This window comes from Prunus mume, linkage group LG2 (genome assembly GCF_029339155.1).
Source record: "Prunus mume cultivar Tortuosa linkage group LG2, ASM2933915v1, whole genome shotgun sequence".
NCBI classification, from domain to species: domain Eukaryota; kingdom Viridiplantae; phylum Streptophyta; class Magnoliopsida; order Rosales; family Rosaceae; genus Prunus; species Prunus mume.
This window is the reverse complement of record NC_142699.1, coordinates 24,538,391-24,610,479: the sequence shown is the minus strand read 5'-3', so window position 1 is coordinate 24,610,479 and position 72,089 is coordinate 24,538,391. Positions and strand designations below refer to the sequence as shown.

Below are 72,089 nucleotides of genomic sequence, written 5' to 3'. Positions count from 1 at the left end.
TCCCTATAAATAGAGAACAGTAACCAAGAAAAGGGGTAACTTCTCTCTCACTATTACTCAAGTTACTTTGCAATAGTCACTACCCTAGTGACTCAAGCATCGGAGAGCCTTCGGCCGGCACCACACCTGTCCAAGTTTAACGACTACTTCTCCCATCTTTGTCTTCTGCAGTTAGCCCATCAAGGTCCAGGCCCTTCTCTTGCTAAAGACCATCCCCTATCTCTAAGTTGACCCCATCCGAAAGAGAGCATCAACAGCTTGGCGCCGTCTGTAGGAACTTTGAATACTTAAAACCCATTTTTCTACCAGCCCAACTGGCTTCTTCACCTATCCGCCCCGTTGCCTCTTCTTCACTCCACACTCAGCCATGCCTATGAGGATAACCACGATGCCCAAATACCCCTGTGAGGGTACCTCCCTGAGGGGACCGCCAAGTGAGGTCAATCTCCGTGCCGAGGTGGAGCCTCATCCGCGCCAAAGGTCGCCAAGATGTCCGAGAGGTGTGACCATCTTCATTCCAAGAACGCTGAGCTGGAGCACAACTACCGTGATCCTCAAGCGTGAATCGAAAAGAACTGCCCAAGGCTCCCAACGCAGCCTTTACCCAGAACCCGAGCGCACACAACCAAACCATGAACATTCCTACCATAGTCCCCAATCCAGCCTAGGCCCAAGAAGGGTAAAGGCCCCTCCATCCGAGACTACCAAGTCACGGCCCAGATCTCCCCACGAGGAACCGCCCCATGAACCAACGAAGGTCTACAGGATTGCAGTGGACCGATCCTGGACCGCCGACGGACCCCTTCTTATCCCGTTAATCTGGCACCCCAAGACCCAAAGCAGACACACCTAGGCCCCCACCAAGGCCAACCCTCGTGCCTACGGAAAAGGTATGGGGACTTCGGATGACTGGGGCATGATTACTCGAGGAGCACGAGTCTTACCACACCAAGGATTTTGTGGACTTGACCCTTATCTAGCCCCCGCCATCCACACACCTGCACCTCCAAAGACTCCGAGACTCTCCTCATGCCGACCCAAAGAATGAGACTTCTTTGAGAAGGTCCTGCGCTTGAGAATGAGCAGCGCAGCGCAAACCACCAACCCTTTGGGCGAAGCCACGACTGGGCCTCATCAAAGCATCCTTAATTACCACCGTGAGAAGGAATCCAACCCTCCTCATCGCTTCTACACCGCACAGAGGATCCTCACCCACATACATTCTTTCCATCACTTTGGGATGCAAGGGCTTAACCGACAAAGGCATGTGCCTCCTCTTCCCATCCACTCTCGGTGCGGCCTCAATTGGTTCTACAGCCGAGCCCCGCACCATCAATATGTTTGATAAAAGCAGCCTTCTGACCATTTCATGATCCGGACGATCGCTTCTACCCGCAGACGACTGCATATGCTTAGGCGGTGGTGAGGATGAGCCTTCTGGAGTATGCAGCCAAGTTCAGCCACGAGTACCCCACGCCTTAAACCAATGATCGTGCTACCTTGGTGCTTCAAGAGTGTCCTCCTCGAGAGTCTAACTTTCGGTACCTAGTGCACAAAGAACCCTTGGAACACATATGTCAATAAATACAGAAGTAGCGCTCATGCCAAGGTCGAGTACTTCAACTCCAAGCATGGCCCGCCACCCCAAGACATTATCCTTCGCTGATCCCCACCGCTTCAAGACCCAACTCACCCGCCTCAACATTCTACTCCCGCCTAAGTACCTGTGGTACCCAAAGACCCTGCGGAAGGATAACTACCAAAGATACCTTCAACAATAGCAAGGGCATAACAACCACCACAAGTCCAATGGGGCAACCCACAGTGGGTGATCGCCCACTCCCTTCTCACCCAAGCCTAGGTTCGAGGTCTTCACCACCTCAACACTACCTACGAATGCCCGTGCACGAGGCACCTATCATACTCAAGCCCCCGAGACCAGCAGAAGCCCATGCCCAACATAGGTGTCTTCTGTCGCTTTCATCGCCTGTGGACACGACATCAATCTTGTGTTGCCTTGCGCAACATCATTGAAGGACTTATTCGTGAGGGGAAACCGATGAATACGTGCACAATCTCCCACCCCACCTAACCCTCACCAACAGCAGATCAACATGATCTCAACTATCAGTGGTGGTCCCACCGGGCTGGAACCTCCAACAACTCCATCAAGCATTATGTCCGCTCCACCTATGCGCACAGTCTTCGGCGCCGAGCGGACGCTGCCAAGACCCATAAATCAGGCGGCTCCCATTACCTTCTGTGAGGAAGAAGAGCGCGATGTTATTTTCCCCCACGATGACCCGATCATTATCCGCGCCGACATTTCTAACTTTGATGTGGGCGATCTTGGTGGACACCGCAGCTCGGTTAGGATGTTTGTTGAAGCCTTCAACGAGCTCCAGTGTCCCATCTCACTTACTCGATCAAGCATTACACCCTTGGTGAGCTTCTCTGGTGAGGTGGTCCAGCCCATTGGAAGCATTCATCTCCCAATATCTATTGGATCGGCACCTAGCTGGAGGACAATCACCACTCCCTTCCTCATTATCGACGCCCCACAGCCTACAATGTCATCCCTGTGTAGCCCCCACCATGGCCCAAATGAAGGTCTTCATCTCCACCTATATGTCGCTGCTCAAGTTTCCTACGCTCATGGCACAGTGCACGGCGCGAGACCAACTTGGCGCCGGCTGCTATGCTTTAGCAGAAATCCACCAACCGCCAACATCGGGCGAGGCTCGCGGTAACCCAGCTCCACGGCCCACTGGTACCGAGCGCCCAGAGGACCCTGAGAGGAATTGCCACCCCACAGCCGAACCTGTGGAAGACCTTGCTGGTTACTCGATGAAGACATCCCGGACCGGCAAGTCGATCGACACCTCCCTCTCCCGGGAGCTTCCGATCTTGTCGCCTTCCTTCTCCTTAATTCGAGGTCTTCGCCTGGTCGTACAATGACATGCCGCATATTACCGAGATCATATCCCATCGACTAAACATTAATCCTATCGTCCGACCCTTTCGGCAGAAGCGTCGTGCTTATGACCTAGAACGATATGAGGCCATGAGGCAGAAGTGGACAAGCTAACTAGCATTAAATTTATCAAGGATGTGGACTATCCCACTTGGGTGGCCAATGTGGTGATGGTTCGAAAGGGCACTAAGGGCTGACGCATATGTGTAGACTACACCAACCTCAATCGGGCCTGCCGAAGGATAGCTTCCCCTACCTCGCATCGACCAAATTAGTTGATGTCACACCGCCACGCCTCCTCACTTCATGGATGCTTACTCTGGGTACAACCAGATTTTCATGCATCATGAGGACCAAGCCCACACCTCCTTCATCACGGATCGTGGCCTTTCACTGCTACAAAGTCATGCCCTTCGCCTCAAGAACGGGCCACGACGTCGTGAAAAGATCTTCGCTCCCTAATTGGCAACACCATGGAGGTTTATGTTGATGACATGCTCGTCAAGAGTCGCACTACTGACCAGCAAATCCCCAACCTCTCAGCCATGTTCACTATTCTAAAGCAGTATAAGATGAGGCTCAACCCCACCAAGTGTGCATTTGGGGTGGCTTCAGGCAAATTTCTTGGCTTCATGATCAGCTAGAGGGGTATTGAGGCCAATCCAGAGAAGATCAAGGCAATATTGGACATGGCAATACCCAGGACGATAAAGGACATCCAGAGTCTTACCGGGCGTGTCACACCGACTGTATTCATCTCCAACAGCTGATCGCGCGCCTTCTTCAAGGCACTTAAGGGTAACAAGCGGAGTATTACTTGGACCACCGAGTGCGACAAGGCTTTCAACGAGTGAAGGAGTATATGAGCCGGGCCCTTATTGTCAACACACGAGCTCGAGACACCTCATGATCTATCTCTCCGTCTACAGCCGGGCCTGCGTGCTCATCCGCATAAAGCGCTACAGACGCCGAGGTTTTTGCCGCACTTGACATCGAGAAACCGCATTCGCCTCGGTGGTTTCGGCTCGCGCCTCGTGCCATACTTCGTGCTCATACCATTCATATCTTAACCAATCAACCACTCCGGAAGTGTTGCGGCCGAGACTTCGGGAAGCTAGTCAAGTGGGCCATTGAACTTGGCGAATTTGATATCCACTACAAACCCCGCCACCACAAAGGGCCAAGCCGTGGCGACTTTATATCCAATTCAACGAACCCATGCCGTGGCCAGTCCACAGTTACGATAGAGCCCACTCCTACCCCGAGCCAAGTCCATGTCCACAAAGAACGGCACCTGACTTGACTCACCTTATGGACCTTGTATGTGGATGGCTCTTCCAACGCACAGGAATGTGAAGCGGCCTTGTTCTCATCTCTCCGGACGAGGTTGTCCTTGAGTACGCCCTCCGCTTCAACTTCCACGCCTCCAACAATGAGGCGATACGAGGCACTCTTAGCTGGCCTTTGGTTAGCCAAGGAGATGAGCGCTGTGCAAATTCAAATTTTCAGCGACTCACAGCTCGTTGTCCACCAAGTCAACCAGGACTTCACAGCCAAGGACGTGTCCATGACAGCCTACCTCCAACATACCCGCCATTTGCTTACAACCTTCAATGCTTATGTCATAAGCCAGGTGCCGCGCTCGGAGAATAGCCATGTCGATGCCCTAGCTAGACTAGCCTCAGCCATAGAGCAGGGTATTGGCCGCAATATCCACATGGAAATCTTGGATCAGCCAAGCACACGGGCACCACTCATCTGCGCCATCGATCATAGCCCAACATGGATGGACCCCATCCTCCAATTTTTGCAGAACCAGACGCTACCCGCTGACCTTGCCGAAGCGCGGCATGTTCACTATCGCTTCCGCCCGATACCGATCTTTAATGACGCTCTTGTAAACGCTGATTCAGCTTACCCTACCTTCGGTGTTTGACCCCAAAGAGGAAGGTCACTATGTTCTCCGGGAAATCCACGAAGGCATCTGTGGTAATCATTCAGGCGCCGCTCACTAGCGCATAAGGCCATTAGGCAAGGGTACTTTTGCCCTCACTTCACACTAATGCCCAAGCATTCACCCTGCGACAAGTGTCAAGCGATTTGCCAATATCCTCAACTCCCAGCTGAACCTTTAACACCATGGTCACCTGGCCATTCGCCTGCTGGGGACTCGACTCATTGGACCTATGCCCGAGGGCAAGGGCAAGGTCAAGTACGCATCGTGGCCGTCAACTACTTCACTAAGTGGGTTGAAGCCGAGGCCCTAGCCACCATCACAGAGCTCGCATTGAGGCGTACGTTTGGCAAAGTATCGTGTGTGCCGCTTCGCATCCCCAAAACCATCGTCAAGGACAACGGCCGGCAATTTGAGAACGCAAAATTTAGGCAATTTTGTTCCAACCTCAAGATTAAACTTTGCTTCGCTTCCCAGCCCATCCCCAGTCTAATGGCCAGGTCGGCCGTGAACAAAATTATCAAGAAGACCCGAAGACCAAGCTTGACAAAGCCAAGGGTTCTGGCCGAGCTACTCCCGAAGTTCTTTGGGCCTACCGCACCACCTTCCGTACCTCAACGGGAGAAACACCATTATCTCTTTCCTTTGGTACCGAAGCCGTGGCACTAGTGGAGATTGGCCAGTCCACATACCGAACCTCCACTTATGAGGCCGAGGCCAATAACGAGCAGTTGGCCCTCAACCTCGACTTCATTGACAAGCTTCGTGACCAGTCCAACATGCGCAACGTCGCGTACAAATAGAGTATTGCCAAGTTTACTACAACTCCAGAGTTAAACCTCGAGCTTTACAACTCGGGACTGGGTCATGCGCAAGGTTTCCTTGGCCACTAAGAATCCTAATGAAGGTACCCTGGGCCCTACGTGGAAGGTCCATATGAGATCACCAAGGTTTGCCGGGACTTATCAATGCGCAGATTTCCTTGGCCACTAAGAATCCTAATGAAGGTACCTTGGGTCCTACGTGGGAAGGTCCATATGAGATCACCAAGGTTTGCCGCCCCGGGACTTATCAGCTTCGGGATCCCAAGGGCAAAACCTTGCCTCATCCTTGGAACGCTGACCATCTCAAATACTACTACAAGTAAACATACCTAGACCCTAGGACATCCTATTTTCTTATACTTCGGTCTTGAGCCTTGACTCGAACCTACCATTGTACTTTCTGCCCTTCGGCACTCATCTAATAGAAGCACCCAACTGGGCCCCATTTCTACTCATTCACACTTCAGAAGTTGGCAGAATGCATAAAGCAAAAGGATACCAGGCTATCATAAAAAATTGAGTCAATAACAGGGTCAAAAACCCAAATAAACCAGCACTACACTACTTTGGCACAAAAAGAGTAGCCAAAATAATTTGAACAGAAATACCACAATTTCGCCCACCGTGGGGCTCGAACCCACGACCACAAGGTTAAGAGCCTTGCGCTCTACCAACTGAGCTAGACGGGCCAGTTGACTTACAATTCGACCCCACTTTATATAAAATAAATAAAAGAGAAATTATTCATCACATATATACACTACACAGCAACATGGAACCAAAGAAAAAGAAAAAGCTACAAAGTAACATTATAACATAACCTAGTCTTGATTCATGCGCGATTACATGAGAGTTTCAGTCGAAGATAGAGAAATTAATGGACTCAAACTCAATACTTGGTGATCGTCCAGGATGTCCATAGAAAGGCTCCATTTGTTCCACTCCGATACCCAAAAACTCGTCGACCGGGTGGTCGTAAGTGTAATCGGTGCCGGAATCACTGGAACAGAGTGGCGGCCGAATGAAAAACCGATCAATATCCTCATCCAAAGATGGAAACGCTATTCCATCAACGTCAATGTTCTCATCAGCCTCTGTTCTTTGATGATCGAAAGTTGGAAAACTCATTGCATCCGCCATATTCATGTTCACATTAACGTTGTCCTCCTCCATCTCTGTTGTTTGAAGACGATCTACCACAGCTGGCACAACGGACATTTCGGCTGCTCTGATGACATCCAGCAAATTACTTGGGTTTGCATCCATAACACCGGAGACGACCTGCGAATGATCAAAAGGTGGTCTTGGCTTCAAGATAAGGGTGGTCCGTGTGATTGGATAAGTTATTTCTCGCATAGCGTCCCTTTTAGCTCGGAGAACCTGGAGAAAAGTTAAAACTAATTATCAAGAAATTAATTTATAATTAGTTACTAAGCTGTGGTGTATATGTAAACACTTACATATGATCCGCGCCAATCATCTTTAAACAGAAAAAGGGAATCCCCCACACCTAGGTTATGTATCTCAATTAAGCTCCCTGTGAAAAATGATAGTTAATTAATCAGAACATAATTCTGCAAAGGATCTACTAGTATAGTGGTTTGGAGCGATCATTCTCTCAGAAAAGCTTTAAGTTCGAGTTTTAGCATTCGTATAGTATGTGTGGGTTTAATACATTATCGCCCCTCTTAATAAGAAAAAGATCATAACATAATTCTTAAATTTAAAGACATGAAATGATGCAATTAAGTTGGAGATTGAGCTCACTCGTATTATCAAATAAGTACATTCGGCTGGTGTTGTTGGGCCAATACCTGTGAAAAAGATCACATAATATATATAGTTCGTTATTTAAATCAAAGCAAAAAAATAATAAAATAAGTAGGACTTGGCTTAATGGGAACCTGAACTTGAAAGTCCAAACATGCATAAAGTCCATGTCGTCCAAATGCATCCAGAGTCCATCTCTTCCTTCCAGGACAGGAAAATGGACTTCTGCTTCTCTCTGAAGCAATATGTTCATTATAAGTTGTTATTATATATACATTCAGCTTGGAAATTAGAAAGACTCGATACACATTGGGTCTGTTCATAAACTTATATATATATATATATATTGTGTCTCATATGTATATATATTACATTGTTCCTGATCACATGAAATCAGGAAGCCATCTAATTAGTTAACTTAGACTAGTGAAGTGCTCAAACCTTTGGTATAACAATGCGTCCAGTTGAGCTTACATCACTATTTTGTAATTTTTTCTCAAATAATAATCTCATTAGCTTCGGATTGAATACCTGAAATCAATACGCACATATCTATCAATAAATTAAGGGCAATGATTTTACTTATTTTATCTACACTCCTTTTAGTTATAAAAAAGGAGTGCAAGTGGATAAAATAGGATAAAAAGGAGTGGGGAAATCACCACTCTAAATTAATAATGATAGCAATAAGCAAAATGATATTTAAATGTGTGCATATTAGTATGGTGTGTACATATAGTGTGGCTATTTGATCATTATAAACATTAGATCATGTGGCATGCTTGTTTTTTATTTTTCAAATGTAACTCACTCACGATAGAGGAATGTAATATCTCCAAGGTTATTAATTGGTGAAAATTAGTTTAAATCAAAGGGTTATCTTAAATTATAAATGAGATAGAACAATTAATTTGATCAAAAGATATAGAGATATGTTCGAAAGAAAAACGACAACAATTAAAGTGACATAAGACACAAAACAATTGATGCGGACTCATATGTTATTCTAATTTAAGCAGTAAAATCATTATCATGTTATTGATACTCTGCACAAAATAATTTGTGATTATAGTATGAAAACAATACATATGTATGTGTATTTTACCTAACTTACCTTAGTTATCATATAATTGACACTAGACATAAAATAATTTGTGAAGATTTTGAAACAGTATACGCTCAAAAGTGATAATGGTATTACCTAACTTACAATACGTAGATGCTAACGTGCCTTTGTGAATATACATGCAGGGAAAGCATTACATGTACATATGTATTAAGAAATTTTGCTAAATTATCACAACAGGAGTTCGATGTAAGATTAGCATTAATTTGTTGTGATCTTAATGGTAATGAAACCAACAGAAGCATATATGACATCTACAATAGTGCAAACAACCATATATATGATCAAAGTACCCCTTTGATTCTTGGGCCCTACTTTACGAAAGGAGAAACAAAAGATGATTTAACCAAAGCTATGTCGAATAGCTCTTCAATTGAGTACTCTGTCATAGATCTTAGCTAGGTTATAATAATTTAACAATCAAAATGAAAAGAATCTGACATATAATTTCAAATCAGAAGGGAGAAGAAATTAATTCGGGAAGTCATATCAGAAAATTAAGTTCAAAAAATTCAAAGACTAAATTCATATCAGAGACATGACATACAATTAAACAGAAATTATATGAAGAGATTAGGGGGAAAACCATAGAGACATCATCTAAAAGTTTATCAGCCATGAGAGAAACCCTAAGTCCAGCTGTGTAAAACAAAAAAACAAAAATCAGTCTTTGAGAGAAAAACCCATACATCGAGGCTGAAACACATAGATCGCTACATATATGATTAAAAATAGCCACAAGATTTATCAAAAGAGAAGGATCTAAGCTTACACGGGGCGGTGGAGATGGAGGAGGATGAATAGGGAGACGTAGCGGGCGAGCAGGTGGTTGGTAAACCAGCAGGCAATCTCTCGGCCTTCTCTGACATGGATATCGTCTCCGCGGTGCACTTCTACCTCTCTGGCTCTCCAAAGACCTCGAAGAAGAAGAAGAACAAGAGCATTTGCTGCTTGCTTCAGGATGAATATCACTCTGGTTCCCCATCACAATCTGCTTGTCAGTTGCCTTGCCTCTCACTGCTGCTGCTGCAACCTCAGTCTCCTTGGAAACACCGGCCATTTTTGGGTCCTTTTAATTAATGAATTCTCAATAATATTTAGTAACGCTCTCTCCCACAAACACTCACACACACACAGAGTGCTCTCTCTCTCTCTCTCTCTCTGTGCATCTGTAGTATGAGATGTATGAGCTGGGTGGTGATATGCAGGAGAGGGTGAGGTCTGCTTTATGAAAGAGGGAAGAAGGTCTCCTAGCTGGAATTGTCAGTTTCTGGGAATGCGAAGATCAGTGTACGCCAAGGGGCCTTGCTCGGCAATCACCAGATATTTGAGTGACAACGTTTACTCACATAAAGCCGGGACAAGTACTCGTCACCACCACTATCCCATTTTTCCTTAATTACTCTCTCTTAATAATATTTTATATATGATATATGATATAATTATAACGTCCATTTCTATATCTACACATATTTTGTGTCGGTTCATTGAATCTAGCTAAATCCTAATTCCCATGCCACAGTTGAGCTTGCAACCTGCAGCCCGCATTCAATTTTCCCGTTGAAGTTTTTTGTTTTGTTAACATGGGTTCGGTTTGATCGGTTTGTACATATAGATAAATATATATAATTAAATGTAATTAGCTTCCTTGTATATACTTAAGTGTTTATGTTTTTGGAGGAGGAGGAAAATGCAGACAATATAAGGGTCTAGACGGTAGGGAGAAGGAGGGATAGGGTTTATAGGGTTTGAGGGGATTGGGAAGGAATTGGACAGATGGGTGGAAAGGAATTAGGAAGAAATTAAAAGTAGGGAACACGTGTTGCTCAACTTCTCAGAAGATAGACACGATATCAATGGTGCAAGCAAAGCAGGGGAAGGTAGCTTCCAAATTCCAGAGAATCCTTTGGAAACGTGATCTTTATGCCTATTTGCTTGCACCACCATCTTCATGCGCTCTACAACCACTGTTTTGTGCGTTTCTTCTTTCTAAAAAAAAGAAGAAAAAAAGAAGAAAATTAAGTGGAGCCCACAGCTTTCCTCTCTCTAGGAAGGCCTTTGCCTATAAAAGAAGGCTTCCTTCCGTTCGTAAAACACAGAAAGAAACTCTCAATGAAAATATCAGATTTCTATGTTTTCTCTATACCTCAATTCTCTCTACAATTCCTCTAGTTTCATAACACATTATCAGCACGAAGTTCAAAATATGACAATATTGAGAACCTGAAGTTCCAACAATTAAATGGACGACCCTTGAGGTATTATTAATTGTGGTACACCACATATTTCTTTGGCATAAGAAAATGATAAATTTAATAAAGTTCGATTATGTTATAATCAACACCTCAAGGAAGAAATATATTTTGTGAATTCCGGTTGTTAAGAATACACCGCGAAATGGATAAATAAATTGAGGCTCCCCACATATTTTGTTATATTATATGATCTGGGTCGGAAACCCATGGATCCAAATATATGAGAGATTCCGAATCTGAAGTTTTGGGTATAAAGTAGTTAATGCTCTTGACTACTATATTGCAATATTATCATGGCTTTTACTCAATTTATATTTCATGCCCATTTGAAAAGGGCAAATAAATTCTGAGGTGGTGTTTAGCCCGGGCAAGAAGTTCCAGACTCACATGCATTGAAATATGTAATTTGAGAGATTTGATGTGGTTATTCGAACCTATAAGGCACAAGGTTCCAAACTGTCATTTTGAAAAGAAGTAAAAACACAGGTGCAAGTTTAAGAATTTACCCAATTATTATAATAGGAAAGGAGCATACAACATATAGATTCTTTTCACCTACAAGGAAGGAGCAGGCTCTATAAAATCTATAAAATTCTATTATGTTTTGGAAGCCTATGAAGGAAGAGGACGATGCCTCTTAAGCTTAGCCATAAGCCTCTCGTGGTCTCCCAGAATCTTTTCATTGGAAATTTGTAGCATGTCAAGCCTTGTTTACGTATCAATGGAGTATAAACTCACCAGTTTCAACAAAGCCTTATTTTCCTCTTTAAGTTTTTCAACCTCTTATTGAGACTCATGAAGCATTCTCCGAAGAGACGAATTTTCAATGTTCAGCTCATGAATCTCGTTTGCTCAGGCACACACATGATCAGCCATGTTAGAAACAGAAGCAACACTTTGAATGCTAAAAGCCATTGAGTCATCAATAGCCTCTTTGTCAAATCTTCTTGTTAACAGTATTTCATCCATAGGAGTAAGGAAATTCTTAGCTACTATGACAACAGTTGTATCATTCATCATCACAGAATCATTAACCGTGAGATGACGATTTTGGGATACAAAGGATGGGCGCAAGACTTTGGCATCACGAGTTATTTTGGGAGCAACATTTAAATCGAGATGCTTTAGGGGAGAAGAAGAGGAGGCCATTTTAAAAGGGTTTCGAGGAAAGTATTAGAAAAGCCGAATTTTCTAAAAATGGAAGGAAGTTGAGTTGAAATGCAGTTACTCCAATCAGGCCTTGAAGAGGCAATATCTATAGATGAAAATGTGGCACCGTTTTCAGGATCCCAAAATTTTCTTGGATCCCCATATTCTCATTTTCTTTTCCAAATTCCAAGACTTCACACAGCCTCCATAAATGTCTGTCGGCACTTTAGGGTTTTCAAGGATTTTCGTCAGAGCCAATATTGCTTTAAGGATTTCACGGAGTTACTTTTTCAAAAGCATCTAGAGAACCTCACAAATTTATGTGGTTAATTTGAAATTCACCGGATCTACCTATTCTTCTAATTTGTGTATAAATATGTTACTAACAAAATCTTCTTTGCAAAATACATCCAGTTTTCTCCATAACTAATGATGCAATATCCATTTGTTTTTCCTATCAGTGAGCACTCAATGTGCTTGAGAAGCGAGACTATCTCTGATCATCCATTCATGAAGCAAGACTATCCTGATCACGTTTCGGTGATGTCGGGGAGCTGTAAGGACGACCACATGCTCTAATCTCATGAAATTCTTCTATGCTAGGAGAAATGAGACTTGTTGTCTATTACCTCATCAGTTTCCTTCCCTAATTGCTTACCTACCTGCACTCAATATTACAATTCTTTGTATCTTTTCTTTCTTTTATAACTCTCTGTTCATAAGGGATTTTATTTCTTTAGAACGAACATCCGAATAAAGAATCCATATAGTGATTTTAACATTAAGGGTTATTTTTTGACAGGGACAGAAGAATTGTGATTTTTACTCCTGCAGGATAAAACTAGATCATTAAGCATTACATTGTATTTGCTAAGCAAATACGAGCTTGAATGATATTTGAAAAGTTTTTCCCACCTAAGGATGTAAGCAATACTTTGTCATTTCATGCTTGTACTCTTATTTTGATACTTTGTACGGCATCTTTAAAGGTAAGAAAATGGGGAGATAAGGCCGTTCTAGAAGAACAACATGCAAAGGACCATTCCAAAAGAATGACTTGCATTATAGATCGTTCTAGAAGAACGACTTGTATTATGACCATTCCAGAAGAATGGCTTATATCATTCTGATATGTATTCATGAATTATTAATGCAAATTTCACAGATTGCAAGTTGAATACATTGATAATACACTGTATAGATTAAAGTCTCATAAGAACATAACATGGGTGTAGCAGTAATCAATATGATGCACGCTTGTTGCATAGCAAATTATATGGATTGAAGTCCCCGAAGGACAATCTATTAACATGTCAATATTAATACGGTGCACGCCTAATGTGTAGCAAATTATATGGTTTAAAGTCCTAGAAGGACAATTAATTGACATGTATGTACTAATCTGTAGCGTGCCTGCAGCATGACAGATATATGGTTTCTAAATGTTCCAACTCCCTAAATGGAGACTATCCATGCCCTACTGTAAAATAACTCTCCATTGGAGGTTATGATTCATATTCTCACATGATTCATCCTATAAGAGATGTCTACGAGAAAAGAGACAATAAAAGCCCCTTAAGTGGCTTGGGTACCCAAAAGCAAAGAAATGCTTATAATTAATGCATGCGCATGCACATGAGAATGGTGGATAACGAATTGATGCATGATAATTTTTTGTTTTGGAATAGCAACTCAAATCATCAATGGGCTGTGTTGATTGGAACCACGTTCTATTATTAAATGTCGGCAATATCATTGGCCAAAAATAGAAAGAGGCAATTCCATTACAGATGAGAATGAACGTGAATGAACAAACCCATAGGATGAACCCTAAAAGATGTTGACCCTGAAAGTTATACTTGGGTGTTCGGAATAAAAGAGAAATATACTCAATTTATATGACACAATGTTTCTGGTAGAAACAAGGAATGTTGAGGTTCTCCATATTTACAGGTGCAATCGTGCCTTCTTATTGCACATTTACGAAGCCCAACATGTTATCTTTAAGGGTCATTAAATGCACGGAGCATATCGCTAGAAGCGATTCCCTAAAGATGAACAAGTAGAACAAATAGCTGGATATAAATCTATATAATGTGTCATGAAGTGTAATCCCTTAAATAAAATCCTTGAAGTATTGTAATTGCATGAAACAAGTTCTGAATGACATGTGCCTGGAATACAAATTTTGTACTCAATATTAATATGTATAAATTGCCTCAGTGAGTACATTAATTATGATATGGTTGCAATACATTACTCCTCTTGAATAGTTGATAATTGATTAAAACTCGTAAAGAGTTCAAGAAATATTTGTCTTGGCTTGAAGATCGAGATTTATGCCAATGAGATTCTTGCTCATACTAAGAAAGTATTGAAGCATTTAAATGATTTTTTTCCGAAATATATTGGACCAGACATTGTATTTTCCAGATAGAACTCAGCTCCATCACCACCACTTTGGGATGATGTGAGACATATTTGATGTCATCTCCGCATAAAAAAAAAGGGCATATTCTTTTCAAGTGAACTTACAAATAGCCCAGGTTTTGTTTGATTTGCGGACTTTTGGAAATTTCTATGATTTACTTAGAGATAGCTCAATAGAAATATATTTGCTTACTCAACTACGTGAATTGTTGATGGCTATATCATTCACTTAGTCCGAAAAATCTTCCCCCTAGAAAGGTAGTCATGAAGATATCAGGGGGAGATATTCTTTAGGGGGAGCATCTAACAATATTACAAGACTGCCTCACAGGAGCAGTGTCAACTTTGACATTCAGAAAGATGATCAATAGTATGGCTTAAAAGATATTTTGCCAAGCATCAGGAGGAGCGTGTTGTCAATAAAGATCTTCACACACTGTACTCTTTTTCCTTTGCCCAGGTTTTTATCCCACCAAGTTTTTCTTGGCATGGTTTTAACGAGGCAGTGTCGCACGCTTGTCAATGTACACAGAATTTTATGTTACACATGGTTATGTACTCTTTTTCCCTTCAACTAGTTTTTGTCCCACTGGGTTTTACCGGCAAGATTTTTTAACAAGGCATAGCTCATACATTATGGTCTTCAAGGGGGAGTGTTGTAAAACTAATAAGTGGAGCCCACAGCTTTCCTCTCTCTAGGAAGGCCTTTGCCTATAAAAGAAGGCTTCCTTCCATTTGTAAAACAGAGAAAGAAACTTTCAATGAAAATATCAGATTTCTATGTTTTCTCTATACCTCAATTTTCTCTACAATTCCTTTAGTTTCATAACAAAAATTACAATGATTAAAGCCTAGTTCATAAGCAATGTGGGCTAGGTAAAGCCATGCACCACTTCATAACCCAATTGGTTTTGGGTTGGAGGCTCGAGGCATGACTGAAAGTTTGAGTGCAAAGAGGAGATCAAATCCGATCCAACTGTGCAAATATTTTTTACTTAGTTTCTTCAACTTGTAGTTTTTGTTGATGCAACACAACTTTTTCATCTCTCAATTTACGATCCCTTTGCTTCTTGCATTTATTGCTTGCTATGGATACTGAAAATAATATAAAAATGAATTTATTTTGGAGAATTATAAATGTATTCTAACTTGAAGGTTTTTTTTTTTTTGGTCATACAAACAATATTAAGGTGGAGAAATTGAACTTAAGATCTCAGGTCTCATGGTAAAATGCTCTTAACCACTTTAACTCCAAACCCATTTATTCTCGCTTAACTTATACAATGCTCAAGTGATAGGGTTGTTACCAAAAAAAAAAAAAAAAAAAAAACTTTGAGGTCGTTTATTTGTTGCAATGACAAAGCTTCATATAAATTTTTGTTTTTTTTTAAAAAAAAAAATCAATGAAAAATGAGGAATTTGACATTGTGACATATTTCAACATTATAGAAAGAAATATCACCAAACTAATCTAGTTGGTGCAAAGCTTTGTGATAAATATGTATCTCCATAATTTGATCTCCCCACATGGCTTGTATTGTAGTTTGAATAAATGAATTGAAAAGGTTCAACTGCTCATAGCTATTGTGACGAGACTGCCCCTATATGGGTTTTGATCGGTTTTGACAATGAGGGAGCTAGAACTCAATGTATCTTTTACTTTATGGGTAAAAGAGTCATTAGTGACAAAACCTGTCCTCGATTCCCTCTCGGAATCCATGACAAACCCTGCTTCCTGTCCGACACCTACCCGATGCTGGACATACTTTACTAAAACGCCCTAAAGCCCTAGCTTAAAGGGATAAACAAATCGACTTCTGTCGAAATTTTGCAAAATCTTCCCTAAAAAATGGACTTTTCCCAAATTTTTCACCTATCAAAGCAGTAGAGAAAAATCCCAATAGGTAGCACACGCAATGCTAAAGCACACACCATAATTAAGACTATTGAAATGGGCTTCATGCCTTCTACCCAAACTCAAATGAGAAAACAAAGCAACTAAAGATTAAAGGTTACAACTCGGGGAAAAGAAAGTAAAGAAAAGTAAAGGAAAAGTTCCTATAGAGCAGACAACCGTGATGCCTCGACGTGGTGGTCTCGACCTCGGATATCTAGGACCTAGGAGGGGCAAAACAGAAACTGTGAGTGGACGAAAACAAGCTTTAAACATAAATTTTTATTCAACATAAATAAACCCCTTCATTTTAGAAAATATGTCAAAACACTAAGCTACGAAATCCTTTTGTATACGTACATATATAACGTTCGATACTTGAAAATAGTTCAATTCAGTATACTTATATCAAAATGTACGATAGAGAAATCCATTTAATTAATACTCCTCAATTTCTTGGAAAACACCAGCTTATACATTTATTCCTTATTGTAAAACCATATAATCGAAACTTCCAAAATAATTCCGTTAATATAAAATATAATCACATAAACAAAATAACTCCTTTTTCCTACAACCATACCCTTTCTTAGGCGTATGCTTGCAAACATATAAAATTCAAAGTATTTCCAAATAACCCAACTCAAATCCAAACCTCATTCAAAAATCCATACCTGTGTAGAGCAGTCTCAATGCACATGCTCAGAAAACTCAACCTGGAAACAAGTCCACAAATGTACCTACACAAATACCCACATACATATTTATATACTATAATTGACTTTAAAACCAAGGTATCCCATAATCCCAATACAACATATAACACAAACTCAAACTTGACCTTTTTCCCTTCCCAGACCACTCTCTTCCATATAAATATTTATATGGATACTTGGATAAATAAAAGTGATATATATATCATTTTTTTATTTGTGCCTTCCTCACTTGTTGTGCTTATGAGCATGTGTCTTGGAAGAGAGTGGTTTAAACTTGTACTTGGGAAACAATCCAACACAAGGATTGTTTGGCTAGACCATATGGAAGAATCTTTAATAGCCATGTGTCTGGAGACAAGCCGTCCAACTGGGAGATTGGGCTCCCAGACACCCATAATAGAATCCTCAATACTCGTGCTGCTGAACTAAGTTGTAAGGGCGCAGACTGCCTGGCAAGGGCCTATGGTACACCCGATCAAAGGTGCCCGGGTTTCAACATATTCAAGTATCCATATACAAGTATCTAAGTGCCGAGGAGGTACATAGGGTGGTGCTAACAGCACTCCAATATAACATATTCCACATCCCAACTCATATACCATAACCAAATCCCAAATTCCAAATATTCCAATGTACCCAATTCCATATACATAGACATCGGAAAATAATAGAGTCCATAACTCAATACCTAAATATTTATACATAATATAGATATCAAACTCTCAAAAGCATATAATCCATAACCCAAAATAATTCAAATATTAATCAAAACTTGTTTACACATGCAATTTCCATAAAATACTATATTCCACAATTAAAACCATAATATACTTTCACAATCTCAATAGTCAAAATAATCAAATTTATATAAATGCAACACAATCCATCTTTGAAAGTAATGATCATTTAAAAACAAAGTCCACTCACAAAAAGTCCAAAGCTGCTTGGCCCTGGTCCTACATGTTGAGCATGTTGAGCCTAAGTACCTGTTCCAAGTGATGTTGTGGCCTGAGGTGGCCGGAAACATCGCCGGCGATGATGGAGGTTTCTATTGAAATTTCCAGTCGACGCCATCGCCAAATGCCTGGTTTTTGAGATGGGAAAAGCAGTGGGTTTGAGAGAGAGAGAGAGAGAGAGAGAGAGAGAGAGAGAGAGAGAGAGAGAGAGAGATAGGAGAATTTTGGAACTTGAATCATTGAATTTTGTCGTCGGATGGTGACGAATTCATTGACTAAAATGGCAGCATCTCAACGGAAGAGAGAGAGAGAGATAGAGAGAGAGAGAGAGAGAGATTTGATTGGGTATTTAGGGGTTTTGACAAAATTTTGGAATCCCCTTTATGTCCTTTCGGTTTTCTAACCTTTACGAGCTCATTACAACTCGGAATTGAACGTGCCGCCTGTCAACGAACTTGTATTGACGAGCTCTATGCAACGGTGCCACTCAATTCCCAAAAATCCTTCTGCATAAAAAATTGACTGATGTGACCATACCCCAAGGGCAAAATTGTAAATTCAGAAATGAAATTAAATTGAATAAAACGATTAAATTGGGTTGGGATGTTACATTTAGCATAGGCGCTGAGAACAAGGACAATTGGACAACCAATCAAAAGTACTATGGGATGCGCCAATTGGGGAGAGGTGGAATGACTACAGAGGGGGTTGGATATGATATTTTGTCCTATATATTTTCCTTTCCCTTAAATCTCATCCATTGAATTTTATTAAAAATATATTGGACGGCTGATAATTTTTCTTTTTTGTTTGAAAGAGAACACTATTTGAATTTGATAATAGGTGATAAAAATAGAACATGCCTTTTTGTACAAAAGAAAAAAGAAAGAAAAAGAATTTTTTTTATTGAAAAACAGTTGATGGGCCTTATTGGTCACTAGGCACTGTTCTCCGTGTGTGTATAAAATTTAGGGCTCATATTCAAATTTTAACCTAAGTTTGGGTTTTTATGCTAGTAAACAATTTATTTAAATTAATTAAACAAACGGGAGATTCAAACTTGTGACTTCGCATTAAAAAAAAATTACTTGTGACTCAAATTTAGGTTAACATTTGAATGAGATTCGGTTGAATTTAAAATTTACAATTTTGAGTGGGTTTGAGTTCACATGCATTGGACACAACTTGTAATTTCATATTGGCCCATTAAGGGAATCGAGAAATCGGTCTTGTGTTGTTGCCTATCAATGCACTTAGTGATATCATTTGGCCAACAAGCCAAAGTGAGTATACCAAGGCCCGATGGGCCAAAGCTATTTCGGGTTTTAAAGATGCAAATGTAAGGCAATAAGATGATGAAACATTACGTATTTTGGCTGTAAAAGTTAGAAATGCTGCTTATGCTCTGGAGGATGTCATAGAAATCTTTGTCTTAAGAATGGCTACAAAGAGGCAAAGAGGAGTTAAGAATGTTCTAAAAATGTTTGGTTGCATGTTTAAGGAAGGAGTTAATCTTCACAAGATTCAGAACATTTGTTAGTACTATGCCTTTTAAAGCCAACTAATTATACGATAATTAATGTTGAGGACATCTTATGTAATAACGTATTAAATTATTCATGGGCAAGACCAGTTGTTTTCAACCATGATATTTGGTATATTATCATAACAGTAAAACAACTATAGTCCTAGGAATATATAAGTGGAACTCATAGATTGCAAGTCTTTACATGAGTTCTAGAATGGTAGTCTTTACTCACATACCAAACTAGAACTCGTAGATTGCAGTGGTGCAAACTAATCCTTATACATGAGAGACATAGGTGGACAGAAATTGGGAAGAAATTAAAAGTAGGAAACAATTGTTACTCAACTTATCATAAGATAGACACGATAGCAATGGTGTAAACAAAGTAAGGGAAGGTAGCTTCCAAATTCCAGAGAATCCTTTGGAAATGTGATCTTTATGCCTCCTTGCACCACCGTCTTGCACTCCAAAAAAAAAAAAAAAAAAAATTATTAAAGCCCAGCTCATAAGTAATGTGGGCCAGCTAAAGCCACCATTTCATAACGCAATTGGTTTTGGGTCTACGGATCTAGGATTGCCTAAAAGTTCAAGTGCAAAAGGGAAACTAAATTCGATCCGACGATGCATATATTTTTTTTACTCCTACACAAAAGGAAATTAAGACTGTGGGGATGGTTTGCCTGCCCACTCTCCTGCCCTGCACTTTCATGGATTCCCCAATGCACAACTAAACTTCAGCCTATAAATAGGCATCCTTCCCTCCTTTGCAAATGCACTCCAACAGACCATCATGCAGAGAGTCGAAAGCCACCTAGTGAGAAAAGAAGGAATAATGACAGGAGAGAAATAGAGTAGAAAGAAATTCTTCAAGAGAGAACAAGTTGTAGCCCTATTGTTTTATATAGTAGAAAAGTTACTGATGTTGCTCTCTGAGGACATAGGCATGGCCGAACTTCATTAAATATTGTATCTCATTTACTTGATGTGCATCTCAATATTCTCGCATATACCATCCATTTCACAACACGTTATTAGCACGAGAAGCTCTCTATGCGAGATATGTTTTGATGACCTAGGAGGTATGAAGGAAGTTGGCAATGAGGAGAGTAGCTTGACTCCTTATAAGCCCTTACTAGATTTCTCAACTTTCCAATGTTGGACTTTTTGCCTTTACATTCTCTCACGCCTCGCACGTGTGACAAATTTTCAAGCATAACATGTGGGCAACACATATTGGGAGAGGTGGAGCATGTGTGGCCGTTGGGCTTTCACACGTGGGCTAACCCACTTTCATACTATGAAGGAAGTTGAGGTTTCACTCCAAACATATTAGCGATGGGAGGAGTAGCCCAATACCTTATAAGCCCTTGCATGGTTTTCTAACTTTCCAATGTGGGACATTTCCACTTTCATATTCTCACACGCCCCCACATGTGTGGTGAATTTTCAATCCTAACAAGTGGCCAACGCATATTGGATGATGTGGAGCACGTGTAGCCAGTTAGGCTTTCACATGTGGGCTAACCCACTATGATACCATGAAGGAAGTCGAGGTTTCACCCCAAAACCAATTGGCAATATGTTGGGTTCATTTTTGTACATGATTCATCATGTCATTCACCAAATATTTTGAGTTAGTTCTTGAAATTTTATAGCCTTCTCCTTCCTTTGTATGTATATATATATATATATATTTATAGATTTTACCTTGGTGGGAATAAATATGAGCTAAAAGCGCATTATTAAATTTGTTTTTGCTCATTTTTGTTGGTCAATTTCTTGACCATGGATCACCATGTTTCGATACTCATATGCAGTAAATTCTTCATTAAACTTATTCCAATGGGTGTCGACTACAACATATCCAAAATTTAGCTCAATTGAACTAGTATAACCTCTCCAACTGATCTAACATTCAACCTGGCTTTGGAAACTTTTTTTGGGCCAGTTTTACCTCCACTTGATGGTATCTTCTTTCTTCTTATTACCATACATTTTGGTAACAATAACTTACTTTGATGGAGTGGGATTTTCTAAGTCAAAAGGGAGCATCTTAATGAATATAAAACCAAATCTCATCATGACATGAATGAAAGAATGAGTATTATATTGATGCATGAGTTGGAAAGGAGGAGAGGGTAGTTAAGGGGGAAAGAATCAGAAGGCACATTTTATCATTCTCAACACTATACATTTTCTGAAACAAGAGAGAGAGAGAGAGAGAGAGAGAGAGAGAGAGAGAGAGAGAGGAGGCTACTAAGGGGGAGAAGAACTCTTCCACCATTGAAGATCTGGTGCCTTCATCTTCACAAAATATGTAACTTCTTTCTAATTTTATTTCAAGTTGTATTTACCATAAACATGAGGAAGTAAACTCCAAAACTAGGGCCTAGGTTGAAGCCATGCTTGAGTTAATGGATTTCTAGATATTTTTGATGAATTCCTTTTCGGTAAATTAATCATATGCTATGTGTTTGCTTGCTTTGATCGATCTCCTTAGGTTGTATGCATCTAGCTAAAGTTGAGAAGTTATATGTGATACCCAAGAACATAATTACTAATTAGCAACAAATGATTGAATCCTTTCTAAGTGAGCACTATGTGAATTGGTTTCTTGACAACAAATGATGAATTCATCTTTACTAAAATAATGTATCCTTGATATATATGTTTTTCTTTGGTTGATCACCCTTGAAAGCATGCTTCTTGAGATTGTTGGTATTATATGTACCTTCATGTTTTCCTAAGCAACTAATGGATGAAGTAAGAATCATCCATGTGAATTGGTTTCTTGAATGCCTAATGTAAAAACCATGCTATTAGGATTCTTGTGATGTTCATATTCTCTTCAAACTTAATAAGTTTTCATATGATTAAATCGAAGTACTAAGCATACCTAGATTGATTTTATGGAAAGCATGAGTATTGTAGCATTAAACGCTCACTTATTTTAGAGAGAATCATGCGTCTTGAGCCACTAAACCCGGTCTTGATTGCAAACATCTTCATCAATGTATCTAAAGTTCATAACTTAAGTATCCATGGACATGAGCAAGATTGTTTAGGGTGGATCCGAAAATATTAGTTTTCGTTATCATTTTAATTTGAACTTTGATAATTTTTTTTATTGGTCTTGTTAAAATTAGAGTCCAGTTACATTTTAAGCATTAAAATTAGTTCACTTGAATCAAACCTTAACCCCCCTCCCCTTTTTGTTTTGTTTTGTATGTGTGTTGTTTGAAATCTTGAGTGTTCTTTCCACCGAATTCTGCTAACTTTTGAATCTTGGCCTTAGGGGTTCTTCATTTTTTTGTGCTAAATCCAACCATATAAAGAACGTAGCATTTGGATTAACGGTTGGAAAATTACAGGTAAAAAATGGAAAGAAGTGAAGCTGGAAATCCGAGGAAATTAGCCTATGTGTTAAATGACGGTAGCTGTGATAAAAATGATGTGACATCCTGTTCCTAAATTAAAATTTAATTATTAAATTATTCAAGTAAAAGATAATTTTATCCCGAGAGTATTTTAATGGGTTAAAGTTGACTTTTTGTTCGGGAAAGAATTTTGGGATTTGTGTAACACCGTTGCGTAGAGTGCGTCGATACGAGTTTGTAGACATGTAGTGGGCTCAAATAAGAGTTTTAACAAAGAATTTACGATTAACAGAAGTGCAGTGGTGCAACCATATATGTCGAAGTCAGATTTTAATCTCCTTTCTCTCACTCACTCACTCTCTCTCTCTCTCTCTCTCTCTGTCTCTGTCTCTCTCTCTATCTCTCTCACTCACACACACACACACACACACACACACACAGCTGGCCACTCTTTGGCCGACAACTACTCAATCCGGCCACTGTTGGCCATGAGACCACTTAGGTTAGAATCGACTCAACTTCCTCTCTCCAACCCATCCCTTCTTCGACGAGCCCAGCCACTCCTTCACTGGCGGTAGCTCTATAAAGTTCCAATTTTTTCAAAACTTTCCATCGTCGCTTACGTCGTTTCTTACGATTCCAGCCACCAAATTTGTCGATCCAGGTATGCTTGCTTATCCTTTCAACACGACTTAGTTGATGGGTTGGGTTGGTTAGAATTGATTTTGAAGTTTTGAAACTCGATTTATGATATAAAGTTTTGACTGGTTTTTGGCTCGAATTCAGGCAAGCTCCGGCCACTTTTTGGCCGTGGCGCAAGAACAAAAGTTGCTCCACTAGTTGTCCTGATCACATAGGTATAGGTATTGTTAGGTGTTTTGAGAATTTTCCGATTGCAGGAATTTTCTCAAACCACCCACGCGCTGCCGCCAGGTTTGGGTGGCCTGTTTGGTCCTAAAATGATCCCCATGTCTTCCCAAACACGACGGTATGCTTGGATCCGAATTTGGTTATCATTTGACAGATGAACAGATTTTACATATTAGGCAATTCAGGTTTGATATATTCGAACTGTTGGAATCGACTCCATTTCCAAATATGTTGATCTAGTAACCTCTAGGATCATGTGAGAACTTATAGATCGAGAATCGGAGTCCCGGATGCTCCGAATAAATGATTCAAAGATTATATAAATGGTGACTATTCGATCGTGCGACCGTGAGTGATCCGACCGCTCGATCTGGACCAAACCTGCAGGACGTGTTCAGTAAACTTTGTTAAATCTATAGGAACTTTCATATTATTAATCGGAGCTTGTGAGCCCCACGGTATAAGAATTTAATCATATATTTAATCCTGTGTCTTTTCAGACTAGTGTAATTGTCGTAACTTAAGTATGTACAAGCACTTTAAGGCCGAAGGTCAGGGTTTTGATTAAATATTTGTGGTTGAGCTATTTTATTAATTAGATGTTTTAATTGCTTAAATAGGTACTCGGGCTCCACCAAACCCGTAGGAAGGACCCTCGAAGGGTCAAAGGCGAGCTCGGACGTGCAGTGAGTGAACGTGTGTTTTATAAATGAATTTTATGCAGTAAAAGTTGTAAAAATTGATCATTAATGATTTATTTATGATTTTTGCTTTCAAGCATACAGTTTGAGTTCAAATGCTTTTATAAAATTTTGTTTTAATTAAATGTGAAAGGCTTGGAAAGTAGAAAAGGAAATGGTAACAAGATTTAAGGATTTAACAAAAACAATATCATAATTTTCCAGGAAAGGTTTTAAAATCACCATAGGTACCCAAAATATTGCCTTCAAATAAATTGTTTCCTTCGGATATATTAATGTCCACGGACATTCTAGTTGCCTTTGGTTGAGTCAGCGCACATTTGACATTTGCCCCACGAGTCCTAGGGATACTCGGACCGTGAGGAGCAAGGGATGCGACTCAAGTTGACCAAATGTCTCATGAGTTCTGCGAGGAGTGCGGCTCGAGTTAACTTTGTGTTTCTAAGTTCTGCGAGGAGGTGTCGCTTATGTGACACTTGGAATTGACATATAATATGGGGAAAAAATAAAAAAAATAATGGAATTGAAGAATTTATGAAGGGTACACCTAGGTGGAAAGGAATTTTTATTTTTCAATGTTTTCAAATAGTTTTGTTGAATTGATTGAATATATGAATGGTTATAGGAATATAAATATGCATTGTTGATTTTCGTACGAATATAGAACTTGGATTAAATGAATTTTCAAATGGTTTTAACAGTGGGGTTAGTATGTTGATGTTCTATTTTGCAAAACTTTCTTTTGTCCACACACATTTTTAATGTTTTGTGCCCCCAGACAGTTATCGAGTACCGGAGCACCACCACCAGGCATTCATCACCCATCACTCATCCACTTTCATTATATTGGATATTCAACTGTAACCGTAGTATTTTTGTAAATTAAATTAATTAGCATGCTCTGATATTGCTCTAAAATTTTTGTAAGGCCTGAGGCCACACATATTTGAAGTTGGATTGTGTTTGTTCTATCATTGTGCATGTTGAACGATTGTGGATATATGAATTGCATTTCATACAGGTGTAAATTTTGGAAAACGACCAATTTACATGGGAGACTCTGCCGATTTTTCGGCAGAAGTCAAACCTTAAAAGAATTCATGTAATGATGAATTCATGTTTCTTGTAATAGAATCATGAGCCCTAAGCTTGGTGTAACTCGTAAGGGGACTCGTCAGTCGTCTCGACTTCGTGGAAGGATGCCCCTTCATGAGCCGAAGAACTATCCTATTCCGGGTCCGACACAGAACCTGTCAAGTAGTCAGTTATGGGAGATCCGACAAGGAAAGTACTTTTGATGCCCACCCAACCTATCGACCCTAACTTTCAGCATACCTTAGAGTTGTTAACCCATGCTTTGTCTCGAATCGTGCATACCAAAGATCTATCTTTGACATATGCAGATCAAGCTAGAAGAATTGGAGCAATGAAGTTTAATGGTGACGGTGACCCATATATAGCAAAAGAGTGGATTAAGATGGAAAAGATCATAGATGTAATGGCGGAACACAGAGTAGTTTTGGCTGCATTCTTTCTTTCTAAGAATGCAAGGTATTGGTGGGAATCAATAAGAATACGATATCATGATTTGTCGTCCATCATGTGACAAGTATTTCATATTGCTTTTGATGAACAGTTCTACCCTTTAGCATATCTAAATATGAAGATAGAGGAGTTCTTACAGATTGAGTAGGGTAGCATGACAATATTGGATTTTGAAAAGAGATTTATTGAGCTGTCCAAGTATTGCGCATTATTAGTGGCGGATGAGAGGAAGAAATGCCAGTTGTTCACTAGGCGTTTAAAGCCATTCATTCGTGACATCATGGTGGGTTAGCGTATGGTAGATGATGGTGATCTTGTGATGTTCGCTACTTTGATTGAGAGCAACCATATGATGGTACGGGGACGCGGTGATTCTCAATGGCGTTAGTTTGATTCGAGTGGTCCTAGTCAAGGATCATCCAAGAAAGGTAGGTTCATCTTAGGATCTTCTAGCTATTGGAGTTATGGAGGTTTTCGAGCTAGAGCTAGTTCTAGTGGGGGATCTACTCAGAGTGTTAGTTATGGACCTCGTTCTGGTGATGGTATAGTTAGAAACTTAGGAAATAGTTATAGACGATATCTGTGGAAGAAGTCGCCCACAGTGTGAATGCAACATATATCATGATGTACCTTGTCAGCAGGTGCATCGGGGTATTATGGGCAACAAGGGCATTTCGGGAGGGAATGCCCGATGTTACTGGTAGAAAGATCACTTTGGGCCAACTCAAGGAGTAATGCATGAGCCGAGTTCAAGGCACATCTCGGATTATGGGAACCTCATCTAATGAAGGGAAATTAAGCGAGGGACGTGGTGGACGCGTTCGAGCAGCAACTGTCGGGGTTTATAATATGACTCAGCAAGAGGCGCAGGTGTCGCCAGATGTCATCATAGGTACTTTTGAATTCCTGAACGTGTTTTGATCGACCCCGGGCCTACACATTTTGTTGTTGCACATAGTTTTGCCCATAATGCTGATGTGAGACTCACGGCCTTGCTTGAGAAGCTTGCTATCTCTGTACCCACGAGAGATGTTTTCATGGCTGGTACGAGGTACATGGATAGTTTGGTTTTAGTAGGAGATGTATTCTTGGAGGCGGACCTAATCCCTTTGGATACATGCTTTAGTTGACTGTTTCCAAAAGGAGTTCATATTCCGTAGTCTTGGAGGACCTGAGGTGACTTTCCATGAGGAGCGTAGAGTTCTTCCATCTTACCTCATTTCATCCATGACGACGAGACGCTACTTAGAAATGGATGCTCAGGATACTTGGCTCATTTGATTTATACATGGGATAATGTATTGCGGTTGGAAGATATTTCGGTGGTATAGGAGATTCTGGATGTATTCCCAGATCTTCCTGGATTACCTCCTGAATGGGAGATCGAATTTACTATTGAACTCGTCCCATGAACAAATCCTATTTCTCAGGCGCCGTATAGATTGACACCAGCTGAATTGATTTAGTTGAAAACTTAGTTGCAGGAGTTGATGGACACAGACCTAGTTTTTCTCCTTGTGGTGCATCAATTTTGTTCGTGAAGAAGAACGATGACACCATGAGGTTGTGCATTGATTACAGACAGTTGAACAAGGTCACAGTGCGGAACCAATATCCGTTGCCACGCATTGACGACTTGTTCGATCAATTGAAGGGTGCTAAGGTGTTTTCTAAGATTGATTTGAGATCAAGCTATCATCAGTTGCGAATCAGGGAAGATGATGTACCTAAGACTACTTTCCGGATGAGGTATGGCCATTACGAGTTTTTGGGATGCCTTTTGGGCTGACTAATGCACTAGCAGCGTTAATGGATTCATGAACAGAGTGTTCCGACGTTATGTGGACCGCTTTATGATTGTGTTCATAGACAATATCCTTATGTATTCCAAAAGTGAAAAGGCACACATGAAGCACTTGGAAATTGTGCTAAGAACTTAAAAAATGAGACAATTATGTGCAAATTTCAGCAAATGCCAATTTTGGTTGGACATAGTTAGTTTCTTGGGGAACATGATCTCTGCTGAAGGTATTTATATGGACCCCTAAAAGGTGGAAGCAGTGGTAAACTAGCCACGGCCAACCAATGTCACTGAGGTATGAAGTTTTCTTGGGTTGGCCGGGTATTACCGTCGCTTTGTGGAGGGTTTCTCTACCATAGCGACACCCCTCACTCGTTTGACAAGGAAATAAATTAAGTTTGAATGGACAGATGAGTGTGAGGAAAGCTTTACTGAGTGAAAAACCAGGTTGTGGACAACTACTCCAGATTGGCATTTCCGACGATAGTGGAAACTTCATTATCTACAGTGATGTATCACGACAGGGTTTAGGTTGTGTGTTGATGCATCATGGTAAGGTAATCTATTTTGCTTCTAGGCAACTTAAGAAGCATGAGTTGAATGCCCTACACATGATTTGGAGCTTGCTGCGGTAGTGTTCAAGTTAAAGATTTAGCGACATTATCTTTACGAGGAGACGTGCCAAATTTTTATAGATCATAAAAGTCTAAAGTATTTGTTCACCCAGAAGGAATTAAATTTGAGACAGAGGAGATGGTTAGAATTGATAAAGGAATGTGATTGTACCATTGAACATCATATTGGGAGAGCTAATGCTGTGGTTGATGCTCTTAGCAGGAAGTTGTTTGGATCCTTGGCTCATCTCCGAGGGAAGTATCTTCCATTGTTGGTTGAATTGAGAAAGTCGAGAGTTGGGTTAAGTATGGATGATCAGGGAGATTTGCTTGCTACTATCCACGTAAGACCGGTGTTAGTTGAACGAATCATCGAAGCCCAAATGCATGATCCATTAATTTGCACATTAAGGTTGGAGGTTGAAAATGGTACAAGAACAAATTATTCTATGAGAAGGGATGGAGCTTTGATGGTAGGAACAAGATTGTATATTCCCGGGGATGAAGCACTAAAAGGGAAATTCTTGAGGAGGCCTATTGTTTGGCCTTCGTCATGCATCCTGGTAGCACAAATATGTACTATACCCTAAGAGAGCATTATTGGTGGCCTGTAATCAAGCAAATTCCAAGCTATGCAAAGTTCTTGAAGGACCTTTGTGCCAATAAGAGGAAATTCAAATATCATGAAACGATTGCACTAACGGAAGAGGTTTATGCTGTTTTGCAAAGGAAGCTCCCTCCCAAGTTAAAAGATCCAGGAAGTTTTACAATTCTTTGTGTTATTGGTGATAAAATGTTTGAACCCTGCGAAGCCCAAACACTATGTGCTCTCTCTGCAGAGACAAAAACGTTCTCTTTACTCTTACAATCCTCAAGTGAGAGATCTTAGGCACTTTGCTCATAACCTCAATGATTGTGATGCCTCTTAAGGTTCTTTCTTGGCTACTCTTGAAGAAATCTCACAACCATCCACTAGAGAAAATGCGCTTTTGATACTCAATAGCTTGAAGCCTTGGTAGAAAACCCAAATGTTCTTCAATTGGGTGAAAACCCATAATTTTTTTAGAAAAAAGAAGATTAAAACAAAAACAAAAACTGCATCCCTATTCCTACCTCCCTACCCTTCCTTTCCCCCTCCATCTCCCCATCTGCCTGCATCCTCCTCTTCTCCCTCTCTCTCTCTCTCTTTGTGTCACCCCCAAGCCAAACCTCAGCCCCTCCCCGTCATCCACAACCCACTCTCTACCCCTCTATCTCTCCTTCATCTTCCTTTTTTTTTTTTTTAATACCCCTTATCTATCTATGTGTGTTATCTTTTCCATTTGCGAATGGTGCCTTTGGTTTTTTTTCCCCCCAACTACCCAAACCACCCCTACCCCAAGCCTTACATGTGACCCAACAGAGGGACTGTTTGCGAAGGGAAGAGAGAGAGAGAGAAAGAGAGGAGATAGGGAGAGAGAGAGAGAGAGAGAGAGAGAGAGAGAGAGAGAGAGAGAGCCATAGAGTGGGTCAAGGATGGGAGGCTGAGGTTTGGGTTGCGGGTAACACACACACATATACACACACACACACAGAGAGAGAGAGAGAGAGAGAGAGAGAGAGAGAGAGAGAGAGAGAGAGAGAGAGAGAGGGATGTAGTTTTTGTTTTTGTTTTAATCTTATTTTTCTAAAATATTAATTTTCTTCACAATTTTTTTTTATGGATTTTAAGTTTAAAAATTGAAATTGAAATTTTTAATTATTATTTTGTGAAAAATTAGGTAATTTTTTTTTATGGATTTTAAGTTTAAAAATTGAAATTGAAAATTTTAATTATTATTTTGTGAAAAATGAGGTAAAAGTGAGACAAAATTGTGTGAAATATAGGATAAAGTGAGACAAAATGAGTTTCAGGGGGTAAAGTGAGACTCAAATACACTTTCAGGAGGTATATAAAAAAATAAGCCTAAAAAAAAACCAACCCACCTCATCCTCCCCCACTCTAATCCCAACCGCCATCTCATTGAGGTTCTGCACAGCCTCTCAGCATCCCACCCTCCCCATCCTCTCTCTCTCTCTGAACAAACCCAGAGCCTTGCAGCCCCAATAAACGTTTGAAGAGAGAAAAAGAGAGAAATAGAGGGAGAGGGGAGGAAGGGACATGGAGGGAGGGGAGGAAAAGGTGGGCTGTGAGGAGGAGAAGATGGGGGCTCTGCAATGGTTATCGGGCTTGGAGGTGGGAGAGGGAAATAGGTTTTTATTTTTATTTTTATTTTTTATTTATTTACTATTTTATTTAATTGGACTCTTTTACCCCTACACTTGACATAATGTAACGGTAGAACCAATGCGCCGATTAATAAAGAGTTGGTGAACTATTTAAACAAATAATTTAATTGAAGGACTAAAATGCAACTCGAATATAAATTTGAAGACCATTTGAGTAAATAACCCTACTATAGTAATAGCCTTGCTTGTGCGTAACATATCACAGATCTAAGGGCTGCTATGTGTCTTTGATATTCTTCAACATATGAGAAATCAAACAGAACAGTATTTAAATATTTGGTATGCATCTCAAATTAAAAATGAAGCAATTAAGTCGAACATCTACATCGATCCATTGAGAAAAGGACGTAACGAAATAGAAAATTTAGGTCAATTAGTACTCTATAATCAAGTTGGAGCTTGCACTAGCTTCTATTAAATTATGAAAGGAAATACACGGAGAAATTATAAGATAATTATCTCCAGTCATTTAAGAGGATAGAATTGCAAGTTGCAATTGCTTTAACAAAGTTGTTAATTAGCTGTCATACAATTGAAACAAATAATAAGGATAACAAAGTTGACTACGATTTGCGTTCACTTTGGTTATCGGACTTCACGTACATAGACGGAAGAGACTGTTTCCAGTGGAAAGAAATCTTATCAATCTGAAATATGAAAGAGAATCAGGTTCAGTTGTGAAGAGCCTGATTTATTATTCCTCACATCAATTTACAAGATGCAGACTATATTTATATACAAGTAATCTACATGTGGGTATACACTTAAAGAATAAAATATTATATCACTAATCTGATAAATATTCTGCACCAGTCAGGACCACATGCAGTTGTCTTGGTTCCACACCTGCACTACCGTTTGTCCATCTCCATGTACATGCACAAGAATATTGTGTTGTCTGATATAATGACTATGTCATGTCTTCTTCTCAACACTTCCCCGCAAAAAATCAGCTCACTGTTCAGCATAAGGCAAGGTTTGAACACGGCAAAAACATAAGCTAACTATTCAGCAGAAGGCAAGATTTGAACGCGGTGAGTGCCGAAGGCAATACGTTCTCGAACAAAGTGATATTTTCATATATACCTTTCGAAAAAGAGCCAGACCCTTGCCTGCCTCTTCTTCTCCGTGTCTCAACCCTAGTTTTTTGGGGCTGCTTCTCAGCCTCCTGTTCAGATTTTGGCTAGATCACCCACCTTTGGACCCTTGTTGTATGTGTTGTTGAAACTTCGGAGTTTGGTGGTAGATCTCCTTTGGATCTATTTTATGTGGAGGTGTAGTTGTTGGATCTAGGTAGATCTTCCATCATATGGTATTGTGGGATCGTGATCAGTTCCATGATAGGTAGAAGGAAGTTTTTTTATTAACGTAATTTATGGAATTGGTCTCTTCTTTGGTTTTCATTATATTTCCTTGAGAATACTAATGGGTTTTCAGTGTCTTTTATTTGATTGAATCAGGCAACATCTCTGGTTATCTTTTTTATCTCCGATTTTTTATCTGATGGGTTTTCCATTTCTGCCATTTGGTTTAGTAATCTTTTTTATCTGATGGAACCAGACCTCATCTTTGGTTTTCAGATTCTCGCTCTTCCCTGCCTTTCAATCTTACAAGGTTGTTTGCTCTTCCAATCAAGGCAATAATCTCAATCTATCCTTGATCTTTATTTTTATTTTTTTATATAGCAATTTATGATTTCAGATTATTGGTTCCTTCTGTATATTTTTCATGGTATCTTGTAATTTTGGTCTATATTTGAGAAGATGAATTGGGTCTGATTGCTTCATTTGGGTCTATTGGTTGATTTTGAGTTATAGAAAAAAAGAGATTGAAAAACAGAGAACATAAAACTATTAAAACTATGCTTCTAGTATTAAATGTATTATTAATTATAAAGACTAGCCCCTTGGCACATGCGTTTCTCTTTTCTTTTTAATTTTATTTTTAGAATTAAGAAAATATAATATGGGTAGTTATGTTCCATAAAAGTAGGACCTATTATCTTATTTTGTTTTTAATTTTATTTTTTTAATATGAAAAAATGTGAATTTATCATATTATCCTCATTTAATTAATAATTTTAATTTTTAATGTTTGAATTAACCAAGGACACTTTCTGATATTTTGAATGTTTCACTATTCTCTACCTTTTGCTTTTATATATATAGATGAATTGACACCTCAAAATGGTTCCTTTTTTTTTAATTTTAATTTATATTTTATTTTTAAAACAATTGTTGTTCACTTTGGCACGGATAAGCAATGGTGCCTTTTCAATAGGCACTTACAAAGATTTAACAGTATCTTATAATCAATGGAAACCCCAAATATCATATCCCAAGTTTGGAGCCATTCAACATGGCTTGGCTTAACTTAAATGGCTTGTATCTTTAAAAGGTATATCTTTAATGGAAAATAGGGAAGGACTGAGCCAATAAATGGTACCCAAAAGCAATAGCAAATCCAAACTAGGATATATGATATAAAATAGTCGCTGCATAGTCTCTATTGGTTAATGAAGACAATTTATTGTCTCTAAAATCAACTTAGGGGACAAATTCATATCAGTAGCTAGTGTGTGTTCTTTTAGTTGTGATTGTGTTGTCTGATATAATGATTATGTCATGTCTTCTTCTCAGCAAGTTGTTTTCCTTGTGCGCTCGAAGAAAATATGACTGAAGCAGTAGTTTCCTTTGTGATTGAAAGACTTGGAGAATTCATCATCCAAGATGCAAAGTTCTTGTTTGGAGTCAGAGATAAAGTTGAGTTTGCACAAACTGAGCTGCAACTCATGCAAGGTTTTCTGAAAGATGCAGACATAAGGCAACGAGATGATGAAACGGTACGTGTTTGGGTTGCACAAATAAGAAAGACTGCTTATGATTTGGAGGATGTCATAGAAATATTTATCTTGAGAGTGGCTACAAAGAAGCGAGGCATGAAGAATGTTCTGAAAAGGTTTGGTTGCGTGTTAAAGGAAGGAGTTGATCTTCACAAGATTGGGTCACAAATTGAGAATGTTACCACCCAACTTTCTAATTTGAGGTCAAGCTTGCAAACTTATAACATTGAGGAAATAAGGGACTCTAGAGGTGCCACTTCTTTGTATGAGAGGCAGCAGCAAGTAAGGCGAACTTATTCTCATATTATTGAACGTGATGTTGTTGGGTTAGAGAATAGTGCGGAAGAATTGGTCAGGCATTTGGTGAAGAAAGAATTTAGCCACCGAATTGTTTCTATCTGGGGTATGGGTGGTCTGGGAAAGACCACCCTTGCTAAACAAATTTATCATCATAATGAAGTTAGACGCCATTTTGGTTGCTTTGTTTGGGTATGTATATCTCAACAATTCCAAGTGAGATCTGTTTGGGAAGAAATTTTAATTAAACTTATTTCTGCTACCACTGCGCAAAGAGAAGAATTTGCAAAACTGAGGGATGATGAAATAGCCAAGAAGATATATCTTCTACAACAAAAAAGTAGATGCTTGGTAGTCCTTGACGATATTTGGAGCATTGAGGCATGGGAGTCACTGAAAGCTGCATTTCCATTGTATGATGAGGAAACAGAAAGCAGAATATTACTCACCACTCGCAACAAAGAGGTAGCTTTACATTCAAATGGATTCATCCACCAACCTCGCCCATTAAATGACGATGAAAGCTGGGAACTTTTGAGAAGATAGCAGTCTTTGGAAGAGAAGGAATAAGTATTCTTTCATCCCAATGTCTCTACTTTAATTTCATATTTGTCAATTAAAAGCAATAGATAAGAACTTTTCATATTTCATTAGACACTACATTTGAGAAAGACAAAAAAGAAAAAGAAAAAAAAAGCTTCTATTTCCACACACTTGTCTTATTTCCTCACCCAGCTTATCTTTTTACCCACCATTTGAAATAACACAATCTTATTTTTCCACCCACTATTATTCCTAAAATACCCTTTAATTATAATTTAGTACTAAATGATGAGATGACATATGTGGGACCCATTTTCTTAAACTTAAATTGATTATAATATTAATAAAACATTTTAAAAACTAATTAAAAATAAGAAAAAGATTTATAATAAGGAGCCACTATTGATTATAATATTAATAAATTATACAATAAAAATGGCTGTAGTGCGGTGGAGGAAGAGGTAGGACGGAGGAGGGTGGGGTGTGCGTGTTGTGTGGGAAGGGTTTTGATACTTTTTAAAATAATATTTTTAGTTGTTTTTAATTGGTTTGAATGTTTAATGTTCTTTTTCTAAGTCGTTAGAAGTCATTTTATATAGGGGTAAATTTGGCTTTAAAATTTTAAAGATAAGAATGATGGGAAAATAAGATAAGGGGTGAAAATAGAAGCACTAAAAAGAAAAAACATACAATCATTTTTTAGACTTTGTGTTTCCAAGCGTTACGAACATTTTGTTTTTGGTGAACGATAAATGTTATATGATTATCTGCCAAATTACATAGCACATGGGATTCTTCATAAGAACTTTGCTCTAAGAACCTTATATTTTATGTCTTATCTCCAGATCGAATATTCTTAGCTATAACCATTTTCACTTTGGAAACAAACATTGAAACAAATTAACGCCACCAAATTGAAATATAAACTCCCAGATTTTAATTTTAATTTTGTCATTTGTTAAAACATGTTTATCAATAAATTATAGTTATTTAAGTATTGTTAATTATTTTTTATCAATAAAAGAGTACGGGTTTTGATTACCTTATCATTTAGAAATTGAAAAATGAATCTCAAACTCGTCTGCTGAACCCATCTTTTTTTATTTCAAGAAATTAATGTTGTGCGAAAACACTCCAATACATTATCATTGATGGATTACGTAACTATCACACACAAGCCATACAAAGATAAAGCTCACACAAAACTGAAAAGTAAACTCACACACAAAGAACACAAGAATTTATAGAGGTTCGACGTTATGGTTACAATGAATAACCCTCTTTGCTCTCTCACAAACCCTAGCTCTTTTTTTTTCTCACCCTTAGCTCAAACTCAATTTGATGCCTTGGTTTTCTCAAGTCATGAAAACTTAGCACTAAAGTGCATATTTATAGTTCATAGGACTTAAGTACAAACCTAATAGTGATAGAAGACTTAACCTAGTCAAATAGACAAGCAAAATACCAATCACGCATAGCAGGAAAAACACGCGGTGACCAATCGTCCAATACTTGCGACAGGTCGGTTTGCACAGAACCTCCAACTTCTCTCCAACATCGCCACCTCTGCTCTCGGGATTATGCGACCGATAGTTTTTGAAAGAAGTGACTGTCACTTCTTGCTTCTCCTTCCTATTTTTGCATCTTTAAGTGAGCCAACTTCAGCAGTTAAAACCCATCTCAAAGTAGTTTTTGTGTTCCAAGCTATTAAACTTGGTGCAGTTGTCATTATATTAGTTTTGTCAATTATCTAGCATAAGTGTTTTATTTTCTTTAGCATACGTTGAGTAAAATCATAAACTAACAGTGTAAAAATTGTTTGAAAAAAAATGAACATTTTATTTTAGACAAGTGATTAGTGTAGTTCTTTAATTATTTACTTTTACAATGCAAAGTTACTAATATAACAATGAATTTGGTGTTGATTATTTTTCAGCCTTTGAAGTTTCCACAAAGATGAAAGAATTAGGAAAGAAAATGCTTCAACATTGTGTCGGCTTGCCATTAGCAGTCATTGTGCTCGCAGGACTACTTGCCAGAAAGGACACAATTAATGAGTGGGAGACAGTCCTTAAGAATGTTTATGCATACATAAGAAGAGGCAAAGACCATGAACATGAAGTGACGGGTACATCGTGGGTGTTGTCGTTGAGTTATGATAACTTACCGTATTATTTAAAACCATGTTTTTTATATTTATGTCATTTTCCTGAAGATTTTGAGATATCAGTGAAAAGATTGACTCAGTTATGGATGGCAGAAGGTCTTATATCCTTGGTGCAACAAAGACAAGATTCAATGGAAACAATGGAGGAGATAGCTTTTAGTTACTTGAATGAATTAGTGGAAAGGTGTATGGTTCAAATTGGAGAACGGGGTTCAATTAGAAAGATTAAATCTTGTCGGCTTCATGATCTCATGCGAGACTTGTGCTTGTTGAAGGCAGAAGAGGAGAACTTTCTCCAAACTGTTAATTTGTCGCATAGGGAGACAATGTATGCTCTTCCTGCTCCAACCGAGGCAACACTAAAAGGTAAGGTTCGAAGACTTGCCATTTATGTGGATGATAATGTTGATAAATTGGTTCCATCAAGATATGAAAGAGACGACCGCCTTAGATCTCTGTTATACTTTGGCCCAAGATACTGGATGCCAAAGAATAACAAGTTAGTGTCGCCACTATTCAAGGACTTCAAATTGCTTAGAGTTTTGAAGGTTGAAGGTATAAAGCTATTTGTTAAATTGCCTAGTGAAATTGGGAATATGGTCCACTTGAGATTTTTAAGTCTAAGGCATAGTTTTATAAAATGGTTGCCATCGTCCTTAAGTAATTTGATATGTATGCAAACTCTGGATTTACGCATTAATGGAACGAGAGTAGTTCCAGATGTATTTTGGATGATGGAACAACTGAGGCATTTGTATTTACCCTTTTATTACACCGCTCGGGGTAAAAAACTTCGACTGTCCACTCTTCATGATTTGCAGACTCTACACCATGTTTCAAGCCTCTGCTGTGACTTGAACGATCTTACTCAGTTAACCAGTCTTAGAAAACTGGCCATACGAGTGACAAGCCCCTTGAAAAATTTGGAGGAAACCTTAAAATCTACAAGCAGCACACTTGATCGCATTCGATCTCTATTTGTGCACAACTTACTTGGAATTCATAGTGGTACGGAAGTTGCACAGATAGTGTTAAGTTGCCGTCATATATACAAGCTACATTTGAATGGGCGAACCGTAGAGTTACCGGACCTTGAACACTTTCCGAACCTCACTAAGTTAACACTGTGTCGCTGTGATCTCAAGGCCAACCAGATGGCCGTGCTAGAGAAGCAGCCAAATCTTAGAACTCTTTGCCTTATGGAGGAAACTTTTGAGGATGGATTAGACACACTGGTTTTCTCCAAAGGAAGCTTTCTTCAACTTGAATCTCTTTCCCTCATTTGCATGTACGAATTAAGGGACTTCACGGTGGAAGAAGGAGCCATGCCTAGCCTCCACCGATTGTGCATGCAACGTTGCGTGGGATTGACGACACTTCCAGATGGGCTGAGACATATTACTACACTCTGGGAATTAAGCTTCACAGAGATGTCTAGGACATTGCATAGTAGGCTTCAGGTTGGAGGAGATGATTTCTATAAAATCCAACACGTGCCTTCGATTGTATTTGCCAACATGGAGGAGGCCTAGGTACTTCTTAATTTCCGAGTGTGGTCGAGGTTAATTCATTTGTTGTGTAACGTGTTCTTCATTTTCCATATTTGTGTCATTATTCCATTTATTAATTTTCTGTTTTATTGTTATACTGCAGTTGGTGGTTGTCTGTTTTGCTTGCTCTTTGTCATATTGTGCTGCATGTACACTTACTGCCGAGAGTTTCCCTTATATTGGGAGGGACTGCATTCAAAAAACAACAGGTACAAGCTGAGGTAACCATTTTCCTTTCTAATTTCGTGTGCTTTATATATTGTTAGCCATTCCTTACAATTTTACTCTAATCCAAATAAGGATCAAGCTGCTCACTGTGATAAAGATAGACAGATGTACAATAAGTTTCCTCTTATAACTACACTTGTACCAATATCTTTTCTACATATATGATGGTCGAAGATGATTGTATGGAAATTGAATTACTGGTCTGAGATTCTTGGTATGTCATAATGTCACATAATTATCTTAAAGTATTCTATCATAACTTGATGAAACTAATGTATTTTTGTGTCCAAAGGATATTTGCAAATTTGTTCTCTTAAAGGATACTAATTCTATTTTTCTTAGGTGAGAAGTGAGGGCATATGAATATATACGTCGGGGAAGCTAACTAGATGTTTAGAAAAGCATGTTAGATGATCAGTTAAATGGAAGTCAGTATATACTTGTGCCCTCAATAGAGTGCAAATATATCTTTGTACTCTGTTTTGATTCTGTTCTCTTCACATGAATATGCTGGGGCTGCTTTGAGGTACTATATGTCAGGCTATTATGCTTTTGCTGTCTCCTTCGAATTATAAGGTCTTCATTATTTACTAATCTTCAAATCCTTGTGTTTCGGTGGATCCTGAGCCAGACTTCAGAGAAAGAGCGATACGGGTAAACGAGTGAAGCTGCCTCAAAGGAAGGAATGGATGACACCATTGGGCCAATGTAAATAGAGTGCGCCGATGATGACGTAATATACAAAAGCGTGGTAGAATGTTAGAACCCAAATATCCCAAGTTGAGAGCTCTCGAGAACCCTTTCCATACAAGTTAATTTTTAAGTGTAAGTTCTACCCATGGTCCCTCTTCTCACAAGGAGAAGATCTTACTGCAGTTACCACCTATGGCTTCATCAGAAATTTATCTCTAAGACTCTTGTTAATCATTTTGGTTAAATATTTCCAAGTCTAGTGTAATTCTATGTGTGTATGCCTAAAGTTTGTGTAATCCTATGGTTAACTGTTTTAGCAGCGTAAGGATATCCGTGTTCGACTGCTTGCAATACATTTCATCCATGAAACCCTTGTACAATTGGTAATTGCTCAATGAAATTTTAGTGAAGAATATGTTTCTTGTGAAGAAAGCTTTCATCCTTAGCCTAGAAGGATTTGGATTACATTTAATTGGAATGGATTAGCCTAGTTGTAATCCAATCCAACATCAATTATAGCCCAAACGTGGCATTAATGGAGGATCATCTAAATCCTAATTCCCATGCCACATTTGAGGTCGCAACCTGCAGCCTGTATTCAATTTTCCTGTTGTGGTTTTTTAGTTTTTTGTTAACATGGATTCGGTTTGATCAGTTGGTACATATATAATTAAATATACAGAAACGTTGATATAGATCCAAATTTTCATTGAGGAGTTTGGTTTAATTCCCGGATTTAGTGACTTTGATCCAAGTCCTTTGACTTTTGTGCCACGTAGAATTACATTCCATTTTAAATATTTTTTTATGTAATATTTTTATTATTTTATTTTAAGAATGAGTTTTTTATGTCATATTGCCTATTGCATAGGTATATATATGTTTTTTCATATGTTCGACAATGTGTAATAGTATTTTATGTACCTTTTTTTTTTTTTGGACCGCACTCCCATTTACTCTATTTACACTTCCTTTTGCTTTTTAATACTTTTTAATCAATTTTGTTTCTTCTCTTTCCTATTCTACCATTACCCTACATTAATTTCTTTTTACTTCACTTTTATATTAGTTCTTTTTCTTTATACTTAATTTTCCAACTTGCACACCATTTTTAATTTTTTTTTCTTTAATCGAGTAAGAAATTAAGTTTTTTTTCCCCTTTAATACTGAAAATTGAGTATAAGTTAGAAAATTAAGTATAAAGAAAAAGAAATAATATAAAAGTGAAGTAAAAAAGAAATTAATGTAGGGTAAGGATAGAATAGGAAAGAGAAAGAACAAAATTGATTAAAAAGCAAAAAAAAAGAGTGTAAGTGGAAAAAATGGGAGTGGGAAATCAGCTCCCTTTTTTTTTTTTTTTTTAGGTAACATACAATTTTATTTTGTCTATTTTTGTATATAACTTATAGGTAGTCTTCTAATTTATGTTCCTAACTTATAGGTAGTCTTCTAATTTATGTTCTAACTTATAAGTAACATGATTTATCATCACTAAGTTTTTTTCGTTGGTAATAATTACACTATTTACCTGTATGTTAGGTATATAATTTAATGTGGCTACTTGTTTAATTGATTGGTATAATATGTGGGTCTTTACTTTTTATTGATTAAATTGTATTTTATCCATATATTAGGAATATTATCAAGGAAAGAATTCAAAATTTAAATTATGGAATTCAATTACAAGGAAATAATCCATTAAATTTCAATTTCAATGTGTTTTCCTTATTTACCTCAAAGGGTAAAATCAACACAACAAAAAAAGTGATAAATGTCAAAGGACCTACATATAAATGCATAGACTAAACCCAATGACAACTAATCATTTTGGACATAAATCTAAAAAGCCCTTAAATATAGTTAGTTTCCTTATATATACTTAACTTTTTATTCTTTTGGGGGAGAAGAAAATGCAAACAATAAGGGTCTAGATGGTAGGAGCGTAATCCAGAAGTATGGATTAAATTGCCCTGGCGGGTAGCATATTTGTGCTAGTATTCACTGTATCGATGGTCTCAATGGAAACCGAAGGCCATAAACACATCGGCAAAGAAGATGACTTCACCTTCAGGCAGGGACGGACCCAGGAATATGAACTCGTAGGGTCATAGTGTAAAAATTCAAATTTTTTTTTTAAAGATTAAAATAACATTGAAAATGAAACAATAGTACATTCATTCATAATTCATGTTAAAAATAACATTACAAATTACAATTGGCCACGACGAGGTTTCATATTTTGAAAACGTAGCATTATAGCTTCATTTTCAATACAATCAAAAACATGCCAAACAAATAAGCAACTCAGTGTTTACCCCATTAAAACGAGCATCTAACTCCGTAAGTTGCTCATCAATGACATAAATAAAGAGCTTCACACGATAATGATGACGAAAACGGTTCACCTGATCATGTAGGCGAAAACAGTACATCAATCAAAGCCCTAGAACTAAAGTAATGAACTTCAGAAGATTTTGAAGAAATTTTCTACTTGTCCTTAACTCAAGAGCGAAGATTGGTTGAGCAAGTTATAAGTAAGCAACGGGATTATAACAAGAACATGAAAGCAGCTTAGCAGGATGAGGTATTTGGTTGGTACTTGGTAGTGCATCTTAGGAGTCGTTATTGATCAATTATTTATTTCAAGTAGGTAGATTGCTACTTGGCTGGCAATGGTGGTGGTAATTTTCAATAGGTAGATCCCTTAGGCTTTGGTTTTCACTCTTTGTTAGGTCGTTTAAAGAAATTTTATGTAATCAAAGGTATTATCACTACAATCTATTTTATTTATTTATTTCAAAGGCGGACCAAACGACGTCGTTTGGCGTGTCTTTAAAAATTCTTTGGTCCAAAACGACGTTTTGGTGCGAGCATTAAAAAAATTACTGGTTCAAACGACGCCGCTTTGGATCCTTTTGAAAACAGACTGCAGCTCCTGCTCATCTTCTTCTTCCTCGATTGCATTCCTCCTTCAGCCATTCATGGGGTCACACACAGTTCAAAGGACCTTCTACCTTACGCTCATGGAGTCCATAGGTCGCTTGACCCCAAAAGGTCCGTCCTCGCCTTCGGTTGCCTAATGCTTCTAACAACTCAAGGATCCGCATCACTACCGAATCTGGGATATGGTAATCCGCCTAGATCTTGGCCAACTCCCAATCTATCAGCATGTTCGACTCCAGGAAGTTCGCTCTAAAGACTAGACCCTTTGGCTGGGCCATTGGCACCTGTTGGTTACCAATCACAACTCTCAAAATCCCTTCAGCAGGAGTCGACGTCGAACCTTCGGCCGCTTGATCACCATGACCAAATGTAGAATTTCTTATTGATAACTCTTATGCTGATTCGTCACACGAGTATCTTGCATAAGAAACTCCACGTAGTGGGCCGTATCAGTGGCCCGAAGAGAACTTGAAGCAGGACACATAGTGTGTGAAGCTTCGACAGGCACCTCCGGATCCTCTTTAGCCAGCATCTACACATCAATTCCTTTAGAATTGGCACACTCATATTCGGTACCATGCTCGTAGCCCTCTGACATCTACAAATAGAAGCAAAAGGAAACTAAATGCCATGCTCAAATCAAACTACTGATCCTAATTCATCAAGACGTATGTTCTTATGCATTCCCCCAAGTTCATGCAAGTTCATCTATGTTCATGCAAAACTTCAAACAAATCAAGCACTTTGACATGTAAGAACCAGGGCAGAAGCTATGTACCTTATTTTTCATAGTGGTGCAACTTGCCAGAAATTGCCTTTCGCCAGAAATCACTTCAATTGCCAAAAACCTCTCATTGGAAATCGCCTTTGAGCTGAAATTTTCACCCTCAAATGCTAAGTGGTCCTTCAAGTATACCCCATCACCTTTTATACTGAAGACTAGCATCAGGAAACAAAAGGGCGTAATCAATCATTATGGGAGCCTTCCTCTAACACGTGTCTCCTATTAGCATTAACTCCTAAACTATGCATGCACACAAGTCTAAGCATCATGGCAAGCGACGATTACTCTCTTAGTACACCAATCCTAGCATATCTAAGAAGTGCATCCCGTTTCGAAAACCAATTCTAGTCAACAAACATGTCGAACGACACACGCACAAGGTTGAGTATCCTCCCCTTCACACTCGTTCTTCCTTCTATGCCGAACTGCAGGTGCATAGGGTCACGTACCCTCCCCCCATCTACTACTTCCACATTAAGCCTATCGTTTGGTAGACACAGTCCAAGTACCCTTCTTCCAAGCACCCCCTTGGTTGGAGACTTGGGGGACTATGGGACTATCATAAGCAAACACGAAGAATTGGCTAAAATCTATATGACAAGTTCCATGTCAGAATGCCAAAGATACACGTAAGTCCCCAACCAAGAAGTCCCTTCTCAATCGGGAACTTGGGGGTCTCTTGTTTGTTCCATATATGACCGAACCCACAAGCCATGACACGTGGAAGGAACCTGACATCAAATGAGGTCCATAAAGCCCATGTTGTACTAGCCTAGTCGCTGATGCCCATATTCGCCAATCAGCAAGTACCTTCAGTACTCTTTGTCGATTCTCCATGCCAAAGATACTTGGCCAGGCTTCACGTTGGACATACGCGCTAGGACACGTGGCAGCCTCTTAGGCTACTATCATGTGTCCCACATCGAAAGTTTTTGCCAACTAAACACCCCCAGACCTCTATAAATAGGGTCTCTTGCCCTAAGGGAGAAACGTAACAGCGACTTGACACTTATACCCTTATATTGTCAATAGCTAACCTCACTCTCATTCAAGCTAACTTTAGCATCGAAGGGTTTTTGGCCGGTACCACACTAGTATCTTAGGTCTGATCCCCCGCTCTTCTTTTCTCTCTTTGTAGATAGCCCACGACCTGCAGAAAGAAGGCCCTTACCGAAGGCAGATCACACTACATCACATCTTTAAGCTTGACTTATTTATTGTTTTTTTTATTTTAACATTTTCACATTAACGTTGTCCTCCTCAATCTTTGTTGTTTGACGACGATCTTCCATAGTTGGCATATCGGATATTTCAGCTGCTCCGATGACATCTTGAAAATTACTAGGGTTATTATCCATAACGTCGGCGACGGCTTGCGAATGATCAAAAGGTGGTCTTGGGTTCAAGATAAGGTTGGTCTGTGTGGTTGGATAAGTTATTTATCGCATAACATACATTTTAGAGAATCTACAAAAAATAAAAAAATAAAAAAATAAAATTGAATTAACAATAAATTAATTTATAATTAGTTACCAATCTATGGTGTATATGTAAATCACTTACTTATGATTTGCACAAATCATCTTTAATTCAGAGTTGTTCAAAAACCCTAGTCCCCTCTCCAAAAAAACACTCAATAACCATTTTCACTTGGAAGGGGAAGGGAGCCACTGTTCTTCCTCCCTCTCCCCTTCTCCCTTTCTCCCTTCTCCTCTTTTCCCCAATTTTAAGAGACAGAAGGTTTCCCCCATTTGTCTTCATTTTGTAATGAGTTTTCTCCACTCATCATAGGCGGATGCATCTCAAAGTCAGATCTCTACATGCGTTTCGGTGTTGGATCTCTACCACCATCCTTCTTGCGATTTCTTCATATTTGGAATTAGTCGCATAGACTTTTTGGGTTTTCTTTGTAGTTTTCACCCATCCTTTTGTGATAGTTCTTCACATCTCCTTTGTGAGAGTTTTATTTGTATTGTTATGATTTGGTTTTTTCAAACTTCATCTATTTTTGTTGTTGTTATGAGTTTGCACTCTTAGTTGGAATGCTTATGCCAGAGTTTCTTCGACCTTGCATAATTGTTAGTGGAGTTCTCAGAGTGTCTTAATTTTGATGTTAGATCTATGTTATTGTAATGGCCAATTGTGGCTAGTTTGTACTGGCCCTTTATAACTAGTGACTTTTTTGACTGAATTATAAATGTAATCCCAAAATTTATGTGAAAATAAATAAATAAAGGAAGTCAAATGATGAAATTAAGTTAGCGCTTATATGTACACACCATTATAATGTGGCTATTTGATCATTATAAACATTAGATCATGTGGCATGGCTTGTTCTTTCTTTTTCAAATGTAACTCACTCACGATAGAGGGATGTAAAGAATCAACAATATCTCCAAGGTTTACTAATTGGTGAAAAATCAAAGGGTTATCTTAAATTATAAATGAGATAGAACAATTTATTTGGTCAAAAGATATAAAGATAGTTCAAAAGATAAACGACAACAATCAAAGTGACATGAGACACAAAATAATTCATATGGACTCAATTGACGTTGTTCTAATTTAAACAGTAAAATCATTATCATGTTATTGACACTCAGCACAAAATAATTTGTGAATATAGTGTGAAAACAATACATATGTGTGCGTATTTTACCTAACTTACCTTAGTTATCATATAATTGACACTAGACATAAAATAATTTGTGAAGATTTTGAAACAATATACGCTCGAAAGTGATAACGGTATTACCTAACTTACAATACGTAGATGCTAATGTGCCTTTGTGAACATACATGCAGGAAAAGCATTACATGTACATATGTAGTAAGAAACCTTGCTAAATCACCACAACAGGAGTTCGATGTAAGATTAGCATTAATTTGTTATGATCTTAATGGTAATGAAACCAACAGAAGCATATATGACATCTACAACAGTGCAAACAACCATATATATGATCAAAGTACCCCCTTGATTCTTGGCCCTACTTTAGAAAAGGAGAAACGAAAGATGATTTAACCAAAGCTATGTCGAATGCTCTTCAACTGAGTACTCTGTCATAGATCTTAGCTAGGTTATAATAATTTAACAATCAAAATGAAAAGAATCTGATATATAATTTCATATTAGAAGGGGAAAAGGAATTAATTCAGGAAATCATATCAGAAAATTAAGTTAAAAAAGTCAGGGACTAAATTCATATCAGAGACATGACATACAAATAAACAGCAATTATATGAAGATATTAGGGGGAAAACCATAGAGACATCATCTAAAAGTTTATCAGCCACGAGAGAAATCCTAAGTCCAGCTGTGTAAAACAAAAAAACAAAAGTCAGTCTTTGAGAGAAAAACCCATACATCGAGGCTGAAACACAGAGGCATAAAGATCACGTTTCCAAAGTAAAAAATATTTATATACAAAAGGCATAAAGAGCTGGGATTTGGAAACAAAAAATAAAGTAAAAACGTTTCCACCGTGGGGCTTCCAAATTCCAGAAAATATTTATATACAATTACAATTACAATGAGCTGGGCTTTCAAAAAACAAAAAACAAAAACAAAACAAAACAATGATTAAAGCCCAGCTCATAAGCAATGTGGGCCAGCGAAAGCCATGCACCACTTCATAACCCAATTCGTTTATGAGGAGATCAAGTGCTATCCAACGGTGCAGATATTCTTATAGTTGTAGTTTCTGTTAATGCAACACAACTATTTCACGTCTCAATTTGCGATCCTTTTTATTCTTGCATTTATTGCTTGCTATGGATACTGCAAATAATATAGAAATGAATTTATTTTGGAGAATATATATATATATATATATAAAGCAAAAGGCAGAGAATTGTAAAACATTCAAAATTCTAGAAAATGTCCTTGGTTAATGCAAACATTAAGAATTGAAATTATTAATTAAATGAGGATAATATGGTAAATTCACACCTTTTCATATTAAATTTTTTTTAAAAGAAAATTGAATAATGAATCCTATTTATATGGAACACAACTACCCATTATCTTTTTTAATTCTAAAATAAATTTGATTTTTGTTTAAAAAAAGCCTCTGATGCAGCAGAAGCGTGTGCGGAGAGGCTAATTATAAATGAATTTTAATTAGAAGTTTTTTTTTTCATACAAACAATATAAAGGTTCAATCATGATATTTAGTATATTATCATAACAATAAAACAACTATAGTCCTAGAAATATAAAAGTGGATATAAGAACTGTGTAATGAGAATGCATACATCGAGACATACCATGTTTCCTAATCCTAAATATGTTCCTGGTCATAGAAGTATCAATTGGACATTGATATTCCACCAAGACCAGTATACACAGTACCTTATCTATATGTAAAGAATGACGAGGTCTCAAGTCATTGAGCATAGTGATACCAAGATATGTGTGTAGGTGCTTACAGGAGAACAAGTACACTGAAGCGATCAAATACATGAGTTCTAGAATGGAAGTCATTACACACATATCAAACTAGAACTCATAGATTGCAATGGTGCAAACTAATCTTTAGACCTAAGACATGTTTTTTGTCTTTGAGGGCACTATATAGTTGTGTTGTAGACCTAAAGGTGTTTTTAGGACTCTCAATAAAGTCATGGAGGTAAATGAATGTACATCAAGGGATCTCTAACCTTAGTAAGAAGAGAGAATACTCCAAAGATATGATTGATCAAATCTTTGCACCGAGTAATGTATAAGATTTGAAAGAAGAGGTCTTCAAATCTTATCAAGAGAATGAAATTGCACGGTCATTCCAATTTGAATAGGTTCTTCCCTACCCTTATTTAGCTCGGATAACCATGACATGTTGCTAGGCATCAACCATGGTTTGTGGAAGTCCTGAAAGGTTCAATCATAATTGACCTTCACTAATATGAAGAATTACATAGTGAGATTTAATTCACAAGTCAACTCAAAGAAGTTGAGTCAACCCACTATCTTGCTGAAAGGAACCTACGGATCGCACATCGATAAATGAGATTAGGAGAACAAATGAAGAGAAAAGAAACTAGGAATCAAAACTCAAAGTCAAAGTCAACATGTTTGACCGAAACATTTGATTGAGTGAAATAGTAAGATATAAGTGTAACTTAATGGTTAAACTATAATTCATAATTAAAAGTTAATTATGAAATTATAAAGAATTGGATTGGGTTTTAAATATGATTTAAAAGAAGAATTGCAAAATACCCAAAAGTCAATTGGGCCCATGGATAAGTGTTGTATGACAACACAAATCCAAAAGACCCAAGTGAGACCCATTTTCCCATTTGGCCAAATTTTGGGGAGAGAAATTCTCTCTCTCCCTTTGTATGCTTTTTCCTATAAAAGCCAAACTTGACTTGGAGTTCTTGATGTGTAGGAGAGACATCCTCCCTCACATCTTTCTTAGCCAAAAATTGGACCAACTAAGAGGTAGTCTAGCATCTAAGGCATCTTGGTTGATCTTCTCTCTATCTCTTGTCCATTTTGGTATGGTGAGGTAGAGGGCTTCTACTTTGGAACCTCTTGGTTGAGGAATCTACATTCTAAGAGAAGATTGAAGGCCTTTCTAACAAGATGATCATTCTTGGTTCTTATGCTACAAGAGGTAAAAGCTTAACCTTTCTTCTCTTTTCTGTTTTGTGCTCAAAGAGACCAGATCATAAGATGCTTGGGTTAAAATGAAAAAGGCTTACCTCAATTAGAATAAGCATAACCAAATATTTTCTTAAATTCGAAAGACTTTGAACTTCAACTTTACCCAATACTTTAATCTTATCAATTATCTTTTGAAATATGAAAGACAATCTGGTTGATCACTTATTTTGCTAAGCTTGTGGCGCTCGATCGAAGAGAATATGGATGAGGCAGTAGTTTCCTTTGTGGGTTCTTCATCGTCCAAGAAGCAGTGTTCTTGTATAGAATTGGTGATCAAATTGAGCCTGCAATTAATTTAGGTGTTTTTGAAAATTGCATATGTAAGATATCGACATGATGAAACAATATGTATTGTGGTTGCAAAAGTTAGAAATGTTGCTTATAATTTAGAGGATGTCATAGAAATCTTTGTCTGAAGAGTGACTATCAAGAAGAATGTTCTGAAAAAGTTTGGTTGCATGTTGAAGTAATGAGTTGATCTTCATAAGATTGGATCAGAAATTCCAAACATTACCACCCAACTCTCTAATTTGAGGTCAAGCTTGCAGAGCTATAACATTAGGGAAACCACCGGTGCTACTTCTTTGTATGAGAAGCATCAACAATTAAGACGCATAGTTAGGCCCGACTAAGCCCGGTCCGACCCAAAAAATAAAAAAAGCTCTTAAACCTAGCCCAAGCACAGTTGGAAACTAAAAACTTTAGGTGGGCCCGGCCCAATGATGAACCTTAGTGATAAATGTGCATATGCATGCACTAATGCATTTGACAAAGTTGAGTAAATATTTCTGTAACCAGTGATGATGAATTTGGTAAAGTTGTTAAATGCTTTTATCAATTTTCTTCAGAAACATGAAAGACACTCAATTTACCAATAACCTAATCTTATCAAATATCTTCTTAAATACGAAAGACAATATCTTTGAACTTCAACTTTACCAAATACTTCAATCTTATCAAATATCTTCTTCAATAACAAAGAAAATTTGGTCGATTACTTGTTTTGCTAAGCTTATGGTGCTCAATCAAAGGTAATATGGCTAAGGCAGCAGTTTCCTTTAGGGGTGAAAGTCTTGGTCACTTCATCGTCTAAGAAGCAAAGTTCTTGTACAGAGTCGGTGATTAAATTGAGCATGCACAAACTGAGCTGCAATTAATTTAGGTGTTTTTGAAAAATGCAGATGTAAGATATCGAGATGATTAAATAATATGTATTTTGGTTGTAAAAGTTAGAAATGTTGCTTATGATTTGGAAGATGTCATAGAAATCTTCGTCTTAATAGTGGCTACCAAGAGGCAAAAAGGGGTTAAGAATGTTCTGAAAAAGTTTGGTTGCGTGTTGAGGTAATGAGTTGATCTTCACAAGATTGGGTCAGAAATTTAGAACATTACCACCCAACTTTCTAATTTGAGGTCAAGCTTGCAGAGTTATAACATTAGGGAAATCACCGATGCTACTTCTTTGTATGGTAAGCATCAACAACTAAGACATACAGTTAGGCCCGACTAAGCCCTGCTCGACCCCAAAAAAAAAAAAAAAAACTCTTAAACCCGTCCCGAGTATGGTTGGAAACTAAAAGCTTTAGGTGGGTTCGACCCAATGATGAACCCTAGTGATAAATATGCATAAGCATGCACTAATGCATTTGACAAAATTGACTAAATATCTATGTAACCAGTGATGATGTCAGGTTGAGCGGTCCTTAACATCAGGCCATACTTTAACTCATTAGGCCCAGTCTATAAGAACGTAGATGCTGGATATTCTTGATGACATTTGAAGCATCTAGACATTGGAGTCTTTAGAAGCGCATTTCCATTGTATGAGTAAACAAAAAGAAGAATATTAATCACTAGCAACGAATTTGCAGCATTACATTAAAATAAAAATTATTTTTCATTCAACAATCTCGTTCATTAAATGACGATGAAAGTTGGAAACTTTATGAGAAAATTACAATCTCTAGAAGAAATGAAATAAGTATTCTCTCATTCAAATCTTTTGTCTTTATTGTAGTTTCATATTTATCAATTAAACATAATAGAAACTTCTAAATTATTTAAATTATTTTTAGATCATTTTGTTTTGCAAGCGTTACTAACATTTTGTTTTTGATGGACAATTGATGTTATATGATAATCAGCCAAATTACATAACATATGCAATTCTTCTCAAGAATATTTTTTCCATCAAAGGTATGAAAGATATGACCGCGTTAGATGTCTGTTATATTTTGGATGTCAAGAAAATGGACAATGAGGTTCAATGAGTAAGATTAAATCATGTTGTTTTGAAGGTTTAAAGTACGGATACATCAATAGAATTGCCAAAAGAAATTGAGAATAGGGTCCACTTTAGATTTTTAAGAATAAGGCATAGTTGTATAAAACGGTTGTCACTGTTAGAGAATAAAATAGTTTCAACGAAACATAAACACTAATGTTTTGTATAACTCGAAAAAGACTAAAAATGAAAAAATTTAAAATAAAACGAATGTTACCCACCTCAAACCTAAACCAAACATTGTCCACAATATTTAAAAAGAAAATAAAAGTAAGGACAAAGAATAGTAACAGCAATGAATGAAGGAAACTATAATGAAAATTAAAGAGGTAAGGAAAGTAGGTACCTAGTTGGGTTGCCTCCCAACAAGCGCTTAGTTTATAGTCCCCAACCCGACTTGCAAGGTCATCACTCTAGATCATGCAGAGGAATGGAAGTCTGTTGTTAATCAAAATTGACTTTCAAGTATGGCTTCAATCATTGGCCGTTTATTTTAAAAACAATGCCTTTTTCATCATGCCTAACTTCAATAACTCTATAAGGAAACACTTGCAATATTGTAAATGGTCCAGACCAACGCGATTTAAGCTTCCTAGAAAAGAGTCGGAGGCGGGAATTAAACAGGAGAACTTTCTAACTAGCAAAGAAATTCTTCCTTAGAATATGCTTATCATGCCATTTCTTCGTACGCTCCTTGTAAATCTTGGCATTCTCATAAGCTTCATTACGAAACTCTTCCATTTCAATCAATTCAATTTCCCGTTTTTCACCCGCAGCAATCATGTCAAAATTGAGTGTTTGGAGTGCCCAATATGCCTTATGTTCTAGCTCAACCAGTAAGTGACAAGCTTTCCCAAAAACTAGACGATAAGGAGACATGCCAATTGGTGTTTTGAACGCTGTTCGATAAGCCCATAATGCATCATCCAATTTTAGTGACCAATCCTTTCTTGAAGCATTCACCGTCTTTTCCAGAATTCATTTTAATTCTCTATTGAAAACTTCAACTTGTCCACTAGTTTGTGGATGATAGGGAGTAGCAACCTTGTGGGTAATACCATATTTAGCTAGAAGAGAATTAAATTTACGATTGCAAAAGTGTGTACCTCCGTCACTGCTATGGGTCCCCAAAAAGTTCCTTTGTCCTCACCTTCGTGCTAAGTGTGGTGCCCATCATACGCACTGTTGTTTCTTTGTCTTTCTTCTCTGGCTAAACAAATCATTCTTGTAGATTCTAAATTGCTCATTGGTGCTTACAGAAACATCAACCTTCAACAAATGCAAATGGGTCTTGACACCAAAGCTTGACAGATGCACAAGGCATAATCTAGCACCTCCATCAACTTCAAACATTTCAGCTTCAAAAAAAGTTGGCAAGTTTCTCTAACTCTATCTTTCTGGAGTTGGTCACTGAGACCAGTTATGAGTATAAATTGACACTTGCACAGATGCACTCCAGGTGTTTGATGAAATGACAGAGTGAGTTCTTAAGATTTCTTTGGTTTAATAATTCCACCCATTTCGATCCCTTAACCTTTCGAAATCATAATTTTATCTCCAAACCATTGCTAGGAACAAATGCCTACAAAATCTTCACTAAACACATTAAACTAACCAATTTCATAAAAAAAAACAAAGCAAATATAGATAGATTATGTATGCAATAAATTAATCTATCAACCATCATCAATCAAACCCTTACTGAAAATAACTATTTCTGAAAAAATATATCTATATGTGCTCACGTTGTTTCATATTGTATTTGTGTAAGAATCCTTTCAAGAAATGTAGTATGGCCAAAATCAAAGGCATATGTCTCTCAAGTGAATAGCTGCTCGCGTGAAAATCCATACCTAGCTACAATTCGATCGAAATTGATGAAATAACAATTAGAGCAATTCAACAAATCATGCTTTGGTTATCTTGCAAATATTGATAAGATTCAGTTTAGTGAGCAAATTATGCGTGAGATTGTTTTGCATCAACTTGTCGGCACAAGGTGTGAAAGACTTGAATGGACTGAGTTTCTTAATAGGGTGTGACATTGCTCAATTCACTCGTCAGGATTTCTGTTTGATCATAGGGCTCCGTTTTGGGGAAGTGCCTGAAATTTCCAATGGAGACAATGATGAAATCAGACTTAAGGAAAGATATTTTCGAGATGAAGAAATTACATATTCAGATTTAGAACAAGCGTTTGTGAAGTACATAGAGGGCGACGACATCTACAAGCTAGCTTGTGGTTTTGGGAAGGGACAAGCATTTGAACATTAATGTCAATTACCTGACACTTGTAAAGGACTTGGATGAGTTCAACAGGTATTCGTACGGTTTGGTGTCCTTTGACAAAACCCAAAGATAGTCTATTGTCTGCACCAACAAAGTTTCCCAAAAACTGTGAAAGGGAAGATGGAATAGGGAAGGAGAAAAGTAAGGCCTCATGTAAATTAATGGGAACAAGCCAAAGAAATCAAAAGGGAAAAAATGGTAAGCATGTTGAAGTGCAAAGGCCCGGCTAGAGTTTTAAAGATTTGACGTATGTTTTCTAGGTATGTGGTAATAATGTTCATGTTAGTTATGCTTTGTGAACTTTAAAACTTAAATAATGACATATATCCTGTGAATTGTGTAAATTTGGGCATACGAATTAATTCCTAAGTTGGCGGACCTGAATTACTGTAAAGTTGTTGATTCAACAGTTGTCCCATGTATTTTGCGATGAAGAATTTCGATGTCTGTTCCCAAGTTTAGAAAGTTGAATGATTATTTTTTCCATATCAAAAAGGTTTGGTTTGGAGCCTTGCGTTTGTTTATAAGGATAAATAAAATTATTAAGTAGAATAATTGAATACGAATTTTGTTTGTATTCTTAAACAGTCAATTTAGTAGCGAGTGATACATCCGAGTGAGGAGGAGATGAGACAACCGTATTGGAGTTGGCCATAAGATTGCCCAGCTTTTGTCTCGTCAGAGTCATTTCCCTCATCATGTGTTGACCTTGATGACATGAACAAGGTGGTAAGCTTGTTGAGGTTCGAGTTGGATCGAGTAAAGCAAGAAAAGGACGCCATTGAGTTAAGGGTCATAAGGATGGAAAAACTATTGGACCTTTGTTTAGGTCCTCAGTTTGAGCGGAAAGTAAGGAGGGACCTAGCTTTACTTAAAAATCGGACCAAATGTTATGTTGTTTCACATCTATTTAGTGGATGTGAGGAAGATGATGAGATTGAAGGAGATGAAATGCAAAATAAAAGAAGTGAGGGAGAGAAAGTGTAAAGAAAAAGAAGTGAGGGAGAGGCAAATGAAGTTATATGGGATGACAATAAGAATGGAATCACCATGGCGGCATCCTCTGAGCAGGTGAATGCAACATCTTTGACAAATGTTGAGTTTAGTGTCGGGAACATTGATTTGGCTCAACCTACAGCTATGCTATCTCAACTGAATGTTTGGTTCATAACCTCTGTTCTGACCACCTCTTTCATAATTTGGTTAAGGCGGTGTTGAGCATCAACTGTTGGCTTCACGTCGTCTTCCATTAATATTCTATGCATACATAATGTTGGGATGATTCCCTTGATGTCCGCAATTGTCCATCCCAATGCATCTTGATATTTTCTCAACACACGAAGCAATTTATCTTCCTTTGTAGGTGTTAAATCTGCTGCAATTATAACTGGCAGCGTCTCTGCAGCTCCTAAATATGCATATTTCAGATGTTCTGGTAAAGGCTTCAGCTCTAGTTTTGGTGGCTGTTGTCTGGACAGTTTAAGGGGCTGTTTAGGTTCCCCTAAACTCTCCTAAACATTTCTAAACTTTGGCAACACTATTGGCAGATTTTTCAATGCGTGAATGTACTCAAGAATACCTTCATCTTCAGAATTTGCCCCAAGTTCCCCTTGTAAAACATGTAGCAACTGATCTGTTTTTGAGCTGCCATAAAATCTGTCTTGAGCCATACTGTCTGCCATGTCAATGCGCATGCAGTCTTGCTATTCCGTAGGCCGTTTTGCAGTCTCAAACAAATTAAATACCACATATTGGTCTTGAACCCGTAGAGTCAATGTTCCAGCTTCCACATCAATTAAAGTCCTAGCAGTGGCCATAAACGGCCTCCCCAAAATAATAGGTGTTTGAAGGTCTTCGTCCTTGTCTAGAACCACAAAATATGCCGGTAGGTAAAGATTATCAACCTTTATAATGAGATCTTCACTAACACCTCTTGGATAAGTAATTGAACGGTCAGCTAGTTGAAGTATCATTGATGTAGGCTTTAAATCTCCTTGCCCCAATTGCTGGAAAATAGAAAAAGGCATCAAATTAATACTTGCACCCAAATCAATTAAAGCATTTTTAAAATTAGAATTTCCAATAGTGCAAGAAACATTAAAACTCCCTGGATCTTTTTTCTTAGGTGGCAGTTTGTTAGCAAAACTGCACTGCATTGTTCATCAAAACGACTTTGTCCAAATATGCAAGCTTCTTTTTGCTGCTGCAAACTTCTTTCAAAAACTTGGCATATGATGGAATTTTCTTGATCGCATCCAGCAATGGAATGTTGATTTGAACCTTAGATAATGTCTGCATAAAGTCTTTGAGTTGCTGGTCCTTCGCTGTAGGCTTCAAACGTTCAGGATAAGGTAATTGAGGGTCATAGACACGCTGTAAAACCTGTTGTGGGACAATTTCCAAATCTGCTAGGTTATGTTTTTCTGCAGTTTTGGCGGTTCGTGCTGCAAAATTTTCTGTATTATTCTCCACTGCTTGCTGCTCATTTTCAATGTTGTTTTCACGATTGTCATAGCTTTTTCCATATCGTAAAGTCCGAACAACATTGCAATCTTCACGTCCTAGGAAATTTGCCTTTTTCTCTGTCTGAAATCTATGCAGCAAGTTGCCCTCAATGAATGATTGAGTTGTTGTTGCCAATTTAGCTAGTTGATCATCTAGAGATGGTTTGGAGGGAACAAAAGGTTTTTGGGCATGCTGGAATGATTTTGCATTATTCTGATTGTCACCCCATTTTAAATTAGGATGATCCCTCCATCCTGGATTGTAATGATTGGCATATGCATCATTCCTAGGCCTTTGATAGCTGTTCATCATATTGACATGCTGTTCAACAAGCTCTGGGTAGGAATCTCTATGCTGACAACCCATTATGTCGAGTGTAGCCATGCCGTAGATAGTGCAAACTGTTGTTGTAGGTGGCTGCTGTGTAGAACTTGCTATATGTTGTAGAAGAATATCCAACTTCGCATCAATTTTCTTCACCATTTTTTCCATTTGTGCAGACATGTTGGGAGAACCTGCTGATAATTCAAAAATGCCTCTTTTCTGTGAATGTTCTGCTACCCATTGCTGAGATTCTGTAGCCATCATATCAAATAGTTCAAATGCCTCTCTTGCAGATTTATTTGACAATGATCCTCCATCTGATGCATTCACATGGCTTTTAGATGTAGGATTAAGCCTATCAAAGAAAATATTCATCTGTGTATCTGAATCAATCTTAACATGTGGACACTTTATGTACATCTCTGTATATCTCTCCCATGCTTCATGAAACTCTTCATTAGGCTTCTGTGTGAATGTCAATATCTCCCTCTTGTAATTCAATGTCTTGGATGCTGGATAATATTTGTTCAAGAATTTTGTGTGTAACTGCTGCCAAGTAGTAATGCTATTAGTTGGTAGAGTGAATAACCAAGTTTCTGCCTTGTCCTTCAAAGTGAAAGAGAAAAGACGTAACTTGATAGCTTCAGCAGAAAAACCCCAAATCAAAATATTATTGCAACCCACAATAAATTTTGCAATATGTATGTTCACATCTTCATTAGGCAGCCCCCGAAAAGTGGGTAGAATTTCAAGCATATGGTGCTTGATCTCGAACGAATCACCCTCTTCTTGTTAATGATACACAATGCAATTGGGGACATCAGTGGCACGGGCTGCCAACGATTCTCTGAGTGGTCTGCACTGCTGCGGTGTTGCTAACGACATGGTACCTCGGTGCAAACAAAATCTGCAGCTTTTTGTTTATGCAGGGTGCGCTCGGTTCGGATCAAGCGTATACAAGGTGTGCAGTTCCGATCTGGTTTGGACCATGCAATCATTAGAATATGAAACAAAAACGAAACTATTCAAATTTCAAAATATTTTTTTTTTCGACGAAAATAAAAATAAGTAAATAAATAATAAATCAGAAAAAGTTTTAACAAAAATTATCCAAAATAGTCCCCGGCAGCGGCGCCAATTTCTTGATAGGATTTTTAGGACCTGTGCAAACAGGGTTAAAATCACGTAAAATACTTGCAAGAATACAAGGCTATTATAGTATAGATGCTCATGCAAGGTCGTTCTCCTCAAGGACTATTTAGCAATTTATGTGAAAACAATTTCTAATTAACTAACTAAAATTAAAAGTAGAGAAAGATGAATATGAAGTTGGTTCATTCTAAAAACAAATATTAAACAAAAACAAATAGGATTGAAGGAAGAAGTTTTGAATATCAATTTATAAAAGCACAAAGGTTCCACCATCACCTAGCAATCCTATGAATTTTTACCAATTACTTATGATTTGCACATGCCACTTTGAATGTTAGGTTTTCCTAATTTATATTCTACTTGGAACCTCCAACATAGAACATATATCTAACATGCAACCCGTCCGGACGTTCGGATCAAATCTGAACATGAAAGACTCATTAAATTTTGTGAAAACCCTTTGAAAAACCATGCAACCCTTAAGATGTGGCGTTCATCTTAAGTGAAATTACAATTATTAATCACAGGAAGCTAGCATCAATTTCAGGGAACCTTCCGACCAAAATTGCATCTAATTACTTTTCTAAAGATCCTAATGGTGATCAGGCATTAAGACAATCAGATAGTTTAAAACAGTGATTAACAATTCAAAACATGCATGCACTCAATCATAAGTAATTAAATAAAAATCACATATTCATGCTAAGGCTCAAGGCTTCACCCTTGCAGAAGAGATTTAGTTAAGCATACTCTTAATTGAAATCCAATAAAATGTCATTAAGAAGGATAAGAATGAAAACACCTAAAAGTCGCAAAAATCCAAAACCCTAGCAATTGCTCCAAAAGCCAAAAAGAAGTCAAAAGGAAGTCCCCAAAAGTTGCTGTGAAAATGAAACTAAGCTACCCAATCCCCAAAAGTTGCTTAAATACCTCCTAAAACTTAGCTACCCAATCCCCACAAGGAAACTAAGTTAAAATAAAATAAGACTAGGAAGTAAAGTCCAAATTGGATTAGGAGAATCTGCCCACAATCTGCCCAGCCACGTTTTGGTCTCAAATCTCCTCCAAATCTGGCCCAAGATAGCTCGTTTTAGAGGGCGGGCTTCTATAGTGAGTGGAAAGTTATAAGGGGTGTTTTTGAGGGGTATTTAAGAGTCGTTGGATTTCATCCAACGGTGAGTTTTTAAAAGAGGGTGCACGTAGAACCGGGTTAAAATCTGACCGTTGGAAACCCAACTTCAGTTGAAGATATTTCCCTCTCTGTGAAAAACTCAAGAACACAATCCTCTCTTTTTGAATGTAATGCAAACCCACAATTAGAAAGATCCAAAGCTCCCAGACCTATAGTCGCTCCATTGTCATCAGCTCCTTGGGAGGCCTGCGATCTATGGTATCCTCGGTATGACGATTAATGGCTCTTACCTAGCTATTGCCCTGTTTTGATTCTATGGCTCAAGTGAAAACCCCTTCTCTTTTTCATTCAGCAGATGAGATTCCAGATGAAAGCAAAGCAGCATATCTCTTTCTATAGCTAGACGCCGAAGCAGCAGTTGTTCCTCGATTTTGGTAGAGATGAAGTCTCCACTACCAAAGAATCTTCTCTAATGTCCACCACATTCTCTCAAGCTGACTGACTTCAAAGCTCCCGATTGACTTTGAGAGGTAAGTTCACTCTTGCTGGATTGATTTTGTGGGGTTTGGTTTTTTTTTTGTGAGGGTGGCAAATCCGTCATTTGTGGCATCAATAATGCGTCATTCGAGGAATCAATAATGCGTCATGTTTGCTGTCAATAATGCGTCATTTCATTATGAATATTCAATATACTTAGTTGAGTTTTTTTGGGGAGAGGGTGGAAAATTATGAAATGTAGGTAAAAGATCCTAAACTTAGGCTTAATGGCATTAGCATTTGGAGAGGATATTGGGTGAAATTCTGTAATTGCTGGTTTGAATTACATTTGTGTTATTAGTTGAACGTGTTAGTTCTAATGTTATTTTTTCCACATTATTTCACAAGAGATGACGTGTAACTATTATTAAATTTTGCTTGCGTTTTGTGTAATCAGAATCCAACAAGCTAGGCTATGCGTGTTTTGTGTCAATTTGGGCAATGTCAGACATGTTGTGGAATGCATTAATATGTTGTGATGTGTTGATATGTTGTGAATGATTGATTAGTGAATTAATATTTGGTATGCAGTAATATAGAAGTAAATCAATAATATACGTGGATAAAATGTCTGAGGGCTCAAAGAGTGATGACTGTGTAACAGCTAATGGGAGGGTTTACATTCCTGAAGTAAGAAATGAGGAAACACCAGCAGTTGGGATGAAGTTCGACTTGCTTGACCTCGTTTATAATTTCTATAATAGATCTGCATTCTTGGCTGGCTTTGGTATTCGACTTCATTCCAGCTTTTTGGGGAAAAATAAGAAAGAGATTCTGAGGAAAGAATTTGTATGTTGCAAACAAGGTGCATACAGGAAAGATGAAACTCGGGAGAGAAAAAGACAACGGGGAATAAGTAGATGCAATTGCAAAGCTAAGATTGCGGTTGTGAAGGCAAATGGGAGTAAGAAGTATACCATTTCTCTTTTTGCAGAGGGACACAATCATAAGATGACACCCTCAGAAAGAATGCATTTATTGAGATCACACTGTCGTATTTCAGATTCTACAAAAGTACTCACAAAACAGTTGGGTTCGATTAATATTCTCATTAATCAGAAGGTAAGTATTTTTGAGGTGCAGTCCGGAGGAATTGATAAAATCGGTTTTATTAGAAAAGATATCTACAATCTTGAATGTAGTGTGAATGGAAAGCTGAGGAATCATGATGTTGAACTAGTGACCGAGTATTTTATGGCTGAACAGAAAAAAATGAGGCTTTTTATTTAAAGATTGAGGGAGATGGCGATAACTGAGTTTAGTCGATGTTTTTGGGCAGATGCAACTTCTAGACGGGCGTACGGATTTTATGGAGATGTTGTTATATTCGATACCACATTCAACACGAATCGACACAACTTGACATTTGCACCAATGTTGGGAGTTAATAACCATGGTCAGAAATTGTCTTAGCATGCGCATTTTTGAGCAAGGAAACGACTGAGTCGTTTATTTGGATGTTTGAGGAGTTTAAGAAAGCCATGCCAGGTGGTGAACCTAAAACGATCATTACAAATCAAGATGCAACGATGACCAGAGCGATTTCAATAGCCTTCCCGACTACATTTCATCGACTTTGCATATGGCACATCACATCAAAGTTCTCTGTTAAGTTACCACATTCTGCTTATAAGGAGTATTGGCGTGAATTCCAAAAAGCCATATGGGATACTGACAATAAGGATGAGTTTGATGCAAAATGGAATAGTGTGGTTACAAAGGCTGGTTTGACTGACCATCCATGGCTAAGTTCAATGTTTGATTTAAGGGAATCTTGGGTTCCGGCCTACGCACGACACTTTTTTGCTGCTGGAATGTCAAGCAGCCAAAGAGTGGAAGGTTCTCATGGTTTCTTCAAGCAATACATATCAAGGAGAAATTCGTTGATGGATTTCATAATACGATTTGAGAGGGCACTTTCTCATCAACGTCAAAAAGAGTTAGTTGCTGATCACGTAGATGCATTTGAAGTGGCTCAATGTATTCTACCGATGCCAATGAACAAACAAATGGCTACCTTGTACACAAGGACAATGTTTCAAAAGTTTGAGCAAGAACTAATACAAAGTACAGCATGTTTCCTAGAGCTCAAAACAGAGGATGCTTCTAAAGTTGTCTTTAATGTGAGCGAAAGGAAAAATTGGGAAACAAGAGTGGCAGAAGTCGTATATGTCAAAGATTCTGACCACGCATCATGTAGCTGCAAAAGATTTGAATTTGTTGGAATTATTTGCAAGCACATCCTAGCATTGTTCAGAAGGGACCAGATTGAATATATGCCCGATAAATACATTTTGAAGAGGTGAAAGAAAACTGCGAAATCTGGATTGGTGTCAGATGCAAATGGCAACGAAATTAAAGACTCTGCAGATCCTGGTCTTTTAATAAAGCGGAGTACAATGTCCCGACTTGCTTCAGATGTGGTTGAGGATGCATTAATGTGTGAAGAAGGATGTGAGCTTGTCAGAGACTCTAAAAAGTTTGCGGGTGAAGTTGAAGTTGTTGAAGGATGGACCAAGTAATAACGAAGTTGGAGGGTCCAGCTCTCAAACACAATATATGAAAGACCCTAAGAGAGTAAGGTGCAATGGAGGGTCGAAACGAGTAACGGGAGCAAAGGAAAAGGCAATGAAGCGAGGGATTAGACACTGTCGGGAGTGTGGACACATTGGTCATGATAGAAGACAATGCCCAAGAAATTTGAACACACCGTAAAATGTTAACACTATTTATAATAAGACCTAAAATTTGAATAGGTAAAGTTTTTATGTGCTTACTGTTTGATGTTTATGCAGGACATCACCGTCGAACAATGACGAATCAACTCCAATAGATCTTAGTAACCCATTATTCGACGAATTTTACAGGATGCACAGACCAACTCAATGATTTAGGTTTCTATTATACGAAGCCCGGTTATTATGAAGACTAATGATCAGGTGAAGTTTTCTAGATTCAGTTTTATTATTATTATTTTTTTGTTCATGTCCACCGATGAGCTCTTACTATGTCCACTGATAATTGAAATGAAAATTTGCTTGGTTTCATTCTTGCATGAAATTTGGATACATGTTAATTTTACGTCTTCTCCCGATTTAGAAATTTTCATAGACATTAGATAAAGTATCAAATTTTGAGTTATGTGAAGAAGCAATGACTTTTACCTTGTAAAATGGGTAGTTTATGGTGAATTATGTTTTAACAGAGATTCATTGATTATATGACAGGCTAATGCAGCATTTCCAAGCCATGTTGTTTCCATTACCAGTAAAGCAACACTCATCATTTCTAGCAGCACCCACTTTTTCGGAATGTTATGTTCTAGTGTTTTACTGGTTATTAAGATCTGAGCTCGACTGGTTATTAGGTGCACGATTTTGCAAACATTCGTAACTGAAGGATACTTGAAGCACTTTGTTGGAACAAAAAGATTAGAAAGCAGCGTGTAAAAAAGTACATTGCAGCTAATCACATTTCAAATGGTTGGAGAATATTAAAGGGTACACTAACATTTGAACTACTCATAATTCCACACACAAAAGAAAATTTGATTGCAAAGCATTTTATGTGCTCCCTCTTAGCAATACCACGATCTCCCCAATCAACTGAACAACGGTAGCCACAATCACTAGGTCGTATTGGTCAGCTTCTTCTTAGCAGGTCTCACGTGCTTATGGTCACTCATGTCCCCAGTGATATAGACAAAATAAATATTCAGCAATATTTGGAATTTTATTATATATAAATAAACCATAAACCATTCACTAAACAATGTATAGCACATGGTATGTTACTTATGACTCACGTGTCATGATAATGGGGCTTTACTGATTCCCAATGTGCTATGATATTGACTGCTTATTGAATAATATTTTCATATTTGCAAAATATAATGTTAGACAAAAGGAACACATGATGACTTGCAAGACATAGTCCCAATAATTATATATGAAGCAAATGAAACTGATAATTTTATTATTTTAAATTAGATAATGACATTAAGGGAATATACTTCCAATTTGTGCAATACCACGATCACCCCCAACCAATTGAACAGCTGTAGCCGCAATCACTTAGTCATATCGGTCGGCTTTTTCTGAGCTGCTTTGACGTGCTTATACTCATTCATGTCACCACCATCGTCTAGTATCTCTCTCACAGCATCAGCGGACACATAGTCCCAATTATAACTTGTATGAGTAGTTGCCGCAAATGCTCGGAATTTTTCCAATCCTTCGTTGAATGCCAACTCCAGTTCACTGTGGTGCTCTTCGCATCGCATATGGTTCATCAAACAACCTTTAATTTCATCATTCATTACTGTATCCAACTCCTCACTTTCAGCTTCCTTTTATGACTCAGCTTCAAGTACTTGTTCTTTTGGGAGAACGCTTTGTTCACTCTAATGTTAAGATCAGCCAAAATGGCCTTGTCTTCAACACATTTCTCGTGCCATGAATTGATCAGTCTGGAATTATAATCCAGCTTGCTACTGACTGCATCTATTGCCTCTAATGGATCATCGGAGTCCCCCTCACTCCCAAATGATGTTGAAAATGGAAGGGGTCGGCGAGTACAACGTGCAAATGGAACTTGCGACTCCAATTTTTCATCTTCGATTGTGTTGTTGATGCCTGAAGAGGTTGACATGCTTGAATAATCCTATTTGTTTTAGAGGATGAGGATTGCATATGCAATTTCGTTTGAGAAATGGAACATAGCTTTATAAACCAATATACCAAAGCTTGCGTGTAGTCAACATACGTACTTTATTTCAATTATAAAAAAAGAGGTGTCAGGTTTTGCTTTTCAAGCATATCAACCTCACACTCTCGTTACACCACTGTTAGTGGTTGAAAGAAAGTCAATGGATGTCACACCCCAACCCTCGGATTTACAAAACCTTGGGTTACGATGTGATTCCCACCTTAATTATAGAATTGAATACAAACTATAACTAAAATGTGAAGAAGACATTTAAATAAATAAAATAGATATTTCACATAAAATATTCAGCATAAACGCGGAAACGATAACGTTTGAAACCATAAAAATTTTACATTATTTTACAAGTTAGAACTACTCGAGAATTCATTTAAAGAGTAGCTCATTATTCAACCACAAGCTATGTTACATTCTATAGACATGCCAAAAATCATCACAAGCTCTAGATTTCAGGTTCGGTACCTGCAAAATCTATTAGGAGGTGAGCGAAACCACAGCTCAGTAGGGACATAAACCTTTTTACTATAAATTGACATAATTAAATTAAGTGACAAATAATCAAGCAGCCAAATTTCACATTATTAGTAACAATGCATGAATGCTCTTCATCTAATCCCGTTAATTCATATAACTGGACAAGCAGACCTGCACGTCCCATACCATGCTTATACCACTTGGTCCCGAATGCCCATTTATATGAACTAACACCCATTTTAATCATCCATAATTCCCCCTTTTGTTAGTCATCTTGTCTAACTCCCTTTCGCCAGTCCCGAATCACCCAATAAAAACCATGTGTACTGTGGGATCCACTGAGAATTGGTACCTGCCAAGAGTTAGACTCAACTACACAAAAGACCACTCCCATTACCCTCTTTTTCCACCATTATTTTCTCAACCCAAGAACTCCAAATAATTTCCATGACATTATATAGTTCACATATCTCATAAAAACAATGTAATCATTTAAATATCACCAATGTACAGATAATCATGCCCACATTGTTCAAACAATTAAGAGTACGTAAATCAAACAGTATTATGTATAATATTATGCTCATGAAATTTAATTAAATCAATCTCTGAAAAAGGCCCCCCAAGAAACCCCTACCTTAACTCCAAAGCTAGCTCCAAATTACGAAAACCCAAGCTAAGTACCTCCTCCAAGAATTTCCTTACTGCTCTCTCTCCCTCTACGTTTTTTCTTCTCTCCCTCTACGTTTTTTCTTCTCTCTTTGTAAGAACTTTCATGCAGGTAAAAATGCTTTCAAAAAAACAAAGGAAGTGTCCTATTTATAGTAATACTCAAGAGGTTTCAAATTGTTCTAATTGGTGGAGAGGTGATGACCACGTGTGAACTTGATCTCCAAGTTTAGGATAGCTATTTATCAACTTGCCAACACCTCATGCTAAATAAGGCTTAGTCATCTCAATAGATTGACACTTGGAGTCTTAAAGTGTGTTTGTACAATTTATCTAGGCCACTTCAACTTGGTCGGCAAGGAAGAGATAAAGTTAAAAGCAATACATAAACTTATTTCTAATATTACTACTATTTGTGTTTTTTTTTTTTTTTTATAACTAAGAACAAAATCTAAAAGTATAACACCTAAAACAAAACAATTATATATATATAAGTTATTATTGTAGTAGTATAATAATTAGTAAAAAATTATAACAACAATGTTTACATTTATGTACCAAGATAATTAAAAATATAACCAATATATATTTATATATATTTTAAAATACGGGTCTTCACAATGGAAGTGACATCTAGTTAGTGAACCCAACCAAACTAACCAAACTAGTTAGGATTAAACTTAGATTGTATGAGACCTTTTTTTATTTAAACATTGTCAACAAAATATTTTTTTGGCGGGAACCCTTTTTTATTGGTATTACTATCACCCCCTTCATAGAAATTCTTTGTCCACAAAAAACTCACTCCTCCACTGAATCTATCTCCATCTACTGAAACTGTCTCCTCCACAGAAAATGTCTCCCCCCATTGAATGGATTTACTAACCAAGTTTGATGTGAGCAAAATAAACACCTCTCCAAACAAAGACCGCCTTCGAAATGCAAGTGAGTCACCAGACAAGCAATGTCACATTCCTAGACAGAATGACCATTTTGTTGGAAGTTTTGAGTCTGAAAGAGTTCTTGCTTTCTGGAAGGAGAGGCATCTTCAACTTGGTGATGAAATTCAAAGGGCAAGGGCACGTTTGGAATTTGTTGAAGGCCAAATTGAAGATAACAAAAGGCAGGCCAATCTGGATAGGGCGAAGTTGCAGCGCATAAAGCGTAGACACAAACGACTTCGGGTGTAGCTGTTCAAAAATACAAGAACTCATCTAATGCAATGGAGTCAAAGAAGCTGTGATGCAAGCTAGATTCGACTACTTCCGGTCCTATGAAAAACTCGTCGTGCCCGGGTTTGATTGGTCATCTATTACCATTTCCAACGTTAACAAATATGCTCAGCAAGGGAAGTAACCATTTTGGTTCTCGTGTTTGAGTAGAGGCAAATTAGAGGAATTAGAATTTTCGTTAAACTCTGCTTCAAACCTATTTTGATGCTTACTACTATAGAAGATTTCAACCTTAATATTTTGATGTCTTTAATTACGATAACACGAGATGCAAAGTGCCCATCTACTTCAGTCATATGTTGTTGCCATGTCCATTTTTTTGTGATCACGTATCAGATTTGGACATGGTTGCATCATACCTAATGTTGCCTTTATGTATTATATGTTAGGGCAAGGTTTATGGAAAAGCATTTGTGAGTACTTTTGTGACAAGGTTATTGCATTATTTTGTACCAGTTATATATTGTTTTTTGTACTGGTTCATCTCCTACTATTGCTTTATTTCTTTATATTATATGTTTATGTGATTGGACATGATAGAAAATATATTATTGATTCCCAATGCGGCGTCATATGGACAACTTATCGAATACCACCGACGTGTTCAAAACTCTAGGTGCAGTTGGATATGGACAACTTATTGAATATCTCTGACATGTTCAAAGCTCTATGTGCAGTTGCAATGATGGCTTCGAAGTAGTGTGCAATTATTATATATGTACATTATTATAACCAAAACATATAATTTTACATCCTTGTATATGAACGGAAACTAAGTCTTGTATTATTACAAATTATATAACGAATATTAAGGAAATATACTTGTTAAAGTGACAAACATATATACTTAGGGTTAAAAGGAAAGTGAGTTATGTAAAAAAATTTGGATTTTTTCATCGCGAAATGGATGATTCATAGGTTCCCTAGTTTTATAACGTCACAAGGAGGCCGCAATATTTTTCGTGGCATTTTTAGGATTTTTCTACTATTTATTATCTTTTTTTTAAAGATTTTTGCACTAAAAAAGCAAAAATAATTACCAAATGGACACCTTGCGCGATCTCAGCCCGTCACCTTTCACCACTTGACAAGTGTACATCAGTCAACATGGCCACATCCTTGCTTTTTACCCTAAATTATTATTTTATTATTTTTTCAGAGAAAAATCATAACTAAATACACAAAAATCAGAAAAATGATCCGAAAATTGCTACGAACTCATTGAGACTCCATCTCCCTTGTTGAATTCCCCGATTCATGGTTACAATTCCGAACATTAACGGGAGATGCTTGTTGAAGTAGGTTATTGAAGTTAAAGTTAACAAACATATATACTTATGGTTAAGAGGAAAGTGAGTTATGTAAAAAATTTTGGATTTTTTCATTGCGAAATGGATGATTCATAGGTTCCCTAGTTTTATAACGTCACAAGGAGGCCGCAGTATTTTTCGTGGCATTTTTAGGATTTTTCTACTATTTATTACCTTTTTTCAAATATTTTTGCACTAAAAAAGCAAAAATTATTGCCAAATGGACACCTTGTGCGATCTCAGCCCGTCACCTTTCACCACTTGACAAGTATACATCACTCAACATGGCAACATCCTTGCTTTTTACCCTAAATTATTATTTTATTACTTTTTCTTAGAAAAATCATAACTAAATACACAAAAATCAGAAAAATGATCTGAAAATTGCTACAAAATCATTGAGACTCTATCTCCCTTGTTGAATTCCCCGATTCATGGTTACGAATTTTTAAAAAATAATTCCGAACATTAACGGGAGATGCTTGTTGAAGTAGGTTATTGAAGTTAAAGTTAACAAACATATATACTTAGGGTTTAGAGGAAAATGAGTTATGTAAAAAAAGTTGGATTTTTTCATTTCAAAATGGATGATTCTTATAACGTCACAAGGAGGCCGCATTATTTTTCGGGGCATTTTTAGGATTTTTCTACTATTTATTACATTTTTTCAAAGATTTTTGCACTAAAAAAGCCAAAATAATTGCCAAATGGACACAGCACGATCTCAGCCCGTCACCTTTCACCACTTGACAAGTGTACATCAGTCAACATGGCCACATCCTTGCTTTTTACCCTAAATTATTATTTTATTACTTTTTCTTAGAAAATTATAACTAAATACACAAAAATCAGAAAAATGATCCGAAAATTACTACGAACTGATTGAGACTCCATCTCCCTTTCTGAATTCCCCGATTCATGGTTACGCATTTTAAAAAATAATTCCGAGCATTAACGGGAGATGCTTGTTGAAGTAGGTTATTGAAGTTAAAGTTAACAAACATATGTACTTAGGGTCAAGAGGAAAGTGAGTTATGTAAAAAAATTTGGATTTTTTCATTGTGAAATGGATGATTCATAGGTTCCCTAGTTTTATAACGTCAGAAGAAGGCCGCAGTATTTTTTGTGGCATTTTTAGGATTTTTCTACTATTTATTACCTTTTTTCAAAGATTTTTGCACTAAAAAAGTCAAAATAATTGCCAAATGGACACCTAGCGCGATCTCAACCCGTCACCTTTCACCACTTGACAAGTGTACGTCAGTCAACATGGCCACATCCTTGCTTTTTACCTAAATTATTATTTTATTACTTTTTCTTAAAAAAAATCATAACTAAATACACAAAAATCAGAAAAATGATCCGAAAATTGCTACAAACTCATTGAGACTCTATCTCCCTTGTTGAATTCCCCGATTCATGGTTACGAATTTTTAAAAAATAATTCCGAACATTAACGGGAGATGCTTGTTGAAGTAGGTTATTGAAGTTAAAGTTAACAAACATATATACTTAGGGTTTAGAGGAAAATGAGTTATGTAAAAATTTTTGGATTTTTTCATTTCGAAATGGATGATTCATAGGTTCCCTAGTTTTATAACGTCACAAGGAGGCCGCATTATTTTTCGGGGCATTTTTAGTATTTTTCTATTATTTATTACCTTTTTTCAAAGATTTTTGCACTAAAAAAGCCAAAATAATTGCCAAATGGACACCTGGCACGATCTCAGCCCGTCACCTTTCACCACTTGACAAGTGTACATCAGTCAACATGGCCACATCCTTGCTTTTTACCATAAATTATTATTTTATTATTTTTTCTTAGAAAAATCATAACTAAATACACAAAAATCAGAAAAATGATCCGAAAATTGCTACGAACTCATTGAGACTCCATCTCCCTTGCTGAATTCCCCGATTCATGGTTACGCATTTTAAAAAATAATTCCGAACATTAACGGGAGATGCTTGTTGAAGTAGGTTATTAAAGTTAAAGTTAACAAACATATATACTTAGGGTCAAGGGGAAAGTGAGTTATGTAAAAAATTTTGGATTTTTTCATTGCGAAATGGATGATTCATAGGTTCCCTAGTTTTATAACGTCAGAAGAAGGCCGCAGTATTTTTTGTGGCATTTTTAGGATTTTTCTACTATTTATTACCTTTTTTCAAAGATTTTTGCACTAAAAAAGTCAAAATAATTGCCAACTGGACACCTAGCGCGATCTCAACCCATCACCTTTCACCACTTGACAAGTGTACGTCAGTCAACATGACCACATCCTTGCTTTTTACCCTAAATTATTATTTTATTACTTTTTCTTAAAAAAATCATAACTAAATACACAAAAATCAGAAAAATAATCCGAAAATTGCTACGAACTCATTGAGACTTCATATTCCTCCTGAATTCCCTGTTTCATGGTTATGCTACATTAGTATTTTATTATTATTTATCCTAAATTATTATTATTATTATTGTTATATTACTTTTTAGCTTGTACATTTGTTAATTATATTTACTCCAAATTTTTATTTTTATTTTTATTTTCCGTGCGAATAGACCATTTCTGGTGCTAGTCAGTTTCTCTCTTCTTCAATTTGTTAATTTTTTTCTTTTTAGGTTTAAGGGATGTTTTGAAAAATAAAATGGAAATATACAAGCCATCCATTCTACAATGGCAAGAAATAATTATTCAAAGTCATTCACTGTTCAAGTTTTGCTTAAGAAACGTGTAACCAAATGATTTGGGATATGCTAAGTGGGAAAATGTCATTCTCAAGCCTCGATGAAAAGACACATACTCACTCCATGCATGCCTTTTCGTTTACCAAATATTTAAGATTGCAGTTGTGCAAAATATCTGTGTCAGTAAAATGTCATTCGTAGCCGTCTATTATGTCAATAATAATTCGACTATATAACATATATTATACATTTATATATAAAACGGTTTAGGACAGCACAAACACCAGACAAAATAGATTAAAACATGAAATAGAAAACAACATTTGTACCACGTAGCCAGCCAACCTAGAACTGAAGAGAAGCAAGTCCACAATGCATAAAAACCGTAAAAACATACTACAACTAATTATAAGGGTATGGATTCCCTGGCACAACATACACACGCATCACCTTTAACCAAAAAACACTCTCACGGTGCCATTTGCATCGATTGCAACAAGTCCAGAAGGCAGGATTTATCTTTTTCTTCAGTAGGCCAGCCTTGAATAACAAAACACCATTCGTTGTTGTTACAAGCTGCAGTGATTTAACAATTTTCCCATAGTAAAACATATCTACGATATGTCTTCCACTAGTGAAAACTCGGCTTAATCTTCGTCTCAAAGCATCCCTGGTTCCTTTCATATCAATGTTGTTACGTGGATTTAAAGAACACAAGAATTCTAATGCATCATCTTTTGATTGACCAATTCTGGACATGCCAAGTAGTCCAACTAGATATGCTGCTTCCATATGGCCTGCTGTGGCTGCAACGCGCATCCCAGACAATGCTTCCACATTACCCTGCATGAAAAACACTTGAACGCTTCTCTAAATATCGACTCAGGGTTCTCGCAAGCCCTGCATTGTTGCAAGAAATGCTGGACCTGCATTGTGGCATGGTACCAGTTAGGATGGTCTTGGTACTTTTCCATTGAAATGGTGTTCCACACTTGTGGAGTGTTTGCCAACGTGTGGAACAATGGGCACACAGATGCCATACGAAAGAGATCTTCCGATGATTGGGTTGCCACATATAACATCACTTTAAACCAAGCTAACTCTGGGATGAAGGCTTAGGGCATAACCAAATGGAGATGCTTCCTTCTCTTTCCTCCGAGTGTAGTGAAATGTTTTGAATTCATTGAAATGTTTTTGAAATGGAATGATTTGAGGAGTGGAAGAGAGGAGAAATGAGAATATATGGGGTTTTGGTTTTGTTTTTGCCTCTGTTTGTAGTGTTTTGAAAAGGTGTTTCCACTTGGGGTTTTTCCAAGTTGACCCCTTTGAAAGAAACTGAACCCAACACCCTAAAATTGAAGACAAGAGAAGGGAAAACGTCATCGAAATGCAAAGAGAGTCAGACACTCAAAAAGTCAATTAATAACCTATTTCCATAGCCAATTTTAGGATTTTCCCGCCAATCAAATTAATTGATACAAATGTGATGGATTACTGACTAGACACAGAAGGTCCTATCAGATACTTTTTCATTTTCCCACACCAAAGTACCCCTAGTAATGTTATTAAAATGGAACCAATGATGATGGATTCTTATCCAACTAGTTGCCTTAATGAAATATAAATAAAATAATATATTTAAAGCAGTGTCCCCTCAATTTTCAGATTAATATTTGGTAGTGAAATATTATATTGCTTTTCGGGGTAAAAGGTGTCACAATTCTAACGATACAGTTGTCCAGATCGTGAACAACCCACCCACACACAGAAAAGAAGGATATAATTCGATTTGGGTAGAGATGAGAGAGCTGAGTGAGAAGTTTAGGGTTATGAGTGAAGGGGTATGATTGAGAACTATGAGTGAGAAGGTATGAGTCCAAAGAGGTTTCAGTGAGAAGATCTGAGTGAGAAGAGGTACAAGTGAGAAGATTCAACATGTCTTCATCTTCATCTCCCGCTCGAACAAAGAGGTGTCAGTATTGTGGAGCTGCAATGGTGCTTCGAGTTTCAAAATCAGATAAAAATCGAGGGAAGCCATTTTGGAAGTGTCTAACCTCCTATGTAAGTTTTCATTTCCATAATATGTATGTGGGTGAGAAAAACCTAAGTCTAACTCTGACAGAATTATTTTGCATATATGATGCTTGCAATTAGGGAGCCACCAGTTGCAATGGATTCGAATGGGTTGATGTAACCTCCGCTAAAGCAGAACAGCAAGATGACACATATGATGTTATAGTGCTGAATATGCTGAAGTCCATTAAGGACTTGGTATTAGTTTTATTAGTTGTATCAAT

The 72,089-nt window shown here is 37.7% G+C and overlaps 3 protein-coding genes, 1 long non-coding RNA gene, 2 other non-coding genes and 1 pseudogene across 6 annotated transcripts; 4 read left to right on the top strand and 3 right to left on the bottom strand.

The window, feature by feature from the left end:
* Positions 1-6,368: 6,368 nt before the first annotated feature.
* Positions 6,369-6,441, bottom strand: TRNAK-CUU (transfer RNA lysine (anticodon CUU)). Its single transcript has one exon. It is a non-coding gene; the product is annotated as a tRNA-Lys (tRNA).
* Positions 6,442-16,208: 9,767 nt separating this feature from the next.
* Positions 16,209-18,193, bottom strand: LOC148919893 (uncharacterized). The gene is made up of 3 exons (XR_016124790.1): positions 18,020-18,193; positions 17,051-17,116; positions 16,209-16,600 (listed from the first exon to the last, which is right to left on the bottom strand). It is a non-coding gene; the product is annotated as an uncharacterized LOC148919893 (long non-coding RNA).
* A 7,467-nt stretch (positions 18,194-25,660) lies between these two features.
* LOC148919892 (uncharacterized) lies at positions 25,661-26,854 on the top strand (annotated as a pseudogene).
* A 4,815-nt stretch (positions 26,855-31,669) lies between these two features.
* LOC103322271 (putative disease resistance protein At1g50180) lies at positions 31,670-39,487 on the top strand. Its single transcript, XM_089047308.1, is given in 8 exon segments — positions 31,670-32,096; positions 32,333-32,388; positions 33,392-34,420; positions 34,423-34,461; positions 36,371-38,133; positions 38,255-38,372; positions 38,722-38,905; positions 39,011-39,487. Coding segments are annotated over 5 exon segments (2,922 nt in total). The 5' UTR covers positions 31,670-32,061; the 3' UTR covers positions 38,255-38,372; positions 38,722-38,905; positions 39,011-39,487.
* A 15,259-nt stretch (positions 39,488-54,746) lies between these two features.
* Positions 54,747-56,292, bottom strand: LOC148919891 (uncharacterized). The gene is made up of 2 exons (XM_089044470.1): positions 55,195-56,292; positions 54,747-55,049 (listed from the first exon to the last, which is right to left on the bottom strand). The coding sequence occupies exons 1-2, from the start codon at positions 56,290-56,292 to the stop codon at positions 54,747-54,749; spliced, it is 1,401 nt and encodes a 466-aa protein (XP_088900596.1).
* LOC148919890 (small nucleolar RNA R71) lies at positions 56,264-56,370 on the top strand. Its single transcript, XR_016124821.1, has one exon. It is a non-coding gene; the product is annotated as a small nucleolar RNA R71 (small nucleolar RNA).
* Positions 56,371-59,260: 2,890 nt separating this feature from the next.
* LOC148919889 (protein FAR1-RELATED SEQUENCE 5-like) lies at positions 59,261-60,999 on the top strand. Its single transcript, XM_089044469.1, has 3 exons — positions 59,261-59,420; positions 60,107-60,532; positions 60,767-60,999. Exons 1-3 carry the CDS (start codon positions 59,261-59,263, stop codon positions 60,997-60,999), a joined length of 819 nt encoding a protein of 272 aa, XP_088900595.1.
* The last annotated feature ends 11,090 nt before the right edge of the window (positions 61,000-72,089 follow it).

Bases quoted from the DNA above. Each gene is read 5' to 3' on its own strand.
- LOC148919891 (XM_089044470.1), bottom strand. From the start codon at position 56,292: ATGTACATAAAGTGTCCACATGTTAAGATTGATTCAGATACACAGATG. The intron at 55,050-55,194 runs GTGCAGTTTTGC...TCTATTTTCCAG, and splicing joins TCGTTTTGATGAACAATGCA to CAATTGGGGCAAGGAGATTT.
- LOC148919889 (XM_089044469.1), top strand. From the start codon at position 59,261: ATGTCTGAGGGCTCAAAGAGTGATGACTGTGTAACAGCTAATGGGAGG. The intron at 59,421-60,106 runs GTATTCGACTTC...AAATTGTCTTAG, and splicing joins TGCATTCTTGGCTGGCTTTG to CATGCGCATTTTTGAGCAAG. The intron at 60,533-60,766 runs GTTCTCATGGTT...TACAAAGTACAG, and splicing joins AAGCAGCCAAAGAGTGGAAG to CATGTTTCCTAGAGCTCAAA.